The sequence below is a fragment of the Macrosteles quadrilineatus genome, unplaced genomic scaffold (assembly GCF_028750875.1).
Source record: "Macrosteles quadrilineatus isolate MER2022 unplaced genomic scaffold, UCM_ALF_1.0 Scaffold_3__2_contigs__length_128488019, whole genome shotgun sequence".
Classification (NCBI taxonomy): domain Eukaryota; kingdom Metazoa; phylum Arthropoda; class Insecta; order Hemiptera; family Cicadellidae; genus Macrosteles; species Macrosteles quadrilineatus.
In genome coordinates, this window is record NW_026542596.1 from 14,128,820 (window position 1) to 14,189,767 (window position 60,948).

Sequence of the window (60,948 nt, forward strand, 5' to 3'; positions counted from 1 at the left end):
CAGAACTGATTGTAAAGTAGAAAGGCAATATAATTAATTAGTCATGATCCGTGACTACTCCCACTCTTTAGGGCACAAGATGTCAAGGCCTACAGCTGCCATCCAGGTCCAAGACTTAAATTGACGTCTATGATCAATAAATAGAATAAATAGATACAATGCTGGTATTTATACTACAACATTAGTAAACTATTATTATCTAAGTTTTGTATGCCAGCTGAAATACTCGTTTAGGCCCCAGTAGCAGCAGAAAGATTTTACCGGGGCCTGAACAAGCTTCTGAGCAGCAAACTATTATAAGTAAGAAAACTAAAATATGAATTTATAAAACTATACTACAATTAATAATACTTTGTGGCTGTGAAGTTTAGGCATTAACTAAGAACCCTATTCAGTAGAAATCTCATAACATTTGAAGGTAGGCCTGCTAAGAAAAATATTTGGACCTATTTATGAAGCAGGAAAGTGAATGATGAGAAAAATACATAACTGAGATAAATGTATCATGAGCCAGACATAATGTTAGTAATAATAAGTAAATTCCTGAGGTGGCTCGGTCATGTATTGAGAAGAGATAGCTCCGGTTTGAGCAAATTATACTTATGAAGGTAGATCGAGTGGTTAAAGACTTTTGGGAAGACCAAGATTGTGGTAGACAGACGAAGTGATGTAGGATGTAAGATGATTGGGAGTAACGAGCAAAGGAGGAAGGAAATTAATGACGGAAGATAGAGAAGAATGGAAGCGGATTGTTGGTGAGAACAAAAACCATCTAAGATTTACACAGGAGAAAGTAAGTAAGTATTCAGAAATACTTAGAAGATTACAGATGTCACTCCAGCCTTTAAAGTCTTCGTTTATTGACCCGTTGGCGGTGCGAAGACTTCAGGGACTTCCTCGCTGCAAATGCCGAAACATATTTGGCACTTTCATTGTGGATTTTCAAATTTATTGTTCTAATGAACGTTACGAATACAAATCAGGCCACCTAACCATACTAAGAATAAGTTTGTATTTCTATTTTAGTTCCATAAACACAAAAATGCCAGAATTGTCGTCCTTTAAAAATACTTGTCCACAATTGTCTTAATGCATTTCGATGATCTTTACAGCTTAACTCTACACTCTATACAAGTTGGCTATATTTTTAGTTAAAGTTATTGAATCTGCAAAACTGTTTTTACATACTTCTATTTCCTTTTATTTCTATATCCTATGTTTCCACTATCATTCCTAAATGTTTAAAATTATTTACGAAAGCATGATTGTGTCTTGATTCAGAAAGTCAACAAAGTAAACGAGGCAAGACCAAACACGTAAGGTATATTTTTAAGTAACTTGCACAAACACTGATTTACTTGTTTGTAGGACAATCACACGTTAACTTCTGCTTTATGGCTTCGTTATTTCTTTTGAAGTAGAAAGGCGTGATCTTGATCAGGAGTCGTGAGTTGGTCTCTCTTGCTAAGTCAGGAAGTCAAGGCTAGACACTGGGATAGCTCTAACCTTTAGCTACCTTCTACAGGATGATATAGCTCTAGTAAAAGTTTTATTTTGCTACGCTACTGTGAAACGACATGTTTTTATTGCATGTTTATCACCTGCGGAAATTCTTCATTAGATTGTTAACTACGGAAAAGTAATGTTTAATACGGAAAAAGAATGTTTACAATGCAAAATTAATGTTTACTATCTTTTTTTTGTCAACGTAAACAAACAATGATTCGTTATTGTTTTGTCAACTGTTTAAATTTTTTACAAGCACAACTGTACAATCGAAGTAAATATTAACTTTAAATTGAAGGCATAACCTAAAAACTTTTATGAGTTTTGTAATGTTCCCAACCGTAATATAGAAATATCCAATGTCCGTTTTAATTAAGAAAATGATTAGTCTTTGTAGTGTAGCGAAAAATAGTGTTCGATAAATCTCGCACTTCAAACATGGTCTCAAATATGTGATGACTCACTTTTTACTTTTATTTTGAAATTCATTATTTTATCGTAAACATGTTTTACAGCATTGCAAGATCAGGCTCTCGACCGGCAAGTGATATCCCTTGTGTTTTTTATAGGGTATTTGTAAAGTTTTGAAAGACTATCCAGACTATTTAGATTTTGAGGTTTATCAAATCTTTTTGTAACCTCACGTGTGCCCTATGAAGCTTGCGAAATGACTTTACAACTATACATACAGGTCTCAGGCGATGTGTCAATTATCAATACTTTTGGTAAATAAACAAATTAATACAAATTATAATTACATTGTATATGCACCTTTTTCTTGTGTTTTCAATGGCTCGGTCGACCTAGTGTAAGCATTTCAATCCTCGATAACCAAAGCTTTTCATCTTAGTTTTATCGTGGTATTTAAATAATATTTTAAAAATTGTAAGGTTATAATATAATTTTTAAGGTTTAAATATGTTAAAAGTAGTTAAATTCCATAGTCTAAACGTTTACTTGGCAATATGAAAGGCCCCAGCCGTAACTAGTAAGTTAAATAATAGCATTGACGTATAGTCAATGATAATAGCTAGAGCAATTATTTTTTTAGTGCCCTTATTCTTCAAATTGTATCAATGATTTTTTCATTGAATTTGCGAAACACCCATTCAAAACCCTCATTAGAACTAGCGTTTATCCAGAGATATGTTAACCACCAAGCATTCAACTGAATGATCCTGCCAGTTGTGTCTAGAATAAATTGTTCTTTTTATGACAATTACTTGATTCCATAGGACCATTCAAACAAAAATATACTTTCTGATTTAGCCAGAATAAAAGAAAAAAGCACATTTGGAAGATATGCCTAATACCTTTCCCTACGACGTATTCAAGTCCCAAAACCGATTATAGGCTAAGCTTGGCGACCCCCTGTGGTTAAACTAGAGCTGAGACCAACTGTAGCAGATGATATCATTGACATTGAACTTATCTCAGCTTGTGTTTGTGGCGTGTTTGCTGGCAATCTGCCCGCCACTTACTTTTGTTTCGATAACTCAGAGGCGTTAAAAATCTCCCCTCACCATTAAGGACATGAGCTGTCATGTCATACCCTATGTAGGCAACTCATGAAATTATTTTTGCATAAGAATGGCACTAATAAATTGGGTTTGCTAGTTGCATGCGAGTGATTAACTTGTAACCAATCTATTTATTTAAAAATACATTATTTTTAAACAGTTGGGAGTTTGAATTTACGGTATCGAGTTAGTACAGTAGTTTATAACTTTTTGAAGTTACCTACCTTTTTTTTAAATCACCAATACTCAATTAACCTAAAACACATAAAAGCAATAAAAAGTTTCTATTTTTATAATGCTACAAAAACATTATGTAATGCAGCATTATGCAATATGTAAATATCACACAGATAAATTCAAACTAGGAAATAATTAAAGAATTAGTATAAATAATCATTCATCATTAGTCACGAGTTATAATTTCCATTCCCTAAATTCTTCTGAATAGCTCAAAAAGCCTTTCTCGAAGTTGTATGCAACTCATGCTCCCGAGTGCAAGGTAAAGTCCTGAAAAACTACATTCTCAAGGTCGTCGGAAGTGACTTCAAGGTCAGCCAGTGTGCTTTACCCATTTTGTTATCTAATTGCGGAGAAGAAGAAGTGTTGTTTTGCCATAGCCTACTTCTTTCAGTGAGCGCCTTCTCAGTGATGTCACAAGGAACGTAGCTTACGTAAGGACCAGTGCATTTGTTACTTATATAGAGGCAAGGAAATGTTGTAACAGCGCATTTAGGTGACATGGTGTGGAAAACGACACACAAAACCATTCTTTTAAACGTTCATTGTTCTAGGTTCTTTACATGGTTAAGAGTGCCCTATTTAAATTATGGTTTATGGTACTGTATTTAGTATCACTTTACATTGAAATAAATACGATGATAAACATCTAAACAACATAATAAGACTTTGAGTTTTGATTATGTATTAATTTAGTTCACTTGTGTAACTTATATAACTTACGGAGTGTAAAATAGATTATGAGGTGCAAGTCTTTTAAAGTTTAAAATAAAGTAGAGTGTATAATCAAATAAAATAAATACTTTTATTTAAAATAAATTTAGCATTGGGGCTTAAAGCTATCATAATTGCTGACATTACATAAAGAAGGTCTAGTACAATAAGGGAGACTCTGGGGTGTAATGATTTTCTTCTCTTCATTCAATGACAAATCAGACCAAAAATTTCGACCTGCGAATAAAATTTAAAAAATGCAAAAAACATCGTACTATTCAAACTCAGATTTTTACCAAAGCTAACAAAGTGAAAGACGAATTCTACTTTTATAACAAACATATTTTTAAACAACAGCTATCAAGGTTATAAGCAAACACATTACAAACAAACACAATCTTAAATTAAACAACTTTTTCTAATTTTACACCAACTATTCACTTTTTTAGAAATCAACATATTCCCTACCAGACGGATCATCTAGTTTGCAGTACAGTAATTACATAAACTTTCCTAGAACGTACCACGCATGCGTACTGATGAGTGATGTTCAGTTATGCTGCACCGGTCATGCATCCTAGTAGTTGCAACAGTCGTACAGCCCAGCCAAGAATGTAGCAGGACCGTTGTCTAGCAGCTAGCAGTCCATAATCAGTTCTAATTCAATTAGTGCTCAGTCCCCAGCGACACCTGTGGCGTAGTTGTATATTAGCTGATATGTGATAGTCCCGTTCGCCATGCTGTTCACATCATCTCGGTAAGTTTCGGTGGAAATTTAACATAGAGTCTGTTAATATTTTTTACGTGCTAATAGTTTTTATACGATCCTAACTATGATAGATTTTTTATTTTGGTAATATAGGATGCTGCTGGTCAATTTAGAAGATGATACTCTTAGCACAGACATACAAATTTTTCTCTAATAAATTTGAATGAGTTATTTACTTTTATTATACATTAGGGTAGTTATGAAATGGAACAATCCCCCTAGACTTAGAAAAATAAAATCGTTTAGATTTTATTTTTCTCGCTTAATCTTCTAAACTGTATTAAATGTTTTTTTGTTAGATGGGCCTATTTAGAATGGACTCTTAAATTTACACCTAAATAAAAATCGTAATATTTTTTCCATTGTTCAAAATTGTATTTGTACGCTATTACTTTTGTTTCAGGATCCTGTATCATAATAGTCAAAATTTTAGTAGGTATACAAATAATCAACTAAATCGTACTTTATTAATACGATTAATGTTTCTTATAAATAGCAACGTTTATTTCAGCTGCCTTAAGTAGATAGACTCCTATAAAAACACAAAATAAATAAATAAAATGAATAGATATTTATAAATATGATCATGCACGAACATATTTGCACATCTTAGCTGATACGCCATAAATAACCAGTGACTGTTAAAAATATTGCAGTTTGATCAATCAGGTCAGGCTAGAATTATTTATGTGTAGGCCTACCATCGATGAGGCCTTCTTACGTAGATTTAAGTTATCTAAATCATCATAGATAGACATTACCTATGAACCTATGACTGTTAGTTTCGCGTGACGTCCTTACATCAATTTCTACCTCTTAGTATTACCAATATTTTTTTATATTTTAATTGCTATTTTTTTATTGGTTGACTAATGTTTATGTAAGTACTAGCAGAGTACCCGCCCTTCGTACGGGGTTGGAATATAAGTATAAAATGCTTATTGCAGTTATACTCAAGCTTTGCGTTTGCAATAAGGGAGGACACAGTTTGTTAAAATTTGCTTTTTTAAATTTACAGTATTCTATAGTATTACACATCTACCATAGCCATAATGTTCTACCACTTCACCTAAACAATAGAGAAAAATAAATTATCAACAATTAGCAAAATATCACAAATTATTCATGAAATGAAACACATAAACATAACTGTAAACAATCCTACTTTGACAGTTCTCATTGCGAATCACAATTTTTTTTGCTGCTTAGTTCAAATTAGCTGTTTTCATAAATGCAAAAAAATATAGTGCTGCACCCTGTTGGTGAATCTTATAACTTTTTAATGCTTTTCCATATCATAGAACCAACGTTTTTAGTTAAAACAGCTGACTAAATTCTTTAATTCTCTTTAAATGTGAATACTCATAAGGTTAACATGAGGAATTACAGAGCCACTGGGGCAGAGCCCGAAAGGATTTTTGAGATAAGAATATGCCTATATGTTAATCGGGAATGTAAGCTATCATCATGCCAAATTTCAGCCCAATCTGTCCAGTGGTTTATGCGTTATTGAACTTCAAACACACAAAAAAAAACAAACAAACACACAAACTTTCACATTTATATTATTAGTATGATTATAACATAAGCATAGCTGAGAGATCAATTAGATAAAGCTATTACAATAGTAAGTTGTTTAGACCAATATTATTGATATAAATCTGAACAGATAATTATTAGCATAATATGTTACAAGCCGGCTTATACTATACATATATTTATCCTTCAACACAACCATTTATTTATATTTTAATCATATACAGAGCCACAAAAATTTAATCATAGCAATATAAGGTGTGGGGTCCATTGTACCAATGTGCCGACAAACCCGAATAAAAACCTCTCCCAAGTGACTCGCTGCTGGTCATCCTATTCTCTGGTCATTTGTTTTTTATCACCCCACATTAACCAATAAGTGGTCACTTCCTCGCTTTAATTATCCTCGCACGATTGGGCCAAACGTAGAGTTACCCCCCATTAAAGTCTCTCAGCTGACGATCATCACTTCATTATGTCTTGTTCTCCCGCGCTTTTTCTGTATAATTTCCCGCGTTAACACGACCCTAGATGGACCCATCTAGTTGTGTAACACAGTACTTAAAAGTAGTAAATTTGGAGATGTGTTAATAAATCGTTGGATTGTCTTCTTTGTGATGTGAACCCCTTACGATGTCGAGATAATTCTTTGGTAATTTCATGTTGTGTTGTTTATTCCGAATCACGTTGACAATAATATTGTAAAAAGGTTAAAATACCTGTAACTGCCTCGTGATTCCTCTGTTCCTGTACTGGACTACGCGCGTTTCAATGTATTCACATCATCATCAGGTCACAAACTTGAAGAACTTAAACCATTCTTGAATTGGTCGCGTCAACGTTTACAGGCAGTTACAGGTATTTTAACCTTTTTACAATATCTTTGGTAATGTTAATTTATTATGAACTCCGGCTTCCATTACGCATTGTTGACTATTTGTAATCACTCTACCACTTGGTAACGAAAAGAAAATGTGTTTTGTCATTGGAATATATATAGTAACTATACTATTATAAGACATTCATAATGGTAAATGTCTGTATGTGTGTGTGTGTGATGTACCACTTACTGCTATCTAACCAAATGTTGGCAAGAACAGGGTAGACCCGTCGCTTACTAAAAGGTTAAGAATCCTAAATCGGTTAAAAGTAACAACATCAAAACCCGTAACATTGAGCTAATGTAGAAGTATCCTTACAGGTAATTTTAATTTTTAACGTTATGTTTTACATCATATCAAAGTGACACCATATAACATTGCAGTTAATATTTATTTGATTTTTTGATCTTGTACGTAATATTTAATTAATATATAGCGTAATGCGTAGGTATTGGACGGTGGAGAGGCCTCGTCAAGGTCAACAACGTAGCTACGCTGCCTTACGTCGAGTGTGTAGAGAGCGAGGTACGCTCTACGAAGACGTAGACTTCCCACCAGGTCCTCGGTCCTTGTATAAGACCAAGAAACCATCCATGCAGCCTATCGTCTGGATGAGGCCACATGTAAGTACTCAGTGCAAAGGATATTAAAGGCACCTAAGCCACATATTCTGTTACCAAGAGACAATTTGAACCACCTCAACCGTACTTAGAAACGCCTCAAAAATCCATTCAACACCCTTTACCAAACACTTAAGCCTCTCAATCTTTTATCTCACCAATCTATCACACCAACCTAACCCACAACATTGAAAAGAACCCAACCCACCACATTACATAAACAACCTCTAAATGACCAGAGTAGGCTTCAATTCCCTCACACCGTCTAGGAGTAGTGTATGAATTAACAATTGAGTAAATAAAATAATCAACATACATTTTAAACAAATCTTATGATTTTTAAATATTGGAAATAGCGTGATAGGTAACCTATGGGGATTTGTAGTTATTCTAATGATACAACGTGTGCTTTCCTATTTTCTGCTGTTGCTACTTAAATGTCGTGGTGCAGAGTGTAACGTTACTAATAGTAGACCGTGAGTTAAGACTTACTTCTCACAATACAACAGGTCCTTCAATTAACCGTTTGCAGTCGCTTTAGTAGATCTTGTGTCTAGCGGACACCACACTGCCGTTACGGTCAAGATAAGGACGTCTGGTGAATTTAATGACATTGCACATTCTGTCAAAAAACTCTTGACTAATTGGTGTAATATGTCATTCATTCATGAACTACTAACGTATCAGTCTTTCACTCTTTTTAATCCATTAATTTATTCTGATCCAGTCTTCAATTTAATATATTTAATCGGTTTAACTTAGCTTTTCTTTCTTTTTAGAGTAACAGTCTAAGAACAGTATTCAATATTTAAGCATATAATTGAAACTGAGATAATATTCCCTTTCAACTTGAACTTTAAATTAGTATTCCTAGAAAATTTTACCAAAATTATTGAACAACCTCTTTAAGCTCCATGACCCATTGAATTATCACGATTGCGTTAAAATATTTCATTATACTAAGGAAAAAGGTGTAAAATTTATCGTGTACTTTTCAGCTTAAATCTTCTGATTCGGTTTATTTAATAACCACATTAGGTGTGTTAAATTAATCGACTAATGATTGTACAACGTAAAGAGAGTATTCAACTGGTGACAAAATGTATTTAATCCCTTTTAGGTCTAGGTGGCATGGCATGTATCTTAATTAATGAACAATGTTAGTTCATCATGTTGATTTATTTGTATGGACCAACTACAGAGTATCATTTGCGAAGAAAACTAATATGACTTCGAGCATGTTATGCCAAATCTAATTTTGATTCTTCATCAAGCTGGACCTGCGGGCCGGTGACCATGACCCTGCAAATTATTGCCTCTTTGACACACATAAATTGCCACCCAGAACCGGTTTTGGCCACTGAACTGAACAGTTTTTACACCCTAACGCACCATAACACTGTAAACATTCCAGCCCCGGTCACGGTGTAGACTTCTTTCCCACTGTTTCTTGCCGCTCCCGCTTTATGAAACGTGATGTCCATAACTTCGCAAATTGATATTTTTACCTGTATTTCTAGTTTTTTCTTCAATAAAGTATAGGATAAGGCTTTAAATATGTCTAAGTGGTTTAATGACTAAAATTTAGATTTTTACTAATACCAAGGCTATTCTGTTTGATGTTCTAGTTTTTGTTTGAATAAATATAAACGAACCAAAATACCCATTATCGATTTAAAGTCATTTATAAAACCAATGATTTGCATCATAATGCCAATTATTTATAATCCCCAGTGCTTTAATAAATATTTTCTTTGTGAATTAGGTTGTAGCCACTAATAAACGTAAATGAACAAACATGTACCAAACATGTCGGCCTTAGTCAGTAACAAGATTACAAGATCACGTCCCTAACTATTATTCAGATTTCCACTCATACTTGGCGTAGAATAACTACCTTCATATGGTCGCCATTTCAGAAAAAAATATTAAAGTATTTTAAAGTATTGAATATAGTTTATTTGACTTCCATAATCAAAGTGTTGCAAAATGAAAAAAGTTTAAGAAACCTTCTAGAAATGCCTTGCATTGAAGCAAATATTAAGTAAAATGTCGTGATCTAAGACGATAAAGAATGATAGAACGGTTGGTTTAACCGATAACGGTAAGAACACCTGGTTTACTGTTGATGTTTAAGAAATTACTAGTTGCTCTGCCCATGCTTCGCTACGGGGTGAAAATGCAGAAAAGAATAATTCGGTTTTACTTTAAGATACTATAATATACTATGAGAAACAGTTACAACACACTTACCAGGAAACATATAGGCAAAAGCTCAATCCTGCTTATTGATTATTTAAATTAAGATCTCTTAATTACAGTACTATCATTTTATATAGTGTATAGCATTTAAAATATATATAAAAGTATAATTCATTGACCACATGGTACCAAGACACAATTCTCCTTGTAAACAAATTAAATTAAATAGCAGAACAGCATTTCTGACAAAAGCTGTAGTTTCATAACAATATTTGTTTCCCATGTTAATCTTATGGAGAAATACGAAACTTCAAAGGGCCCCCAGGCCTCACTCTCTAATTATTTCCCTAAAAAGAAAGTTTCCTGCACAACTTCACGTTACGCTCTTTCCAATGACACCAAAAACATGTCAATCGGTTCAGTAGTTTCGAAGGAGTAATTGTCACAAAAATCCTGCTTGCGTATTAAATAAGTAATAGATAGATAGATAGATTAGATAGGTAAAGGAGATGCGCAATCGACGTCAGCTAGAGTGAGACCTGAGACATTTTCGATCCTGAGAAAGCCAGTAGCCTTTAGATAGTTTGAAGCTGGCCCAGCTGTCCTTGATCGTTGGTCTTAGAAAATGCTGACTCCCGATTGCACCGATGGTCAGAAATATTTACAAGAGTCCTAATTTCTCGACCGTCATTTATATTGTCAAAATTCCCCTTCTTAGCACTCCTCCACCCTTCAAAGATCATAATACCCTTATCCCACGTTTCATTCGAATTTACTCTTCTGTTCTCGTTTACCTTAAAGGTAAACACATAGATATTGGTGTTCAGTTGTATTACAGAAGATGTGCCAGCGACCTCGGTTCATGAGTGAGGCTGGTCGCACGGATGTGGAGCCAGGGGAGCTTGGAGACTCTTGGTGCTTGGCAGCTTTGTCATCTCTTACCCTCACTCCTCGGTTACTGTTACAGGAGATGTGCCAGCGACCTCGGCTCATGAGTGAGGCTGGTCGCATGGATGTGGAGCCAGGGGAGCTTGGAGACTCTTGGTTCTTGGCAGCATTGTCGTCTCTTACCCTCACTCCTCGGTTGCTGTTACAGGAGATGTGCCAGCGACCACGGTTCATGAGTGAGGCTGGTCGCACGGATGTGGAGCCAGGGGAGCTTGGAGACTCTTGGTTCTTGGCAGCATTGTCGTCTCTTACCCTCACTCCTCGGTTGCTGTTACAGGAGATGTGCCAGCGACCTCGGTTCATGAGTGAGGCTGGTCGCACGGATGTGGAGCCAGGGGAGCTTGGAGACTCTTGGTTCTTGGCAGCATTGTCGTCTCTTACCCTCACTCCTCGGTTGCTGTTACAGGAGATGTGCCAGCGACCTCGGTTCATGAGTGAGGCTGGTCGCACGGATGTGGAGCCAGGGGAGCTTGGAGACTCTTGGTGCTTGGCAGCTTTGTCGTCTCTTACCCTCACTCCTCGGTTACTGTTACAGGAGATGTGCCAGCGACCTCGGTTCATGAGTGAGGCTGGTCGCACGGATGTGGAGCCAGGGGAGCTTGGAGACTCTTGGTGCTTGGCAGCTTTGTCATCTCTTACCCTCACTCCTCGGTTACTGTTACAGGAGATGTGCCAGCGACCTCGGTTCATGAGTGAGGCTGGTCGCACGGATGTGGAGCCAGGAGAGCTTGGAGACTCATGGTTCTTGGCAGCATTGTCGTCTCTTACCCTCACTCCTCGGTTGCTGTGTTACAGGAGATGTGTCAGCGACCTCGGTTCATGAGTGAGGCTGGTCGCACGGATGTGGAGCCAGGGGAGCTTGGAGACTCTTGGTTCTTGGCAGCATTGTCGTCTCTTACCCTCACTCCTCGGTTGCTGTTACAGGAGATGTGCCAGCGACCTCGGTTCATGAGTGAGGCTGGTCGCACGGATGTGGAGCCAGGGGAGCTTGGAGACTCTTGGTTCTTGGCAGCATTGTCGTCTCTTACCCTCACTCCTCGGTTGCTGTTACAGGAGATGTGCCAGCGACCTCGGTTCATGAGTGAGGCTGGTCGCACGGATGTGGAGCCAGGGGAGCTTGGAGACTCTTGGTGCTTGGCAGCTTTGTCGTCTCTTACCCTCACTCCTCGGTTACTGTTACAGGAGATGTGCCAGCGACCTCGGTTCATGAGTGAGGCTGGTCGCACGGATGTGGAGCCAGGGGAGCTTGGAGACTCTTGGTGCTTGGCAGCTTTGTCATCTCTTACCCTCACTCCTCGGTTACTGTTACAGGAGATGTGCCAGCGACCTCGGTTCATGAGTGAGGCTGGTCGCACGGATGTGGAGCCAGGAGAGCTTGGAGACTCATGGTTCTTGGCAGCATTGTCGTCTCTTATCCTCACTCCTCGGTTGCTGTGTTACAGGAGATGTGTCAGCGACCTCGGTTCATGAGTGAGGCTGGTCGCACGGATGTGGAGCCAGGGGAGCTTGGAGACTCATGGTTCTTAGCAGCATTGTCGTCTCTTACCCTCACTTCTCGGTTGCTGTGTTACAGGAGATGTGTCAGCGACCTCGGTTCATGAGTGAGGCTGGTCGCACGGATGTGGAGCCAGGGGAGCTTGGAGACTCATGGTTCTTGGCAGCATTGTCGTCTCTTACCCTCACTCCTCGGTTGCTGTGTTACAGGAGATGTGTCAGCGACCTCGGTTCATGAGTGAGGCTGGTCGCACGGATGTGGAGCCAGGGGAGCTTGGAGACTCATGGTTCTTGGCAGCATTGTCGTCTCTTACCCTCACTTGTCGGTTGCTGTGTTACAGGAGATGTGTCAGCGACCTCGGTTCATGAGTGAGGCTGGTCGCACGGATGTGGAGCCAGGGGAGCTTGGAGACTCATGGTTCTTGGCAGCATTGTCGTCTCTTACCCTCACTCCACGATTTCTCGAGAGGGTTGTTCCTAAGGACCAAAGCTTCGATACTACAACTTCGTATTGTGGACTGTTCAGGTATGCGTCCATTAATTTGATTGTATATTCACATTTAATACATACTTATCCAACGTTACAGGCTCCAAAAGAACGTACTTACTATCCAGTATATTCTATTTAGTTATGATACTGTTTTGTTTACCTATGATTAAACACGATAATATACCTGTAGATCAGATTTGTATACCTTGCAAACTCAGTTCATGAATCAGTTTATCTTAACATACCTTATTACTCTTGTGCCTAATAATCTGTGGCTTTTTAAAATATTTTGTTTTAACTGAACTACAGTAATTTATATGATCTCGGATATCCGTTAATGTTTACAGTAAATCCTCCTTTGGATCTGTTTTCATTACTTCCAATCAGTCAAAGGTTAACGTTCCTTGATGTATTTACTTCACAAAGTCAATAATTCTCTCAAGTCTCACACACACATTTCAACACTTGCATGTGTTTTCTTACTTGAATGATTTGTCCTTCTCTGTATGAGGCAAAAATATGTTGCAAATTTGCAATCCTTTGGCATTCTAGCATACAAGGTAACTCGGTACTTAAAAAGCGAGAGTTATCGGGCCTCCAGTAAACAGATCGTAAAGTGTCATTTGAATATTATGAGGTTTTCCGTGGGTTGTACGACTTGTGGGCGCGAGGCGGCGATTTGGTCCAAGTAATATTCCTTGTTGGAACTGTCATTCTTTCTGACATGTTACTGCAGCAGTTTTCTCAAAGGTTTACGATTGTCAAAGTAGAGCACAATTTTGAGCATTTTACTTGTTTGACAAACTGTGTTATTTGGTCAATCGAAAACATAATAATACTATACAGACATACGAATAGATAGATTAAAAAACAAATCTACATAATCTTTAGCTCTCAAAGAAAGCTTTGAAATATAAATGAAAGGATGGTTCAAAGATATTTTATGATGTTTTATGATGCATACTGTAGAAGATATTAAGTTAATGTAGTGTTCATCTGCTTACAGTTAATAACACGCATTTCAAACCCTGCTAATTAAATAAGTGCAGTAGAGTTTGTATTGTAAGTTCATTCATTAGTAAGCTGGCTTTAGCACGGGTTGGCTGGTTTCTGAGTTGGTCAGTTCAGCGTAACCATAAACTGAAGGCACAAACCAGGTGGTCTCTTCTTTATCTTAAAGATTCTTAAATATCCTTTACCTTGTATTTTACCTTAAAGATGCACCTAAAGCTTATGATGTTATATTGTATATTCGAAATATTTTTAGATTTCTTTTTACTATACCCGATGTTCTCAGACCCTTAAAGAAGAAACCACCTGGTTTCTGCCTTCAGTTTATGGTTACGCTGAACTGACCATCTCCGAAACCAGCCAACCCGTGCTTAAGCCAGCTTACTAATGAATGAACTTACAATACAAACTCTGCTGCACTTAGCAGGGGTTGAAATGCGTGTTATTACCTGTAAGCGGATGAACACTTCATTAACTTAATATCTTCTTAATATAGGCCACATCAGAAAGAGAAAGCCAAATCGTAATAATACTTCTTTTAGACATCTGATTTTTCCTCTATTCTCCAGTTAATATTTCTATGTTTTTCTTTATTTTTTTTATTTTAAAGTGCATTGTATGACATCACATGACGCAATCACATCATGTAATCATATAATAGAATTTTATGTTTATTTTCTTAATTCAAATTACTTAGGATACATTGTACACTGTATCCAAAATGTTGACTGTGTACAATGTTTGTAGATTTAAACTCACAATAATTAAAGGAAAACAAAAACTACTTGATTTTGATGAAAATAAAGTTGAAATGAAATTTAGTTCCGTTGTTCTCATCAGGCTGGTAAATAGCAAGTTACATTAAATAAACTGAAAAACAAAACAACCTTCATGGATGTGCAATTAGGGGGTCGCCGGAATTTTATTCCCTTGGAATTTTACCCCCTGGGCAAAGCTGACGTCACTATGACGTAGTAACCTGAGCGCTCAAACGTTTGTTTGCGGGCGGAATGTTACCCCCGCGGATTTGGAAGTCTTGTGAAAATAGAAAGAGCTTGATTAATTAGATTAGCAATAAAAACCGGAATTTTACCCCCTGTCCATATGTTTAGACAACTGAAGATGTACCTTTTATCTTTGTGTTTAGACAACATGATTTTACCTCCGGATTTTTACCCCCTGGAATTTTACCCTCTGGCCGGATATAGAAATTATCATGAATGATTTATTTTTCTATTTCTGTTTTTATTTAATTGTAAACATTTTATTATTAAGTAGCCTATCCTTATTCATTTATTTTGTAATCCCCAACCCAAGGACTGTAATAGTTCTCTACATAGAATGAGTCCCTGAGCACATTCACACTCCTGGTCAGCCCTCCAAAGTACACCCTAACTAAAACAAGAAAGAAAAATAAATAATTTATATTATCAGTGAAAGGCACTGTTATTTACCCTGAGTACGATGATAAAGAAAGTTTATATCATTTATTGTGATATTGATTCTAATTGGCAGTATTGTATGCACAATTGCGATTTAGCCTATAAATATATTTTCCCAGTTAGACCAGTCATGCTAAATCGTTTTGTGGGGATAATGGGCAACACCAAATTTGAGAGTGGGTCGGGCCCACGTTGTCCCCTGTGGGTGTCGCCATTTTGGAGATATACGACTACAACTTTCCTTCTATTATTGGGTCCCATTTGCATTCCTTGACTTTTGTTGTGTTGCAATAACGTGCATAAATGTCAGAAATATATGGTGCCAAAAAATCCTTGATTGCAAATTGAAAAGTAAATTAAATGGAACGCTTTAAAACTGTATAACTTGTTGCTTATAAAAGAGAAAAATTTAAGAAAAGGTGGCATTGTGAACCCGTGCTGTGAAAGATCGTTTGTGTAAATTAAAATGCTTTACGATAAGTATTTTGTAAAATCATTCAAATTTTGAAACACAAGTTATTACACAAATTTATAACTTCTAAGGAAAGTGACTGTGTGTCATAAATGATGAAATATTTAGATATTATATGAACTTGGATGAATGTACGCAAACAAACTGTGTGCAAAGTGGCACTTTGCTGCACATGAGAGAAATGTTTACGCACGAGCCGCAGGCGAGAGTTCAAAGCTTCTCGAGTGCAGCAAAGTCACTTTGCACTCGCGTTACACATGTTATGTTTCCTTCAGACACTATAAATATTTAGTCGCTGAAAAATCTATCAAGGTTTTACTTTTTCAAAAAAATTTTAAACGATTTTCAATCACAAAGAAAGAAACAATCAGATATGTCATGTGCCGGCTGATTTTTAAATAAATACAATTACTATAGTTAAAATATTATCTAACCACTTTATTAGAACATGTGGATGTAATCACCAAATAACTTAAACTACTCTTGAAAGATCCCAATATAAATCATCAAGAAAATCTCTCAATTTCAGTTGGATATTAATTGCTATTTCTACTTTCGTGGTAGTATTTCTTCCATGCATGCTACAATAAACCCATAGAGAACAAAGGATAATAAATCGCTGGTTTAAATTCCCTGACAGGTCATGCATGGCTCCTACGATAGAATCGTAATTTATTGCCCAAATAATCAGGAACACTTGTCTTGCTGAGTAGTGGCAACAGAATATCAGGACGGCTGTCTGCCAATGATTAACAGTTATAAATTACGAACTGGTCATTCTTAATGATACATTCCAATCAAAACAACAAGTGAAATTGGCTAGGTTGATTTAAATTTGTTCTGCTGATTTTATCTCTCTATAGACAATTAAATCGTACATGACCTTTCAAATTTACAAATGAGTTATTGGGGTATTTAAATTTGATTTGATTCGGTTATTGTTTTTACGGGTTGGCAATGTTATTTAGTCAGGCTTCAGTTAATATGAGGTTCACTAAATCCTCGTATATTATATAAATGATTAATATGCCTAAATGGTTAATAAAAATGATGTAATACGCCTTTGACATTCTATACTGCTGGTGATTTTATTATAAAACTATTATGATATTTAAATTTCAGCTAAAAATATTTTCTATAAATTTCCTGATGATTCGTTTGGATGGCAAAAAATATTAATGTTATAAACTATGATTAAATAGCATACCAAAACTTATTTATAACAGTATTTTTGCATGACTATTTTTAAAGGAGTTAACATATTTATGAAAAACTTTGGGAAAACTCATAGTCTATATATTACTACTGATGAAATGGAATCTGCCAGCACCTTAGTTTAGTAAAAGAAATATTCTTCAAAATGTACGTGTGTAACAGGGTTATTTAATAATTTAATATATTCTAAGCTAGTGATATTACAAAAAAAAATAGTAAACTGTTGAATTGTATTTATTATGTTCCAAAATATAACAGTTTATCCTTTCAAGTGAGCAGCTATCATAGCGTTTGTTAGTAGGCGTATTGCTTAATAACAAATTAACGTGTAAAATAAGCGTATTTAAACAACGAAACCCCAATATGGGTGAAGGATAAGTGTACAATGGAGTGAGATACCTATTGTAGCTATTTTGATAGATTCAATTATCAATTATCAATTATTTAAGATGGGGACGCCAATATGTGCGTATTTTAACCCAAATATGAGTGAAGGATGAGTTCATCTATTTACAAAAAGACTGTAAATCACTGTATGTTAAAATGAAGAAATTTTCCTGAATAATTATCTGGCTATAACCTTCCTATAACGCTAATCAAGCATTGATTATTTGGTGAAAATAACTCTCGAATAATCGACTACAATGATCGTCCAGTAATGGATGATACCGTTCAGTGTTAATTGACCATGGGTGTGATTGTTGCTTGATACGGTGCAAGACAGCATTAATGACGCCATGGGTGATGCCCACATCTTGCTTCTGCACTTTCTCTAAATACTAGTAGTTTCTGTCTATGTGTTTGAAGCTTTCGACTGATCATTCGGAGTTTCATAATGTGCTTGTACGATTTGTTACTACTTGTCCTACTACTTAATTATTTTTTGCATACGAATATTATAAATTAGTTTCTTTATTTCTCTTTTATATTAAAAAAATCACATATATCCTTGTTTTGAATTGGTGAAAAAAGAAATAAAGTTGGAACATATATTTATTTTTAAATAATTATATTTGTAGGATTCTAATAGGTTAACAGCTGAGAAAATTATATTTTTATTAACATAATGATCAATATACCGTACTATACTAGTTATTATATGGCCTTTACTTTAAAGCTTTTGTTTTAATAATAGCTACTTCCCTATAAGAAAATTCACCAAAAGGCTTCATTTGTTTGAGTTGTTCAATTAAAAATTGTTTATAATGATAGAAAGCAGGTGGTGTGGATTCTAAACTAATTAAAAGAACACCGCGTACAAACCTAGCTCAAGAGTAAAGCGTAAGTTTATTTTAGAAGCGTTTTATTCCCTTTTTGGCAGTGAAAACACCAGTATTCGGGTACAGGACATACTCGTACATGTCTAATCTCTACAGAAAAAGGAACTTTTTTGATAATATATTTTTTTTACAGTAAAACATTATGTTTTGTTATTATTTCTACATAATTGTGCAAATTAAGATTTATCTAATAAAAAAGTGTATGATTAACTTGGAAACTTGGTGCTTGTAACACTTCCTGCGTGGATCTCATTCAAATCCTTTATTCGACTGCATAAAGCAGTTTTGGGTTGTCTTGGATAAGCAGAGTTCCTGAGTGCTACTCCGCGGATGTCTCGCACTGTATTGGGTCATGGTCGGCTGCAGGAAGGACCACTTCCTAGCGGTCAAGGTATCGATGTCGTTGTCCTGTGAGAACCTTCGCTTCCTGTTCCGTTCCATCGCACGTTCTTGCATTACACCGACTCTCGCACCTGCTGCTCAGAATCTCCAAACTCACTCTTGCTCTCTTGTTTCTGATCTGTCAAACCCTGACCTCTCAATCCTATTGTTTTATCCTTCATTCTTTCTTTTAATTTCTTAGTTATGCTCTAACTTCTTATTACTTGCACCTAAATTATTGATCCTGCTCTTTTGACTATGTGTCATGACTCATGATTCTCCAATTTTCTCATCTCTGTTGGTTTAGCCCTCCTTTCCTTCCATTTTAATCTCTTTCTCCACCTATATTGCTCTTGCCCTTTTTTACCCTGTTATCTCGATCCCCTTCATTGATTCTGTTCTCTTGATCTGATTTCTGATATTTGATTCTGTCGTCGTGTAGTCTTTTATGTAATCAAATCAATACTTGCAGAGGGTACGTAGAAAATAATGTTATTAATTTGAATGTTCCGTGTTTTACCTGTCCAGCCAGAGTGCTCCTAGGTTTCTTGTAGCTTAAAATGTAGTGCAAAACACTATTACGTATAAATCCACGATAATATAATGGCAATGTCAATATCAATGTTTACAAGTAAAATGTTCTTCTCCAGTTAAGATGGCTCTAAATTTTAAAAGCACGTAAGAATAAGCTTTTGTAAATGCTATTCAAAAGGCTTAATTTTCTCTTGAGCCATTCACTTTATAAGCCTTCCAAAATCGGCATTCATTTATCCAACATTCCTCTAATTAAATCATATTATTCCGAAAATGACGGGATATCTTGATACTTTTGTATATCCCAAAATATCTTCTGCTGCTATCTTTTGTAGTACTGTTTAGGAGGGTGTCCAGTCGTCAGCATGACTTTCCGTCAGTAACCCCTTCGTACCCTGTCTGATGAACATTTCCACTAATGGAGACCGTGGGCACGTGTCTGTATGTCTGCCTGTCATTGCTTGACCCCGCTTGACCCTCCAGACAGGTTGTTTGCCGTTTGACTTCCCGTTAGTCGTCATACTGACTCGTCGTGGCCTTGCCTCCGTCCCGCAGAGTGTAACAGTATGTATGGGGTACGGTAGGTCTGGTGGTTAGTGCAGAACTTCTCCCCTGAAGACCTAAATTCAAATCCCACCAACCGCCATTGGCTTTTAGCTATGTCCTTAGGACGTAGCATGGGGTTTGCCGCCACCCGTAAGCTCTAGGTCCTGAATACATATAATAGATAAAAGTAAGTTATTAAGTTTGTAGCTGTTGCTAGATGCCAATACAAAAGTCTTGGCAAGAGTTATTTACATTGCGTTAGTCACTGTCTTAGATATTTACAAGGCTAGGTTCAGGGATTAGAGAGGGCGATACACTTTAGTCCTGACAATTCTGGTCCAAACATAACCTATCAAAACCGGCTTGTGTAAAAAGGGACTGTAATTAAATTGTTCATCTTTATAAATATATATTTAAACTAACCATAATAGTAGAGGAAGAACATTCTAGCCCGATAGCTATCTTCAAGAAATTATCTTACCAAAAATGTATCCAATATCTGGAACTCTAAACCTATGTAACGAAGAAAACTGAAATAAAAAGCTGTTGACAATTATTTCCCATTGATCTTAAAAGGACTCTTATGTAGTATTGTTACAATCGATTTAATGCCTATAATAGATTATACGTTAGATGTTAATGTGTTTTGTTGCTATTGAATTGGTAAAGAAATAATAATCTTTTCGGCATCAAACTATAGGCATTATAAAATGAGAATAAACGTACTTAAGTGTTAGTTTACCCGAGAAACAGTTTATTAAAATCATTCCACTGTCAAAAAACAAAGCCTCTTGTGAATCAAATATTCATTAAAACTTGGTTGGTTAAATATCAATTAATTAGTCACCGAGTAAAGTGAAATTCGTTATGATGCGTGAAATATATTCATTATTCATAGAGTAATGTGCATTACCGTTGTGAGGTCTATTATATTAATTTGTCACGGGACACGAACCGGCGATAATTCTCGTAAAATGGACCAGAGGAGAACTCCTTATTAAAAGATGAAGAATAACAATAACTTCTAATAATAGGTATTATATTTTACACATTCGTGGCTATTGCGTACTAAGGATATTAACTAAAACAGGTTTTGTTTGGCGGTGTTAGGCATTTTAAAGGGTCATGATCAACACAGAAAATTATGTTAAAAGGTTAAAAAAAAAATAGTTTCGAGTTTTCTTTGTCAGGATCACAAGACAAAGATCACCACGTACTATCCCAATCCGGGGAAAAGTCAGTAGATGTGTGTATATTCTTTACTAGTCCTACGAAAAAAAGCTTTTGGCAAAGCTATACAAAGTACTTCGCTCTGTTTGACACTAAATTAACATTATCTCATTTCTCTGAGTTTTGCTATGAGGTGGTGTATAAATGTAGCTGCACTTACATTTATAATTTTTCCTGTGTCTATGAAACGTTGATTTATGACATGAGAACGAAAAACTGTAACTTAAGCTACTCTTTGCTGTGTCAACAATCCATTTTTTCATGAGTAAAAAATCTTCTGAAACATCCGACCCAGCGTGTAGATTCTTTACTAGTCCTACCAAAAAAAGGTGGCCTAAGTCATTGGCAAAGCTATAGAAAATACTTCGCTTTGTTTGACACTGAACTTTTACTTTACATTTAAAATTTGTTCTGTGTCTATGAAATGTTGATTTATGACAAAAGAATGAAAAACTATAACTTAAGCTACTCTTTGCTGTGCCTTCAATCAATTAATTTCATGTATAATAAATCTTCTGAACTATGCGACCAAGTGTTAGCTGGTCGCCCTATTTTAGAAGCAAAAAGAGTTGCACGTGAGTGGTCTGATATAAATTGCAACAATTGATTTGATTTATTTCTAACTATAGTGACTTGATGGCTTCCCATCAATTTACAGGACCATGTGGTCTACTGTTAATGTATCGTTATAAAGACAAAAGTAACCTGTATTGGTCAATTTGTATTATGGATAAATTTGAAAAATACTCCTCACTTTCGTCCTCCAAACTTCTCTGCAGGGTTTGACAATTTCGCATAGCTCAACTGCATCCCCACTGCGGCCTCTGGTAAGCTGAATGCTGATTGCTGACTCCTCGTGCTGATGCCCGGAGCTGAGGCTAGGGTCATGAGCCGACACACTTTAACTGACGCAACCTGTCGTGATAATGTAGTGGATTTGCATGTCTTTGATAACACTGTGATGAGACCCATTGTGAGAACTTTCTCTCAGCACGGCCAAGTGATGATCCCGTGGTACGACAGGATGTAAATACACACACAAACAAACACACGCACTTATAAACACACACGCACAATAGCACGCACGAGTGCGCAGATACCATCTGTGTTGAGTAGGACTTGCTTTTACATCTGAGGAAAAGAGTGGCGCTTTTTCCTGTTAGACTGAGAAGACCTCCTGCACTTTTCAAGCTTTTTCTTTAGCAATTCAGTATCTAGCATTGACGTTGTGAACAGATAGTTAATGTAACTTCATGTTATGGTATTCCGTGCATAAATTCAACTGTCGTTCAATAAAATAATTTCAACAAAGTTCAATATTTGCAAATATATATCTCAAATGGACGTTTGTCAGATGGTTACGTCGCAACGGCCTCAATATTGAGTTCTGGGCTTGATCTCAACTGTTCATTGTACAGATGCCACAGTACAGATGCGTGAAGTGGCCGATATTTTGTCCACACTTGTTAAACAATCTGTGTATTCAATTCTGCGCGTCGGTCTTCTTCTTGGCATTGGCAGATTTAAAATAGGATATGTATGGACCGACATGCATAATGCAGGTGGCAATAGCTGTACGTGCATCCCATGAAACTGACTATAGTCTTCGCGTCGCCACCTGACGTACCGGTAGAGACCAACAGCCAACTTGCTCCATCTTGGCTCGATCATATAGCGAAATTACGGATATAGGGGTTTCTCTGGTTTGCTTGCATCAAATAAACTTATATGCATTTCTATCCATTGATGATTATGGATTAGTTGGTTCTTACCTGCATTTAAAAAACACAGATAGCAGAGCAGATAACGTTCTTGGATAATATCTTAATGTTAGGGTATTAGTAAACTCGTTGGGAATTTCCGTGTATACTTTTTCATTTTGCCATGACTCATGACCTTTGGGTATTTATAAAAGATTCGTTTTTTTTTAATCCCATCTTGCACATTAGTAGTAATACACGAAGGTTTTAACATGCAGATCCGTTATTTGTCGATCTATGAACGGAGGCCGCCAGAAGGGAGACATTTTTCCTTATTGTACACTTTTTTTCTCAATATCAATTTCCCTGTTCATTTCAAATTTGCATTTTCCTACAGTGTCTTACATTATTACCTTATTTTTTGTGACTGAGCTGAAATATTATTTTTTTGAGTTATAATATTTATCACCTTAACCAAACACTTTAATTCTAATCTGGTGCAAGTAGTAAATATCACAAGGAAATAAAATCCCTTACGCTCGACTGGCACTATGAAAATGAATAATTTCAATCTCGTTGTAAAGTTATACATGAAGCCTTTTTAAGTACAAAGATGAGTGCTGACCTTTGACACTTGAATACAGAAATGAATATCCAATCTCCATTTTCTCGCCAAAACAGTTAACACACATAGTCAAAATCCTATCATCTTTTTCGCAATGCTCATTCGGCCCAACCACACATCATTCTATCTTACATCCGCTTTCGTAAGAAGAAACGAGAAAATGGAGAAATCACTTCCATTTACGAGAGAAGTGAGGAAGAAAGCAACGGATCACAAATAACAGCTGGTACCGGTAGTGAGGCGAACGGTTCCGAACAATATTCATAGATGGTTCCCGTTACCAGTTGAGTTTCACACGGTGGTGTCGCTAATCATTTTGAGATTACGCGACTGAGCCGCCAACAAAGGAAATGTCGCTGCGGGAATGCTGGGTAATAAAGTAAACAAACCCGCCTAGTAGGCGATGAGTGGGTCACGAGGACATTTCGTGGTTTATTTTACTACGCGTGCGCAGCTTAATTGTTTACTGCACCGTCGCAACGCTATCTCACCCTAGTGCTGCCGCCTGGTTGTAATCAACGGAAACCTTTTCAACTTTGCTGTACCCTAGTGTATTGTGGTGTACATGCGTGGAAAATTGTAAATGTTTTTTCCTACAGTCACCCGACAAAGTTGGTTTCCTTGTACTGTTTATAGTACAGAAAGCTGATAATTGCTGCATATTTATACTTTGTCGTACGGTTTATACTTTGGCGCACATCAGGATTCCAACGAAACAACACAAAACAGCGTGGTTCTATTATGCACGTAATCCGTGTACGCTTGGAAATAGGTTGGCAACACTTAAAGATAATAATACTATGAGCAGCTGATTGACTATTATAACTACGATTTAACCTGTCATTTCGTGTTTATAGTTTCGGTATTTCTGAACTTTCTGGACAGACGTCCAGACAAACGTTTTTAAAACATTCCTACGATCTTAATAAACGAGAAAATACCTTTAAAGCATTTTTTTAGGCGCGGAAACCACTTCAAATTACAAAAACATACGGAACTATATTCTCAAAACGCGGAGCACATTTCTTGTTGAGGAAAAATAGCGGATTGATAAGGACCGGGTACTACTTTCTCTAGGGCACCTATTTATGTTGCCAGCTGAACCTAAAAACGTGTTGTATAGTGTTTGAAAGACTAATTATGTATATGCTTTATAGTGACTGTAGGAAAAATATAATGTGTAACACGAGTGCAAAAGGCCTTTGCTGCACACGAAAGCAATGTTTACGCACGAGCCGCAGGCGAGTTCATAAATAGATTTTCACTGCACGAAGATTTTCACTGCAGTATTATTCAGATCGACCCTTTCTTTATACCCAGCAACTCATGGACATCCTTTGGATCAATGACTGATATGCCCAAACTCAGATAATGCATGTGATGTTTAAGCTTATTCCAGCAGGACTTCCTCTAAAATAAATATTTGGTTTAATATATTAGGTAACGATTTGTCACATGGTCGTGAGGTTAAAGTTTATAAGTAAGCATTGTTTATAACTTCATACTCTTACGATTATATTTTTCCTCATCGAAAGAACCTGGTTGTGAGGTTATGAATTGTCATGAATTGACATAATGAAACTACCAATTATGTTTTGCTACGTTTGAGAATTTTTGGTTTATTTTGAATTATTTTAAATTCCTCAAAGTTCCTTACACGCTAACCTATAAAAGTCTAATATGATCTATCATTGATACAAATTGAAATATTGATGTCCATTATCTGCATTTGTGTAGACTGGACAGATGTGTCATGGGCGTAATTCTAAGCTTGTTCCATTGTCCGGACTCTTTGTTTGCAAAGCTATTTGAGTGGGCATCAAATTAGGCTCGATTGTGTCCGTCGTTGCCGTTTGACTTGCCTTTATTATAGGGTAAAATATTCTTATTAAAATATCACCTAACCCACTAGACCCCATTTTTTCTGGATTGATTATTTTCTTCCAAACGGTGTGTCTTATAAATTAATTTTTATGTAGACCTAAAACTTATTTAACTATTTAAAAAATGGTGTAACCGTGTAAAATAAAATAAATAGATAAATAAATAATAGCAGCGTGTTTTGCGTACATTCAATAGATGTTATCGAACCTTGTAATGATCAAATCAGATATCTTTTATCAAAGTTCCTTATAAGTGGAATGATTAGCAATAACAATATATTTTAATTTACCATAACAATATAGGAGCACAAGGTCAAGTATTTTCAATTAATCAAATTCCCCTATGAAATTTACTTTGTATGACTTATTGAAAATTTATCAAAATTTCTAGTCTTTAAAGCCGTGTAGAGTACCTTTATTTCTGTGCACTGAATCACAGCTAAACATGTTTGAAACAAGAACATCTCTGTATAACCTGGTGGATTTTCCTGGCATATGTATAAGTACAAAATAACTCTAACATAATCCTTACCTGATGTTTATTAGCCGAACCTCAACAAAGCGATATGAGTAAGGTGCGAGGGCCAACCAGGCATACTTAATACCTGTGTTTTATAAGCTAAGGTTGTTAATTATTTTTTTTACATTTGTTCTAATCTTTTAATACAACCTACCCCCTTCTCATTCATTAGACATATTTTTGCAATACAAATACTATAGTCTCTACACTTTTGTCCAACAAAGAGTTAACTCCCCACATATTTACATACTCTATGGAATCTGTGTAGGAAGTGTTCGAGTCACTGGCCTGCATATAATCTGCTGTTATTACAAATGCAAATCACCGCGGGCACACTCGCCGATACCTGCCACAATTACTCCAGCTGATCTATCGTCTTCGGCCGATCAGCTGTTCTGGGAAACAAACAGGTGATTGCTATCCGATCCCGACGACTTATCTCGCTATTTATCTGACTGCTGCTCTAAAGTATCACTGAAATACTCTTAACGTCTAATGGCTGCAGAACGCCTTTGCACTCGTCCACCATTCGAGTGTTTATCCCTCTAATAACTAGAGTTTATTGCCACTAGAAAGTGTATTGACTTTTCTTCTTATTCAATAAAGGCGTATATCTATTAATCTGAGAGGAAAGCCTTGTCTATGCTAATCTACAGGGGTTCCAGTGTATTAAACCAGTTTTTCTCGCGTGTGGATCTTAAATCGTCATTATTACGATCCTGAGACTGGTTTGGCTTGGATAAGCTTGATTTGAATTTATTTTAAGGTAATCCAACTCCAATCTAGCTGTATTTTATATTTTAATTAAACGTGATTAAAAACTATATGCCAAGTGAAATGTTATTTAAAAAAATAAAATTTCAGTTCCTTATTGACTTTTGACTGTAAATTTAAACTAATCCAGCAATGACAAAAGCGATCATATCAATGTTAATAAAGTAATCTATCCAATACAAAGCCATTCAGTTCCCCTCAAAAGAATGAGGGACCTGTCTGCCTAGATGGGAGATATTTTTTAGGTGGCCACGACCGAACCACCGTTTTACAGAAATATTGCTTTTTAGCTCCGGCTATTTATAATTAGCTGAATTTGAACACGGATCAACCGTGGTCTAGTTAAATATATAAAAGTAACGGAACGTTTTAATCGGTTTGATAACCATAGGCATTTGCAAAAACTGTAGGTTTATGGTAAGTATTGTTTAAACAATATCGAGAAGAATTTTTATGTCACTTAATTTCCAACGGACAAAAACTCATTCAATGCATGCTTGTCAACCTTTCAGTACACATAGTGTTTGGATCTTCCAACATTTATATATCTCCTTACATTTTCCATATAGATTCTAAATAGGTTCAACGACAATTTGGTAGAAATAAAGCATTTTGGTAAACACTAAACCAAGCGTCCAGTCACTTCACTCGTGTTAATATTCAGTAAGTAGAAATCTTCAAGTTTCTTCTAACCTTTAACATATACTTGAGAAGGATATGTTTAGCTCTTGTAGGCTCGATGGCTGTTCATACCTTCTCGTCCCTGGGCGTTCTGTGATCCCATCAGCCACCGCGGCGAAGACCCAGCATACGTGATTCTATCAGCAGCCTCCGCTACTATCAGGGTCTCATCATGGATACTCAGCACACTGCCTCCTTAGTGTATTAACTTTATCACCTTACCTTTTACTTTAGCTTAGACCAATGCGAAATATGTTGAAGGAATCCACATCTCTAGTTATGTAGATGGTTATGGGTTGATTAATAAGGTAGTAAATGTACCGCGAGAAAATGAGGTCACTTGAAAAGTGGGACGAGTTTCTTTACCTCCGGAACCGTAGTGTAATTTAAAACATTAGCAATTGAAAAATTTAAAATATTTTACCTTAAAAATTCAATAGCTTGACTTCACCTTCCCATGCATTTAGTAAAGTCCAACCCTCATTTTGTAGGGTGGTAAAGGCATCTTAGACTCAAATTTACGGGTTCAATCACGAATATGTCCAAAACAGGTTCAACTGCTCTAATTTGAAAGCATTTTAGTGTTTTTCTTACAAAAATGACTTTTAGCTAATATTCAAACGACATAGGATCGGCTTACAAAATAAAAATTACCGTTTCTATTCTTTTTGTTACAGTTTTAGATATAGTTACGGATCACACGTAAATAGCCAATTGCTTTATAGAAGTATTAAAACACCTTTAGATTTTGAATTAGTGGTTTTCTCTTTTTATGTAGTTGAACGGTAAGTGTTCTTGCATGGATAACCATTTTACTGACCGTCCAATACTTTAAAGTAAACCCCCATTTTTTTTTATTTCTGTTGACAGTAATTTGGAAAAAATCATCTTACTAGATAACCATCTATCCTTTTACATGATTAGACTACTCTTTTTTCTTGTATACCAAATAAATATTAGAGATCCATTGTTTCCCGTATCACGTTTGATCAATTCTAAGATCAAATTTTATTACAAAAGAATCCGGATATGCCAACAACATTTTTAAGTACACGCACACAAAGAACCACCCACTATATGCAACCCAAGTGTATGGACCACGGCCAGCTTGCTAAGTAACAACTAGACTATTGCACATAAATCACAAATTATGTCTTGCTATATAGAACATTTCAATAAAATCCCACTGGTTGCAGAAAATATTGCTCTTTTCAGTTCTTACAGTTTTATTGTACTTTTATTCTATGCAAAACATTTTTTTGTTTTGTTCTGCAATACAACTTGTTTATAACTATAACAACCTTCTTGTGTCATTTACAGCTCTTAGTTTGTTTGTGTTGTAGTTTGGCAAGTACTGTTTGTTTTATGTATAAAAATCAATAAGATCATATCCCTAAGTTTATATTATACTAGCTGTTGTACCCGTGCTTTGCAACGGGAAGAGGACACGAAATATAGATATGTTGACCTTTACATATATATCGTATAAAATGGTTCGGTACTCATCGGCCAACGTTTAAAAGCAACTTTAAATGTAAAAATGTCAATGCGGAGTCCAATTAATGCAACACATGTTAAACAGTTCGAATTTATAAATAAACTACCAAATGCATTCAGAACATGCAAAACCAAAAGCTCGCCTTAAAACTTTGGACATCCAAGGGGCGAAGCCCGAGGGTTACTCAGGGAAGTGATTAGGCTTAGGATATTCCTAGATGTATGGAAAATTTTTTTGCATATTTTTGGCTGTATCGGTTTTGTATTTTAGTCGGGACAGCCGCATAGACAGAAATCACCTTAATTTTATAATAGTAGGTATATTGAAATTCACGTTCGAGTGTCACCATTGTGTACGTCTAGGGACTTAAATTTGATGATACTAAATAGCATTTGCCTAATATTCTTTACCAATAATTTATGTGAAGCCACAAACAATAATATTTGAAAATATAGAAATTGCCAGTAGCTAAATGTGCACACCATAAGTTATGTTTCGTGTTTTATCCTTCCTTTAATTTTTGTGTTCTGATTATATTACTTCGATAAGGCACCTACAACTACACACCTATTTCTGAATCATGGTGGTACTTGGCAACAGAGTACTTCTTAATGATAATAAAGGAACGATGTATTTTTGTTGTAATTTGTTGCATTTTATCTAGACTGTGACACCAATAATCTCCTTCCTAATAAAATCCATATAGTGTATAATTCAATTACAATTAAAGGTAAGTTACTTATTTTTATGTCAAATCCCATTCCAAACAAAGTACGTTGTTCAGAAAGTTTAAATGCAATGCAGACATCATCGTTATAGTCCTCGTTGAATGCTTCAATCGTTGATTGCCCATTCGCTCGTTACATCGCTAAATCGTTATTTATGATAGAATACTAATGCGGAACTTAAATCCACCAAAGCTGTGCAACGTTACTAACGATTTCAAAAATTACACCAAAATTGATTGAAACTTAATCCCTAGAATACTGATAGTTTCATCCGAATTACCCTCTGAATTTTAGCTACTACAATTTCCTTTGTTTCTTACTATCGCAATCACCATTATAAGGCACTAGGGCAATCCCTGACTATCATCGGGTTAAATTTCGAAAATGCATGCTTCTCACACGGAAAGCTGTATGTTGCGTGCTCACGTGGTGGTAGGTACGCCTAAAAACTTATATATTTATATACCTAATAAAAAAACAAAAAAAATGTTCATCCATTAGCAATAAAATAAAATGTTCTATTTGAATTTGTTGTATACAGTTTTATTATTCATCGTAAAGAACAAATTACCATTTACAATAATATTTGTTAAGCGCAGCAACTCGCGCCGGGTAACTGCTTGTAGTAAATATAGTTAATAGTAAAATGTATTTTATTTCAGTAACTACTGTATAGATGGCGCGTTTTACGAAGAATTTTTATTTTATGTGTGACTCTTTTCAATATTTTAACTTAATAAGTTAAACTTGTATTACAACAGTAGTTGCTACTATATTTTTTTGTTTTTATTACAATTTTTTTTAACTTCTTTACATTTATATTCCACGTTTTATGAAACTTTTGTTTGTTTAGGACTTTATCGTTACGGGTACCTTTAGTTTGCAAAATAAAAAGTTCGAAAAGTAAACAATTACAAATGAGTTAATCTTTAGTCACATAGGAAGTACAAAATAATGCAAAATGCAACACAAGAACATAAGAGGCTGTAGCATGATAGCTATGTATGGCAAAACATTTACAGCCAAGTCATTCATGTAAACCTGGAATAGTTTTAATTTTATGAAACTTGTCAACAAGAAAGCCCATAGAGTATGGAAAGGCAAACCATGTAAGACCGTGTACTCGGTGTCAGCGTCGTACAACCTCGAGTTTACGGCTCCACTGATCGAGATAGGGGTCTGAGATTTGCATGGACTAGGTCCCCATCTTCGGTATTTCACTTTTTCCAAACCTAGGAAGGAACAGGTTTCCTGCTGAAACCGTTACCCAAGAAACTGGATCCTCACCACGATTAAACGTTTCATTCCGTTATTCTATTGCATAACTTGTCATGACAACTCCCTAGGAATCGCTGCGATTCCGCTAGACTCATAATATTCCTATTAAACATGGTTCCTAAGCTCCCCATTGGGTTATTTTTAAATCTTTTTCTAATGTATGTATAGGTGGAGTAGGTTTATATGATTGACATAATATAGTATGGCTTGTGCATTGCATGATGCTGCATTACGGACATATGCAGTACAGACTGTAGGGCATATACGACTTGTTTACCGTACAAACTTTCCTAAATATTCCGTTAAAAATCAGCCAAAGTTTACTAATAATTTAAAATAATGTTACGGCTGTGTTTTTGAAACAAATAGGTACACTTAAGTTCAGCAGAACACTAGTAGTCAAATATAGGCTACTGTTATGAATTAGCAAATCTGGTTTATCCTTCGCTATGTAAGATTTTGACTCAAATGAGAACAACGAGATCTACTTCACCTCAATAAAAACGGATTTTCATCAATTCGTTCAAAACAATCAAAGACGATTATTCATATAATAATAAAAATAATATAACTAGGTACTATAATCATTACAAATTTTATTTCACTAGCAGTCATGTACAATAGCTGCGTATTTTGGCTGGAACGTGAGTAGAGGCACAGATAATATAACCCCTGGTAGAGGTAACGTAGAATATAGTTCGTTTCATTTTTTGCAAGAATAATTTGTTTATGACGACAGCCACCGATTTTTTAGCTAGGATCATTAATTAAAATCCCAGTAGTAATTGATCAATGTTGTATCTCTCCAAGTCCTTGATCAATTATAGCTGCTGCCGGTCCGTGTTTGAACCTCCAAAATACTGCAACTTCTCCCGACACCCAACAACCTACGGTCTACGAAGACAAGGATTACGTTTGCTAGAACACAGATATCTGACGCCGCGATACAATACCGTGTTGTAGCGTGTGGGGCGTGACCCAGTGGATGAGGACCTCGCGGTTTTTATAACATTTACCTCCCAACCTCATTACCCGCATGCGATACCTCTATTAAAGGTCACTTTCGCTCTGGCCTCTTTTTTCAAATTACTTCCCCGGTTCTTAGACCGTTCGCGACCACGTTACGTGTGTTGCTCGTGTGGCAAGTAGAGAAGTTCAGAGGTCGTTGCCGGGTGAGACGGTTGAGCAAAGATTGTCTAAATATAAGCAGAAAATAAGTCTGTAACTGATCTTGGAGTGATTAAGTTATTTTCGGTAGATTTATTCGAAACTGCCATTAATTATTTAAATACAAAAAATATAAAACTTGGAAGGTGTCAGATTTGGTTTGTCAGCACAAACCCAGAGAGCGTACTTTTAGGTGGAGATTGTTGTTGAATGAATGACTATGTTGTAGCTTAATATGATCAGTTGATGCTTTCGTCAAAAAAATCATTAAAACAATCCTACACAATTTAAAGTGGAGAACAAAATATTCCCCAACATTGTCTGGTAAATTAGTTTAATCTTAATAATATTATAACTATGCTGCGTTATGCCTATATATAATAATTTAAGTATATTATAAATATACAGGCATTTTCAAGATTTTTTCGTTGTACCAACCACTCCAATAGCTTAAAATCAATATGGATTCAATGCAAGTAACAAGCTGGTAGATTATAGCATACACTTTACCTTCCTAATCTAACCTAACTCCAAAACACTGAATGCAGCCACGAAGCCCCATAAACCCCGACCTGTCCTCCCCACGAGCCTAAATAAGATTGTGTTTATACAATTCCCTTTCCTCCCGGAAAATTACCCATTATTACTTGCAAATTTACCCTTTTGTATCTAGGCGTTTCATTGGTCGTATATTAAACCAGTTCGTTACCTCCCCTACATGCGCTAAAAATTTCGCGCAGGTCGCTTTCTAACCGGCCGACCTATAGTTTTATTTTTTTATTCATCGTTCAGATCTGTAACCGTGAGATTCCGTTCAAGAGGTTTTACTAAAGAGAATTGCGCAGACGCTTAAGTCAATCTCGGCGGCTATAAGTAATAAATAACTGAAGTCATAAAAGACAAAATGAGAGTGAAAGGTGCTCCAGAAGCATAGAGGAAGATATACGACGCTGTAAACTTGAATGGCAAATGTTACCTCTATGCATTTTACTATTCTCATCGTAACAGCTACAGTTTAGTGTTGGTGATTACATCGGAAGGTTGACCGTTATGAAAGTGTTTAACGCTCCTGCTAGCTGTTGATGGACACAAATAAATGTTTAGCCTACAAAACACACTTAGGTTGAATACAGTAGTTATGTGATTGTGCCTTGTCATATTAAATTAATAGCAAAGTAAGATGCATAAATGCTTTGAAATTAAATTCGTCAAGCCAAATTATAAAATATAATGGTCAAAGTGAAATTTCTAGTCGTTATCGTTCACAGACTATTAATACTAACGAGTTTTTCCCACACATCAAATAAACTCTAAATGCACTTTAATAATTAAAAAATTAATCCACAATTAAGTGTAGAAAATGTCATTTAAGTTATCTTACTAATATTATAAATGTGAAAGTTTGTGTGTTTGTTTGTTTGTTGTTTGTTTGTTTGTTTGTTTGTTTGTGTGTTTGAAGTTCAATCACGCATAAACCACTGGACGGATTGGGCTGAAATTTGGCATGATGATAGCTTACATTCCCGATTAACATATAGGCGTATTCTTATCTCAAAAATCCTTTCGGGCTCCGCCCCAGTGGCTCCGGAATTCCCCATGTTAATCTTATGAGTATTCATATTTAAAAGGAATTAAAGAATTTAGTAAGCTGTTTCAACTAAAAAATTTTGTTCTATGATATGGAAAAGCATTAAAAAGTTATAAGATTTACCAACAGGGTGCAGCACTATATTTTTTTGCATTTATGAAAACAGCCAATTTAAACTAAGCAGCAATAAACAACTGTGATTTGCAATGAGAACTGTCAAAGTAGGATTTTTTACAGTTATGTTTATGTTTTTCATTTCATGAATAATTTGTGATATTTTGCGAATTGTTAGTAATTTATTTTTCTCTATTGTTTAGGTGAAGTGGTAGAACATTTTGGCTATGGTAGATGTGTAATACTATAGAATACTGTAAATTAAAAAAAACAAATTTTATCAAACTGTGTCCTCCCTTATTGCAATCGCAAAGCTTGAGTATAACTGCAATAAGCATTTTATACTTATATTCCAACCTCGTACGAAGGACGGGTACTCTGCTAGTAACATAAGTTGAAAACAATATTATCTGTTCTTGGATTAATTAATTCAAAATTTATCTTTGTAACATTAAAACATATAAAATCATTACACTGTTACACGTAATAACCAATGCTCCACAACACAACAAATCCCTTCTTCACTCAACGATCAGCTGATCGGCAGCCAGCTGGTGTGACCTTGAGCTTGACCGCTCTGACACCTGCGGCTGCCTCTACATCACTGCGATATCGTAAATCCTTCAGCGGTTTAGCTCATTTCCCTGTGAAACCCACCGCTTCCCCTTTCCTGGCCGACATTAACATAACTATTAGTGTAACGATTTACCCACACAAATCACAGGGTTAAGTTGTTGATTTTAAATGAGCAAAGTGGTTTTAGTTGTCCATTTGGCTTTAAACCTTATATTTTTACAATACTCTTTATGAGAACCCTACATAGGCCTATGCGTAATATAGTTCCATCTCCCTTAGTAAAAGGTGTATAACCTCTATTGAATGTTTTACGGGGTTCCACATTACTGGAATGCATATTTATGGATTAAGTTAGTTAGGGCACAAGCACATAAAAGCTACACTTTTAAATCATAGTCTATAGGCTATGATCAAAAGTCCATCCAATTTTTTAAAGAATATTATTAAAAATCTTTACATACTATCGAAATTCATTCCGATGTTGATAACAATTTATAGTAGCGTAATTTAAGTAGGTAATGTTTTATTATGAAAAATACAGCAAATATAATGTGTGTAACAATTATTGTACGAAGCATATACCCTTAAATTTGTATACCAGAAAATATGTAAACATTTGCAAAAAACATGCACATTTTTTAAGACGTCCCAAATTAATGTAGGAAATTAGTGTAAAGCTTAAAATGAAAAAAGTTCCAGATAATGTACGTAGAACTTTTCCTCGAGGTATAATGGTTATTGACTCAATTGCTATTTTGTGTGCGACTCTTTTTTTACATATAAAAGATAATGGTTTATAACTACTGTATCAGAGAGTATTAAGGTTTAATGTGACAATTAGTTCATGGGATTACGACAGATTTACGACTTCTGTTTACCATCACTTTGCCATGAATGGGTTCTCAACATATTGAAAGTACAGTCAACGCAACTAACTCTTGATTGGCAGTTCAATGTTACATTCATACATATTTCGTATCTGAATACTTATCTACAGTACCTACTTCTGCACTGCTTGCTGCCACTTACCTACTTACTTATTTGATTTGAGCTTTGAATAACTTCAATAATAATTGCGTAAACTATTAAGGTAATTGCAATTCTATTTTATATTAACTCTCATAAATAATCCTACTTTTATTTTACTTTGTGAATGTTTAATCGTAAACTCCTTTATGTTCGTGAAATATTCAATTGCTAATTAAAAATATATTATCCGCAGTTTGGAGAAAATATATGCGATCTAATAAGTCACTGTCACGTAGGCCCTACAGTTGTGTTGTCTATATAAATAAAATTATAGTTTTGGCTGTACATTGCTCAGAATTATATATTTTAATTTTTTATTTTACGTTTTATACGTTAAAGAAGCCGAAGCAAGTCTTATATAAATTTCTGTCTGTCTGATTGTTTGTCTGTATGTCTGTCACGGCCCAGAAGGCATTTTACGCGGCCTACGGCCTACTCCAAGAATACTAGAGTACCGATCATGGTTCTAATAGTTTAATTATATTCACAGGATTGGCGAGAGTGTCTTTACCCATTAAAATTTGTATTATATTTTGTATTATATTTATATTATATGTTAATTGTATTATATTTCTATTTTGGAAATAAAATAACGTAGATCAAAAACCCAATTAGCGATTTTTGTCAAGTTTTCTCCCTATATTTACTACATACGTCATTTGTGAAATACTAATCATCTAAAGGGAAAATCCATAATAGCGTATGCCTTAGGTTTAGTACATAGTTTAGTTTATGCGTATAGTAGTTATGGTTTAGTTTTGAAAAAGGTGTCTGTACATATTTTACAGGTATACTTATCAACATGTGTTCAAGAAAATGTTTGCCTATACATATTATCTGATTTGAAACCTACATACCTTGAAACTACATACCTCGAAGTAAAACTTTTAAATGGTTTACCGGAAACTCGGTATTTATGTTTGCTACAATGTAAATTTATTACAAATATTATTATTTAGGATCTCATGATAACAATTTGTTTTAGGTTTCGTTTTTGGCATTTTGGAGAGTGGAAGGAGGTATTGGTGGATGACCGGTTACCAACCTACAGGGGACGACTAATTTATCTTCATTCGACAAACCCGACAGAATTCTGGGCAGCACTTTTAGAGAAGGCATACGCTAAGTAAGTTACTTATAACATTAGTTATAAGTTTTATTTATTTGGTTCAAAGGAAGTAGGGTCGAATTTCTTAATGGACTCTAGATATAGGCCTATGCATATAGCTTCACATAAGGGTGTACATTATAATTATTATTAACTTCGTACACCGCATCGATACATAGTAATAAGAGGGGATCAGTTTATTTTTAGTGGGAAGAGTAGTCCCAGCAATACCGGGTATTCCTAAAGTAAGTAGGTACAAAAAAATAGGAATATACTAGCAGAGTACCCGTCCTTCGTACGGGGTTGGCATATAAGTTTAAAATGCTTATTGCAGCTATGCGTTTGTAATGGGGGAGGAGAAAGTTTGATAAAATTTGCTTCTTTAAATTTACGGTATACTATTGGTAATACACATCTACTATAGCCATAATGTTCTACCACTTCACCTAAAAAGTAAGAAAAATAAATTATTAAAAATTCTCAAAAAATCACAAATTATTCATGACATTAAAAACATAAGCATAACTGTAAACAATCCTACTCTGACAGTTCTCATTACATAAATGAAAAAAAAATATATAGTGCTGCACCCTGTTTGTAAATCTTATAACTTTAATGCTTTTGAATATCACAGAACCAACATATTAGTTGAAACAGCTGACTAAATTCTTTAATTCCCTTTAAATATGAATACTCAACATGGGGAACTACAGAGCCACTGGGGCGGAGCCCGAAAGGATTTTTGAGATAAGAATATGCCTATATGTTAATCGGGAATGTGAGCTATCATGATGCCAAATTTCAGCCCAATCCGTCCAGTGGTTTATGCGTGATTGAACTTCAAACAAACAAACAAACAAACAAACAAACAAACAAACAAACACACAAACTTTCACATTTATAATATTAGTAAGATTTATAATGGGTAAAATAAAACGAATATTTTTTTACATTCAAGTAGGCTGATATACATGTTTATTGATTAATTTTACAGTTCATTGGTATACTTTTTACTATTTTTGTGCTTTAATGTTTGGTTGCAACGCCAGAGAGCAGGGTTTCTTTTTATAATACCGTTTTATGTGGCTGAAATATTTTAAAAGTAAGTTTTATTTTTCTAATAATTGAGGCGTTCCATTCCAAAACTTGACAATTTGTATTTTTTAATCGGCATTTTTTTATTTTGAGATATTGGCATCACTGGATTCTTTGGAAAAATCTGTATCGTCTTTAACATTAAAATTTTAAAAACTCACTTTTTCCATTAATAATGTAATGTAGAAAGTAAGGTGTCTTTCCAAAACTAACTTATTATGCCCTAGTTGTTCCATAATTCACTCATTATAATCAGCCAATCAAAACGCTTTATTGTCATGATGTTCACCTGATTTTTTTTTTATACTTTATACTTTTTTATGAAATGGCGACCATACATATTAGGTATTTTAAGCCAAGTATGAATGGAGATGAGTGTAGGATGAGTGGCTGTAGTAAAAATTCTACATTTGAATTTGTAGCCTTTCCGAAACTGTTGACGAAAACAATACTTTCTCCATATACTATGGTAGGCCTATAGGGGGAGAAAGTAAAAATCAATGTATATAATGAATTGGAAGTAAAATACTATTTCATTTCATTTATAAGTAAGTATGATTGGTGGCTAATGAAAACCTAAAAAAATGTTTCTAACCAAAAATAATTTTTATTTCATACATAGTAAATAACAAATTCTCCAAACTCATTAAAACAAGGCTGGATAAATATTTTGAAATATAATCAATGCTATAATTACTATTTTCACCAGTATTTCGACATACGGTACTTTGTAAGAGAAAAGAAAACTTCCAACTGCAGAAGATACTGTTTTTGTTATTTTGTTTCTCATTTACATATTGTCGTCTGCTCCGGACCCGGTGATGATCGTATTACTGTATTTTGATTTTGTAGGCAGTTTCTTGTGTTAACATTCACTAGAATATTACATTTATCTATTTACGGTACTCTATAATTTCAAGTGAACGGATTATTTTTCTTTCTAAATCTTTTAGTCTACAACACCTAATCTTACTTCGTTCAACAATATCGACGTGAAACTCAAGAATTGCTACCATGGTTTGTATAAAACAAGACTAGATTTTAGTTTATAGAATAGGCCTTGAACAATCTTTAATACAGATGAATATCCTATGAAGTATTTTAGTTAGAACTACGTACGCATTACCGTAACAATGTTTAATTGGGATAAGTTGCAGTTCTTGTAATGTAAGTTTACATTGCTGTAACCTAGTTTGCAGGTTAGGGAAATATACAAGATTACATTTTTTTCTTTCTCCATAAGGCAACTAGCGAACGTAACTACGCTGTTTACAAGCCAATATCGTCCCAATGTAATAATTGGCTAGATGTGCTGTACATAGACTAGGGTAAGTAGGTCCACCAGCTTAACTTACATGAAAACTTTTTATGGCAGATAGGCCCATAAAATGAAATGAAATGAAATGAAATGAAATGAAATGAAATGAAATGAAATGAAATGAAATAATATTTTATTTCCCATTAATTATTTACAGACAAGTACATTGTATTTTTTTCTTTTCTTAAATATGAAACAGCAAAATATTACTAACTAGATAACAAAACAAAAATTATATACTGTAGAAATAAGTAAATAAAAGTGTTAAAAAAAAATACATTCTATAAGAAAGGAAAAAGTCTACATAGGCAGGGCCTGTGCGTAGACTGAGTTGCGAAAAGATTAATTTAAATGGGAAGTAAAAAATATATAAGAGAAAAAAAATCGTATAATTTAAACCTTTTTTTTTATTTGTCTTGCTTGAAGCTGAATTTTTAGTGTTCTGGAATAAATTGACGGTAAAAAAAAAAAATCTTTGTGCAAACAGAGGTAATTTATAATATCTGGTGAAGATTGAAGAGGAGAGGTGGGGTGTAGTGTATTAGTCAGTCAGTGAAAGTGGTGTATCAGTGATTGTGTAGGGTCAACGGTCAGGTCCGCCCAACGCGATAACGGCCTCGGTGTCCTCTGTACTCAGACCAACAAGCCACCCCACAACATGCTTCTTAAATAGAGAGAGAGAGGGTGAATTTAGAATGTTGACATTTTGATATCTGTTACACTGTTATTAAAAGATAGGCTACATAAACATATGAAGAATCTAGATTAATAGGCCTACAATAACTTAATTTAATGGTTACAGTTTTCGGTTGGTTTTGTTTGTAAGTACGAGCTAGGGTAACCCTTTAAAGGTATTTTCATACAGTATGACGCCAATGGTATCAACATGTAAATTTGTCCTACAAAGGAATTGCAGTAAGGTATCATCATTCAGTCATATTCAGTGTATGACTTTAAGGGTATCAATACCATATGTAAATTTGACGTAGCCTACTGCTGGCCGTTTTACTATACACAAGCCTGCCATTTTGCTTAAGGCCTACACAAAGGGAATTGACACGTAAGTTTGATGTATGCGTTCCAAGAAACCGACTAGCAAGGACATAAAGAAACTCACTACGACCCAACAAGTTAAAGACGAATGACAGCTGAGAGCACTGCTGGAAGGAGGGTAGCATCGGTTGAGGGGGGGTGGGTGGGTTGCTAAAAGTAACTCTCCCCACGTCAAATTTACTTGCGATACCCATCTAGGGTTAAGGTAACTTTAATTTCATAAGTTACTTACCGTACAATATCTTTGAATTTACTTTCCCTTCAGGTTGTACGGATGTTACGAGAATCTAAGTCACGGTGGTTCAACGACAAGAGCTTTACAAGATTTAACTGGTGGTATTGTACAAAGCTTTGGCCTCAGCAACCAGGATCGCTACCTCACATTTCAAGTCCTCAACAGTGCAGTGCCCCGTTCCAGTTTATTGATAGCTAGCATTAATCCAGTAAGTTGTTTATGTAAACCTCTACTTATAACTTATAAAATAGGCTACTATTATATTACAGGGAAGCGCTTAAACACCACTTGATCTTGTTATAACACTACCACAGTAAAACCTGACTAACTTGACAATTTGTGGACCCAGAGGTTGTCGATTTTGTGGGTTGTGGAATCATCCAGAACTTTGACATTTTAATGGGTTTTATTTAATAAATAAACATAACAGACTAACTTTTACATATAAGTTTATTAGCCTACTTCACATACCGGTACGGTACCTAACAATTTCCAAACTAGCCTAGAAAAAAAAATCATCATGTCAAACATATTTTAAGCCTTAGAATTGACATTTATTAAATTCATTCACTTTTCTCAATTTTGTCTCTCATTATTAGGTCTACTTTTAACGGCTTTCATAAAAAACTGATAGAGTTAAAACACACTGTAAATTTAAGAAAAAGAGACACCGTTCCTATCAGCATATGTGTTGATTAGCTCCATAACTAAGGAGGTAAGGGGTAGCTATTAAATATATGCAGGTTATGGATTGTTTGTATTGCCACAGACAAGGTAAACAAAAGTGGGCTTTTATTTCCTTAGTAAATGGTATTGCACTTAAATAACAGGCAAGTAGAGGTTCAAAAGCCTGACACCTATTTTCCAAATACAGTCAAGGGCGGAAAAAGAGTTTGCCTGGATGCACCCTTTATGGTGTACAGTCATACCACATGGGAATAGCCTGGAAATTTCACTTTACTTAATAATTCACAGGGAGAGCTAGGTTACTGGCAAGTAACAAAAAGTTAGGTACCGGTACCTAATTAAGAATCGACCATTTTTTTTCTATACATGTATAAATAAAATATCATAATGGTGCCTTTACTTTATTGAACATCTTAGACATTATATTCAATTATACTAGAGGTTACCCCATGGTTGAAAACTCTACCAAAAATATGTATTGTGCAAACTTTTCTATTTTCACCCAACGCTGTAAGTTAAATATGTGAGAAATTTCTTCCATTTATTTTGATTTTCTGTTTATATTTTGTTATTTCGTCACCAGCATAACAACTCACGAGGCCCATGTTATTTTTTTATAGCCTATTTTATATATATTTTTTGTGCTTATTTTAGAGCCTTTTTATTTTTCATAGGATTAAACAGACGCACATACCTATACGCTTCAGGCAACTATCTTACTAACAGTACCTATACGTGTAGATTTTCCCTGTGATGCACACAAGCTGAGAAAAAAGGAATCCAATAAACATGCTTGCCTATTAATAGGATTTTTTGTAGGATTAAAGTAGGCAGGTCATTACTAGGCCTGAATTCATCGTAATTAATTTGTCCTCTTTAAACCTTGTAGGAGAAGGAGAGCAAGAGACAATTGAGGTTAAGGAATGGACTGATGACCCAGACTGCGTACAGTGTGACCGGCCTGGCCAGGGTACGAGGGCCACTCGGAGAGACTCCACTAGTGCGCCTTCGCAACCCATGGGGCCGGGGCGAATGGACAGGCCCGTGGAGTGAGCGTAGCTGGGAATGGGATGGACTGAGCGAACGAGATAAGGAGCTGCTGAGTGTCAGAGTACGCAACGACGGAGAGTTCTGGTGAGTCTGGTGAGCATCTGTGGAAGTAGTAGCTTACGCCCTAACAGTGTCCAGATGTTAAATTACCTATTATGGATGGTGTCTGTTGGGTTAGTTGAAATCTGGATACCACGTCCAGGGGTATTTGCGATAAACTTAGCACAAGCTTATGATTTGCCTAATCCCAAAACCCTTTCTACAACCTTTTATGAAAACAAACATAAAATAGAATTATTGAAGTAAAGAAAATAGTTTTGATCTAGATGTATGAATCAATAAGTATAGGCCTAGTGTAAGTCAGTTGAATGTAGCTTACAGCTTTATTAGTCCTAAGAATATTTTGAAAGGACTAAAGAAGAGGCGTAGGAGTCCTCTTCGTGAATTCTTTGTCTTTTTTACATCTCCCATTTCATATTTTGGCAACTAGGTATCAGACTACTTCAAACCTTAAAACCAGCATCTTTGTGTTCTTTATTTTGCGTAATGCTTGGTAAGGGTTCAGCGGCCATGTAGTGTAAAAGCCCTACCGGTACAGTATTTTAATCTGAAACAACAAGGTCTTAAGATTATAAACTACCGGTACATTAGGTTTAGTTATATAAGTTAAGCCTAGACCAGATTTCATTGCTTTAGACTTAAATATTAAATTACAATTTATTTATTTATTTTATTTTATTTATTTTTAATTTTTACAGTACAGTAGGCCTACTGCAGAAGCTACAAAAATAGTTGGCTTGAATAAAAAAGTCTCGTTGGCATTAATTTTCCTATCTTTTTCAAACCTATCTATCTTACTATTATAAAAAAGAGGTGGTTGCTGTATGTGTGTATGTGTGTATGGGAAAAGTAAACTCGAAAAATACTGGTCGGATTGGGCTGAAATTTGGCCTGATGATAGCTCACATTCCCGATTAACATATAGGCATATTCTTATTTCAAAAATCCTTTCGGGCTCCGCCCCAGTGGCTCTGGAGTTTCCCATGTTAACCTTATGAGAAATGGAATTATTGAATCTTAACAGCTGTTTCAATTAAACAAGTTGGTTCTGTTTTTATTTATCTGTATCTTTCTGTATATATTGGGATAAATAAAATAAAATAAACGTATTTCATTGTTCTATGATGTTCAATAGCATTAAAGTTACAAGGATTACCAACAGGGTGCAGCACTATTATTTCTTTTACATTTATGACAACAGCTAATTTGCAACCAAAAGGTGAGTGAGCGTAGCGAACGAACTTCAACCTGGAGGCGAGTTAGCGTAGCGAACGAGCTCCAACCTAAAGGTGAGTGAGCGTAGCGAACGAGCTCCAACCTAAAGGTGAGTGAGCGTAGCGAACAAACTTCAACCAGGACGTGATTGAGCCATGCGAACGAGATAATCTTGAAAATTAAGAAGTTAAACGGGGCAAAGCCCGCGGGTTACAGCTAGTATACTATACAAATTATTGTATAATTTTTAAAAACACCCCCGCTGCAGCAAACCTGCAGACTAAGAGAATTTCCATTTGCCTGATTGGATTTCCATTAGGCTATAATAATTTATAAATAAAAATATTTTTTAAAAATGCCACGTTGCTTAACACACTAAAAAGTAGAAAATTATTTATAAATATGTTGAGAGAATAAATACTTGTAAGATTTAAAACGAAAAACGTGGGGTGCATGCTAATTTACAATTAACTTCACCTATTGAACTATTATGATCTATTGCATGGGCCCCACGTTTTTAGTTTTAAACTAGTGAACCTGCGCGGCTCAATGCCCCGCAAAAAAACATATGAATTTAGAAAACAAATTCATCGTGTTATATATTGACTCGACGTCGAAAATTAAATACAGTAATAATAAAGGCCTTAGAAGGGAAGCTCAGTCCAGCCAATTTCTAGCTGTATGCGTATCATATTTAGTAAATTAATAAGTGTTCAAGTTCAAGTATGTTATAGGGTAGTTATTTTGTTTAAAGATTTTTAAAAACACATTTAACAAAACATTTTATCATATCAAACCAATAGGCCTATGTACCATATTTTGAGGGTCATAAAATGCTGCTTGAAGAAAACACTTTTAAAAATAAACACTAAAAAACAATATTTTTATCACAAAATCACTTCCATGAATACTACAATTTTTAGTCTTAAAGTTACCTTCAGGAATATTACCCTGGCCAGAATTTTCCATACCATGCGTATCCTATTAAAAGATGTAGCCTTACTTAAAACAACATATATTTAGTTGCTCCATGACTGAAATTGGTCTGGCTAAGAACAGTGCTGCTCTTTAATTAAAGTGCTTGTGCTGCAAATGCCAAAGATAACAGAAATTAACATTTTTCCATTTTAAAAGGTAAGTTTGTTCCAGACGGGCAAATTTGTATCCTCAAAATCAAAATAACTCTATTTTTATTTAAAAACTCAGTTGGATTTTCTAGATGGGTGTCTCCGCCTTCGTCTGTTTTCGAGGACCCACTCTTCTTCCCTTTGGCATACTGACAATTAATTACCTAACTTGTCAAGTTCATGTAGTAATTCATTAATACTGTTAGTTTATACAGAAAATTAGATAAAAGTTACTTTGCTTGGTGCTTTCATAACTGCAAACTCAAAATACACCCACAAGTAAAAAAGAATCAAGTTATTGGCAAAAAAAAAAAAAAAAAAAACCATGTGTGTGTAAAAACATTATTCACATGAAGTAGATGATTTGTTTGATTTCTTTTCTTGATCAGCAGTTTCGTTTCTAATAAATTAATAATTCCAATGATTTGTGATTTTAATTACATACATTATTATAGTAAAGTTTTCTAAATCATGGTAACCTAGTCTCAACTAAATTGTTCTATTCCCAGCATTAAAATAAAGTAGTGAGATCCATTATGAGTAACCTTTAAGGTACACAATCCTTGATTGAAATGTAGTATACATTAACAGCCATAATACACAGCAATTATTATTTAGTAGACTTTGACTATTTCCAAGTAACAAACATATGTTTCTGTAAATAAAAATGATCTTCCATGTTATCCTTATGGAGGAATACAAAACTTTAAAGGGCCCCAGGGCCTCACTCTCTAATTATTTCCCTAAAAAGAAGGTTTCCTGCACAACTTCACGTTACGCTCTTTCCAATGACACCAAAAACATATCAATCGGTTCAGTAGTTTCGGAGGAGTAATTGTCACAAAAAACCTGCTTGCGTATTAAATAAGTATAGATGTTACAAGTATTTATTCTCTCAACATATTTATAAATTATTTTCTCCTTTTTAGTGCGTTTAAAAACGTGACATTTTTAAAAAGTATTTTTATTTCCCTATACCGTATGGGAAATTTGCTAAAACATCTATATATATAATTCCGTAAGTCAAATTTTTGTAAAGAAATTGTGAGTGACTGGATGGCCGTAGAAGGATGGGAGGGGTCTTATTTTAAAGGTCTTGACGTGGATTTTGAGGGAAAACTATTCATTTTTCTTATTTTTTTACCACAAATTCGCAACAGAATAAAACTTTTCCCATTAAAACAACATGGGGTTTAATTTGTTTACATCTTTTGAAATTAAAACAGCTGTGCCACAGATTTGAAAACAGTGATCAATACACGCATTTGGTTTACTTTTAGCCAGTCAACTATGAAATGTATACTATAATAAAACTGAAATATTGAAGATTAGTCGGAAAAACGTCTGCATTCTTTGTTTATATTTGAATCATATACTCAAGTTTCATTTTTTCATGCTTTTACGTTATTGTCGTGTTAAAGGAATAAACGACATAGAATAAATATTCTGTATAAATAATCAAAGAGTCGAAATTAAATCTAACTTCTGTTTTGTTTTTATGTTTAAATCATATGTTCAAGTTTTTTTTAAATGATGTTGTTTTCTTTATATTTCTACACATTTTAAGGTTAAGGTTGTGTGAATATATACAACTAAAATAACCTATAAATGTTATTGGTTCTAAAATGGTGTATTTGCATTCCTTCGTAAGTAAATTTTTTTAGTGCAGTGAATATACAACGTAGAGTAATCATATTCGATCATACTTTTATAAAATCACCAGGGATTCAAGATGTTTTGGTATGTAGGCTGCTGGATATATATTCTTTTCATTATAAGTACTGTAATTAATATGAACGCCAGGGGAATACCACAAAGGCGGGGAACTGTTCATAGGAATGACAGTGCGCGTAGGAGAGCAAGAGTAGATAATGACGAACTTAATCAAGATATGTTACAACCCCTTTTTAGGAGACCCATGGTAGACGAGAGAAATCTAAAGATCCATGATGCAGGATTATTGGACCAAGAGTGCATTCAATGTAGTGCTCTTCATTTTTGAGAAGAACTAACGAATAATAATTTTATGACATGTTGCCATAACGGACTTATTAACCTTCCTCAGTCAAAAACTAATGTAGAACTTAAAAGTTTGTTTGAAGAGAGCCCACAACTGTATAAATTCATTCGACAATGCAACAGTGCGATGGCTTTTGCTTATTTTTCAGCCAGTAAGAAATATATTCCAGGAAAAGGACCATACTGTTTCAAAATTCAAGGACAGATTTATCGTTCAATCTCAGATTTGCTGCCTCAACATGATGAAGACCCCGTGTATGGCCAATTGTACATTATTGACACATCAACAGCAACAGAAATTCGTCAAAGGCGTCGAGAAAATAGTGACTTAAAACCTGAAATATTGTCAAAACTAGCTGAAATTCTATTAGAAAATCCATTTGCACAAATTTACAAAAGAGCTTCGGAAGAAATGGTTGTACAAGGTGACAGTGAATTGGAACTTAGGTTTGTGGACAGGATAAATATGGATCGTCGTAGGTATAATAAGCCTACTGCAGATGAAATTGCAGGCGTCTTCAATTCATCTGAAGGCGAACCTCCAATGCATTTTTAAAATTCCAAACAGGGAAGCTTTTATTTATCCTCATTAACCACAAGACCAAAGCTACCTTAGTAAACCAGTATTTATTCACAAACAATGATATGTTTGCTGCCTTTTCATGTTAAACCACTGGAGTGATTCAAATTATTTATTGAAAATGACATCAACAAAAGCAAACAAAGAAGAACAACAAACTGGTTTTTACACAAAAGATATGGTGTAGGGATGCCTATTCTGACACATAGATAATGTTATTCTGAGTTTGTTTAAATACCGGTATTGCAAAAAGTTGTTTTACATTTGAGCTTTTTAGGGACTTATGTCCCTACAAGCCACTAGTACACTATATGTAAAAACATATAATTTTACTCTCTCAATGCAGGTCTTTTTTTTACAGGATGTCATTTGAAGACTTTGCCCGTCACTTCACTCATCTAGACCTGGTGCACATTGGTCCTGATGACTGGATGACAGAGCCGGCGCTACACTCAAAGCAGCCCTGGCGTGCAGTATTGGCCCGACGGCGCTGGCGTAGTGGCTACAATGCTGGTGGTGGACCTAATTACTCTGGCAAGTTGAGGAAAATTCAGTTTTGTTTAGTTAAGACTTTACCTTTACCGTACCTTTGATTTTCAGACCAAAATTGGGTTTCTTTGGAAAACATAATAAAAAAATGAATATCAGTTGATTTACACTTGGTTTATGGAATAGGGTATTGTACATCATGCCCCATGAAAGCAGTGGAATCGTGATCATCTTCCGTGGCCTTGGCAAAATCATAGGTTTCTGATCACACAATATTTGCTGACACTTGCTACAATCACAACAATAATACAAGAATAAAAAGCTTGGCTTAGCTAAAAAATGAAGTTGCTTGAACACCTCCAATATCAATTTAGGGTTAATTTTATTTAAGGCCCAAACCCCAAACTGATCTCTTAGGAAGAGACAAAACTCAGACCGCTAGTTAACTGATAGCCCAATGACAAACAGCTTCTTGGTCCAGAATTGAACCAGTAACCTTTAGAGAAAGCAATCACTTTACTGTAACTCTTCAACTAAACTCGGACAGTTTAATAAAAGTGCATTTTCAAATCCTATACTTAAAAACCTAATGAAACCTATTACAATATGAATACCTATAATATTTATTAGACTAGACTATAAATAACCTTTTATTATACTTTTCCACAGACACCACAGCAATGAACCCACAATTTCATATCCAAATCCCCCGTACTTCAAGCAACAAGTGCCATGTGGTAGTCTCTGTTACGCAGTACTACGAGACACAACCAGAGAGTAAGAAGAAGAAGCCACTGTATGCCATTGGCTTTGCTGTCTATGAAATTCCTTACTCCATGCCTAGGCTGACACCTCAGTTTGTAGCTGACCAGGTGATGTGAAAATCTCCAAATTAATCTTAATCTTTATCAATGTATTATTAAAATTATAGTTTGTTGGTTCATTATGTGATTATTTCAGTTGTTCATTTTACATACTTAAATGTAACAGGTGTTTGGCTCCCCATCAATGGCCTCCTCATGTCTTGCACACTCTTCTCTCTTGATGTTCCTCTTCTACATCCATCTTTATAATGTCTATCTGGTAACTTTAACACAGTCTTGGTCATCCCAAGGTAATTTTTCTGCAGAGCTTCCTGCCATATTATTCATTACAATACTAATATCAAGTTAAATTAAGGGAGGGCAATGTAAAATGCTTTATCTCTTTATTAGTAATCATTATTCGCTCTATAAACTAAATTATTGATTGTAAATTTTCAGAAGCCGCTTGATGTCACCAACCACTCTGTAGCTAGAGAGGTAGTGACTTTCTTTACTCTACCACCTGGAGATTATATTGTTGTTCCTCAAACCAATGTGCCAAACTGTGATGGGAAGTTTCTTCTTAGAATACTTACAGACGAACAAAGTAATATTTGGTAAGTTACTGTTCTACTCCAATAATAAGATTTGCGTAGGCTACCTGAAGAAAATATGTTCTTTACTTTTTGCATGGTAATGAAAATAATAATAAACATAAAGGTAAAGACAATTATTCAAATGACAATTTCTGAACTGCTCTTCATTGATGATAGTTTTGGTTTGGGTGCAGGACTTGTCCTGGAGGATGCTTGATTCTAATCTCCCCAATTCACCCGATGGAGTAATCTATTTTGAATTCAAGACTAGCACTGGGTTCTTTACCTCCCCTACATACAATTCTAACCCGTTCTTACCACATTGTGACATTTGGTATTGTAGTTGTTGTAAATAATGGCAGGGAAAATCAATCCTTCCACCAAGCCAGAATTGTATTATGTGATCAAACCTTTGTGGTTTAAGGGATCTACCACAATTACGTCCATAACAGGCGTGGTCGCCACGCCAATGGACAGCCGTACACAAATGCCGTGGCGCCACGGTACTGTCCCACGGCCACAAGCAGCCGTATAGGGTAAACAGTTTTCTGGTAGAAGCGTATTCATTAAAGGCGTGTTCATTTTTATTTACGGGTACATTATGGATTGTGCCAACAGATTAATTATTGAAGGTTGTGCTGCAGTGATTGTTATTTTAGCTGGAGAAATAGCACGACATTTAAGTGTTATTAAAAGATAGAAACCAAGCTGTAGCTTTCACTTTCAATATTTATATTAAATAAACAAGTTTCACTTTGATACAGTTTAAGCATTCGAATTGTTTGACCTTCCATTCATTTTAAAGATGGCTTTGTTTTCACCGTTTCAATTGATTCAACTTGTGTCAATGTTATAGATTTTTTTGTTTTCAACATGGTACCGTAAAATAAGACGACAACCACTGACTTTAAAGAACAATAAACTTGTAGTACACACAACGACGAGAAGGAATACCACGTCTAGCCACGCCTGTAACTGGCGTAGCAACCAAACAAGGTTTGGTTAGTCCTAAAGGGCGTGGGGAACAGGCGTATTGGGTTGCCACGTCTGTTGCTCTCACGTTTACACGAGACGTGGCCACGCTTCTCAAGAAACTGAGAAAATTTCTCACCTACATGCCTGATTTTAGCCATGGCCCCACGACACCGCTTTAGTTTTGACGTGTCAGTGCCAAACGTTAAGGAAGTTAGATGCTAACTAACTGACAATTCGAGAGATTGCTAATCAGATAAGGGGAGGTTTCTAGAGAGAGAGAGTGCTGTAGAGGAATGAAATTGTAGTGTCCATAATTAAACTCACTGATCAGAAAGCTAAATTACAGTGATGTTTCTAACTGTCTCAAAAAACTTATTAACGCCTGCAGCTAGCCTCGTTGCTGCAGCTAGCCTTGTTGCTGCAGCTAGCCTTGTTGCTGCAGCTAGCCTTGTTGCTGCAGCTAGCCTTGTTGCTGCAGCTAGCCTTGTTGCTGCAGCTAGCCTTGTTGCTGCAGCTAGCCTTGTTGTGAAAGCTCACTAAACCACTTAAGCAAATTTTTCACATCCATTCATTTTATTCCCTTGACATCCGTCAGCTGGGAATGGATTTAAATATGCCAATGAAGGGGTCGACTCATCGACTACAAAAATCATAAATTTAATCATATGCTGCAATTCATAATTGTCGGGAACATAAATTTTCTCTTCCATTGTTATGGCTGCTTCGATGACACTGAATGGGGCTAGAGTTAGAGACCAGCCAGAATAGCAGGAGAGGAAGTGAAGAACATGTAATTAGTGTTGAATTTGAAGTTGATTCAGTCCGTCATGACATTGGAATCCATACTTTAATCCACATACAACCCTTGTTTATATTTTTACCAAAACTAGCTGAATGTTGGTTACACAAAGTCATGAATTTTCTTAGAAAATATTCTTTTCTGTAAATTCCCAGACACTATTTCATATAAGTCTTGTAAGCATAGCAAGTTATTTGCAAATTGTGCACTACCTACTTAATAGTTTAACACAAAATTTAAATCAATTTTTCTCTCATATGTATTGTTTGGTTTCAGGGAAGTCAATGAAGATAACATGGTATTTAGAAATATATCTGCAGAATTTTTAGAAGATGCTGTAGTGTTGGTGAGTTATTAATTATAATTATAATTTTAATCAGTGATATAAGAAATAGTAATAGACTGACCTAAAATGCTTAAAATTTAAGCTTCTTAGGTCAGTCTACTTTAAGTTTTTATTCTAGGTCAGTCTTTATTTAATAAAAACTTCCACATGCATATGACTCTCATACTAGCACAGCTCTGTCTATAGCCCTATTAACAAACAAGTTACAACAAGTTTTTTTTTCTAGGGGTGTTGACAGGTAAACATTTTGTTTGCTGTTGCATTTTATTATTAAGTATAGCCTTACATGTGTGATATGTAGGCCTACAGATATTAATTAACACTCAAAAACCTTACAACACAACACTTGTAGTCATATGAAATTATGTGCATTACTAGTTTTACGTGGTCATCTCAACACAGTTTGTTCATCAAGAATTTTACATTTAAATACTGAATTGCTCTAAGTTGTGTCTTTGATAATTCAATACTTTTTTTGAACCAAATGGTGACAAGTTTCAAACTAGCCTTTAAACAGTATAAATCAAGGATTTTTGTGGATTTGGATTTATAAATCAAGATGCTTGGTGTCAGGGGGTCAGAGTAAGATAAGATTATTTTCAGCCAAGATCATTATTTGAAACCCAATGTCTATGACAGCTGGTTCCATTTTTGAGCTATTTAAGGGCCTCTGATTTTCACAGTAGGACACAAATAGCCCTGTTGCATTTAATGCAACCAAACACTCTTTACAAAACTAATGTTACTCCTACTCAACAAATTATGTATTTAAGATGAACATTTTATTTCACAAGAAAATTTCTGTTTACAGCCTGATGGGAAAAATCTAGTAGCAAAACTCCTCATAAAATATCCACCCGAAGTTGATGTTGCTCAGTTACAAAAGATCCTCAAAGCACACTGGAAAGGTAAGTAACTAGTTAACAACTAGTTGTATAACTCCTCAAGGAGCTGTTTAGTTGTTTATAATTTGTCTAAGCTTAATATTTCATCTAGTTTGAGTACTCGTGCAGTGATCAACTTGATACCGATATTAATTCAGCAGGTAATACAACATTGTTACATTTACATGGCACCTTAGATACTCGCTGATCATCAATGGCACTTTGGCAGCGGAATACTAAGTGCTGCAATAGTTCTATCTTTGTTTGGCTGGCAAATGTTTTTAATACCTGTAGGTGAATTCCTCTGAAATAAGAAGTCAAAAGGGTTGTTACTTGGTACCAGGACATCTTGTTCTATTGTGATTTAATTACGCACGCTACACGTCAGTAGATTGTCTGCAAACTCTGTAAAACATCCTGAGAAGGATTGTTCATTAAAATAATAATCCTTCAACTAATGTTGGACCTGCTCACCTCTAGTTTTTCTCAATAAAGTCAGAAATCAGACTCAGGTAACCCAGAATCCGATATTCAGAACTCCATTAATCAGTTAAACAGTTGGAGGAAAACAATTTCTATATTTAAATCTCAAACACAGCTATGTGTTCTGAACTATTAAGCTGGGTGCCTAACAGATCGGGAACTGTACATGAATTTTGTATAAAACAGGAAAAATTGGAATAGTCCTGATTGAAAACAGTGTATTTCCAAGCACCTATTTAGTTTCTATTAACGGAGATTCATTGTTTCTTTTAAGCTCGTTGTGTAGTTAGGAGAATTTAATCATGTTAGATACCTAATTAAAGAAAGTTTTTGGTTGTGGAAGACAATCACAAGTCACTGTTATTGTGGAATATGTTTAGTGTTGCAATCAATTTATTACCATTTTTAGTCATGAAATGCATTGTGTTATTAATACAATCTTAGGCCTACTAAATTTCAGGCTAATCCGTACAATTTGGTTACCCAAACATGGTTTGGTCCCAATTAGATGCTATGCAGTTAGACAATAAAGGGCTATGAATTACTTAGTACACAAAAAATATAATCAACTACATTTAGTCATGGAATTTGAATTTAGAACTCAAAGGAAATCAAATTCCTAATGTTTATCAAATGGCAAGGCAGTGTAAATATCTGCAACTAATATGGACAAATTAAACTAATGACAAATAACAATGGAATGACAACACAACTTCTTTAGGTAAAGTTTAAGCAAAAATTTAGTTGGGTTTGATACATTATGTAGCTTCTTTACCTTACCTCTATTGCTTGCAGCTTACCTCCTAGAGAAACCTAGTCTAGAGCTTTGCAAGTCACTGATCATGCTGAGAGATTACAACATCAGTGGGAGAATCAACGTGTTGGACATCCCAGTGTTGATGCATATGCTGCAGTTTTGGAGGGTAAGTCTACTAGTCTGCTTGATCTATTTTGTATCTCAGAACCCGTCACTCAAAATGCCTCACCTAATTGGCAATCTTGGTGGGGGTATAAAAGTATGGGTATGATTATTTATCGTTATTATTTCTGTGTTTACCTTGATAAATGGCTGGATAAAATGCTTTACCTTGGTTGCTGAATTAGATATTATTTGTTTATAACTTAAAATTTAAGGATGACTTTCTGTACTTTTGGAACAACTGTAAGGTATCGACACCTGCCTCAGGAAGAACTTAAAGGCAATACAGTTGATCAAATTTTAAGTTACATCAAGTCTGTGACCGCACGTGTTATGCCCGGCCACACATTTGTTTATGTTTGTGACATTCTTATCCACACTGTAACACAACAGATCACTGGGTCCATTGTCTCCACCTGCCATTGTAGCCGGGGTTCGGTCCACCCACATATCGTAGCAGCTACAGGCTGAGGCTCCAACTTCACCTGGTCTTCACTGCAGGATGGGTGTCCATCGTGTCCCCAATTGAGATTACAGCCGGGAGTCATCGACCCCAATGGTCTCTGCCGTCATCCTGGGTGTCTGGTTTATCACACAGACCCATGTCACTGTCCCTTCCACCGCAGTGATCACGTGATGGCCGTCCATTGACTCTAGTTTCTATCCCCAACGTGAGCTACTTGCGTCCTTGCAAGTAGTCCCCACGAATCTGGTTCATCACACAGCTACGTGACATCGTGGTACTTCGAGCTACATTTACTCAACACGCCCCTGTAGCATAGAGCTCGTGCTTGCCCATCGACCTCGGCTACAGGCTGAGGTGCATTCCGAGCCAAGGTTCTCCGTTGCAATGGTTGGTTCGATGCTGCTGGATAAACAATAAAATTACACAGAAGATGGCCAACAGCGCGACGTGAGTTCCTGTGGGTGGTTTATCACAGCAAGCACAACCCCAGCCGTTCAAGTATCATGGTAGGCTAGCTGCTCTCCGTCGATCTTCTGTCACGAAAGGTTGGTTTGACTCAACCACCGCCGCTAAAAAGTCGCTAAATCCAGTGTCGTGCGTCAGTTGTTACCCCAGGTAGGTTTGACAGGCTAGCACAGCTGCTGAAGACATGCTGATTCCACACTGACTCGTCAGTCTCTTGTGTTCATCACACGTCATATGGTTCAACACCATAGGCCAAATCTACTCGCTATCCAATTTGCACCGAAACAATCGCATCACCCTTCGTTAACTCATCACACACAAAGTATTAGAACAAACACAAAATCATTAAAAATTAAATAAAATTCAAGGGGTTGGTTACGAATCATCTCACATGGCTAACCAAAAATCGGTAATTAAACAGAAACAGAGATTAAATTACTGCAATCAAGCCGGCCGCTGTTGTCTGCAGCCGCCAAATCATCAGACGCTCGAGCTTGTTGTTGTGTCGACTGGAGGTTATGTTGTTTGTTTCTGTCGACAATGAGTTTTAAGTTCAAGTTGTCGGTTTATAGTACTCATACCACATACCGCATTTCCTCTCGTCTTTGAGACAGATTTTTGGCCTAAGGCCACGATCTGCGGGTTTACCAAGTGTAGAAAGTGTCGTGGAAGAACTAAGCCGGGTTAAATGCTAACTCCCTATAAGGTTTACATCACGCTAAATTAATAACTCTCATTACACTTGTTTATAACCAAACACAACAGTGTATCATGCCTATCATAACTATTGAAGTGATGACTAAGGTTAGCTTTTTAACCTATAACATAAGAAATCTATGTGGTTTTTAGGCTATGCCAATGGTTACGCTGGACTAATAAAAAGGCTAGTTTTACCCTTCCTCATAATAGCCATGTTACATGTTAATAAAATGAGTCTGTGCTCGTGTTTTAAAATAACGTGATGCCGATGACAATGTTTTCGAATGATTATGAAGCAAGAGGCTTGAAAGGGGAACTGTTGTTTCAAAACTAGTTGCCGAAGACTAAATTAGGATTGTTGACGTAGGTATGTTTAGGATGAGCAGCATGTTTAGGATTTTACCTTGATTACCGAAGACAATGATGAAGTTTTTTCATGACCATGGGATTTGCCTAGGATTTTCTGCGATCTTGAAAGATGATGGTGATGTTTCCGTTACCGAAGGAGATATTCAGGAGATTGCTGCAATCGCAGTTAATAACGTTTAAGTTTCCTTGATTAAGGATGATGATGGTAATGAACCCACGAATTCGGGAGGTGTTAAATATTTACCTGCGATCGCCAAAGACAATGATGATTTTTTGCCACGATCACGGGATTTGTCTAAAATCAAAATCCTTACGCGATTGTAGAAGACGATGATGATGTTTCTATGACTAAAGGCGATAAAGAATATTTTTCCTGCGGTTGCGGAAACGGTGATGATGTCCACACTACCCCTGGAAATAGTCACAATATTACTGTGATAACATTTGAACCGAAATTCATAGGCGATGGCGTGGTTTGATTAAGCGAGGAGTCGGGGAGGTTGGACTATTAGGGTTTTAGAGTGTATTGTTGTTTGTTATGCTAACAGGTGATGAGGTAGTGTTAGAGCATGTTTAAGTACAGTAACTAATCCACCGAAGCGTCCAACAACAACTTTAGATCAATATTACGGCTGGCAGCACTTTGAGCAACAAGGTACTTGACTGTCTATTTGTCTATTGTTCAGTTGTCTGTTTTGCATTACAGATAGCGTTTGAGAAGTTTGAGCGCAACGGTCACTCCAGCAAAACTTCCAGCTACAATCTGAGATCACTATTATGGGAGGCTGGCAGCACTGTAAGCAATAAAGTGCTTGAGTGTCTAGTGTTGAGGTTTGCCAAGAACTGTACAGTCACAGCCGAGTGTTTTGTTATGGCGATGGTTCGACTACACCTTGCACATGGTAAGTGAGATTTGCTTTTCTTCCCATATATTTTTAGATGTAGTAGTTTTTTATTTCACCATGTATATTTTTGGTTGGTTATTAAAATACAATAATAAACTAGGCCTGATTGCTATGGTATTTGGTTTAATTGTTATCTGAATTTTTGCTTGAGGTAGAAAAGGATTAATGTTGTTAAATTGTGTTTAGACACTGTAAAATCCAATCTGTAGATTTTAAATTTTGGGAAGACAATAGGCCTAGTGATGTTAAAAACCAGAAATGTTGAATCTTGAAAAAGAATACAAAACTTATATAAATGTAATCATTAAACTCAACATTTAAGTTGAGAAACTGTGTATGCTTGGTTCTACCAGAATTTAAAAAAAAATTTCAATTCAGTAAATTTAGCTCAGGGTGCTGTAATTTAAGTGGCAAGTTTATTTGTATTGTTTGCGGTTAAAACTTAAAATACTAAGCAATTTTGATTTGTTTCCTTGTACAATTTTGATTGAAATGATTTGCGAAATGGTGAAATATATATACTTACTTAACTCCAAACTAAACTCCTGTGACCATTAAAAACCAAGGCGGTCTATCGCCTCACCAACCATGTGCCTCCAGGATCATCTGTCCTCTGCCAGCTCCAGGTCTGCTCCCATACTCCTTAGGACCTTTATAACTTCGTCAATCCATCTCATCCTTGGTCTTCCTAATGGCCTCCTGCCCTCCGGAGTACCTCTTATCCGTTTTTACCATATCTTTCTCACCTCTTAGTTGAATGTGGCCCAGCCACCTCAACCTTCTACTCTTTACCACTCCCACAATATCTGGTTCCTTATATAATTCCCTCAACTCCCTATTTTTCTTATTCTCCATTAGTCTCTTCTCGATACTATATTTTCAAAAGTAATAAGTCTTTTTTTGGGATTTTTTGTGTAAAAACAAGTCTTTGAACCGTATAGCACTACAAGATGCGCTGTGGTTTGATACATTCTTAATTTGGTGGCTTTTGATAGAAGTTTATTATGAATAATTTTACTAAGCTCCAATTTGATTTTTCCGTTGCTGTGAGTCTGTTTTCCATTTCAACATCTTCTCTGTTATTGTTTGTGATTGGTACTCCCAGATATTTAAATGTGTTTGCTTTGTGGAACCTGCCGTTTAATACCAAATTGGCCTTCTTCATCATCATGTCTACTTATTTTCATGTAGTTGGTTTTACTCTCATTTATTTGTAAGCCCACTTTTCTTGCTTCTTTTATTAGTATTTCTGTTATCCCTCGAAGATAATTCTTATTTCCAGCTACAACGGCCACATCGTTTGCAAACACTAGAAGACTAATTTTATCAGGAATCCTTGCTCCCCCTTAACTATTTTTTGTTTTCTTAAGAGCTTCCTTCAGCGCTATGTTGAATAGTAGCGGTGATGGAGCATCACCTTGCCTCACTCCAGTATTTATGTTGAATGTATTTTCTTCTGTATATTCTTTTCCTATTTTTTACTTTTCCTTTCAATTTATTCAAACACATTTTTGACATTTTAATTATTTTGTTTGGTAAACCATCGGTTTTAATAATCTTCCACACTTCTTGTCTGTTTATTGAATCATAAGCCATACTAAAGTCTATAAACATTATGAATACGGTATATATCTTTGTTATATTCCCAATACTTTGAGGCTAGTTGTTTTAGAATAAAGAATAAATATTCAGTCCGTTGTTGATCTCCCTTTCATAAAACCTGTTTGGTGGTCTCATACTGTTTCTTCTGCATGACATTCAAGTCTGTTTAAAACAAGTTTGGATACTATTTTATATGTTGTGTTTAAAAGAAAAAGATATTTATAAGATGTCACTAAGAAAGAATATAGACCACGAGTGACAGAAGACTTGTTATCTTAACATTTTGTAAAGCTACACAGGATTTATTTCTTTTAAAAGAAAGACGACAATGCGAGAAAATACATTGGACCTTTTGAGATTAGATTTTTGGAACTCGCCCATAACATATCTGAATCAAAACATTGCTAAGTTTACTAGGGGAAGTCAATTTTTTTAAGAGCTTACCATAAAACTTGTTCTCTATTTTTGTGTGGATATTTATTCTTATTGACTGATTAAAGAACTTTAATAGTGATTTCCAATAAATTAAATTAATGTCATTGTTTTTCTTATCTACAGAGAGGTACCACAATCTGGACACGAAAATGAAAGGAAATCCACTGTCATTAGAAGAGGTAAGCATAAAGACCTGTACAGTTGACGTTCTACAATTCAGTTTAACACTTATGAAGCCAATGGTTTCGAATAAGAAATTGTGTCACATTATTGAAAATACAAATTAGGGTATCACTGAAACCTACTTACAAGCTAAGAAAAGTCAGCTTATGAAGCCTTTTTAATTCTACAATTTGTCTACCAAGTGTTAAAATAAACAGTTTAAAGGTCATATTTAATTTAGTTACTCAACCCTCAAGTGCAGCTGTATAACACTAACCTGAATAACTCTTGAATGTAAATGGTGTGACATACATTATAATTCAACTCCATCAACTTTTACTACATAAGTACAATCAAACTGAAAATTGTGAATTCAGTTTTTTTTGGTCTGTAAAGCTGTGTTTCCAATCCTACAAATTTATGACGGCACAAATCTCCGAATTTGTAGGAATTTAAACAGCCTGTGCCCCGCTGACTGCGCGACAAAACATGTGCCGCGAGTCGTTGGCTCATGTGCCCAGTTGGAATGGAAACAGCCGGACACATCTGCCTGCAAAACAAAAATTTGCCAATAGTGCTGCACACTCTTGGTAAATTGTTAATATTTAATGCTATTAAATATCATCGAACCAACTTGTTTGGTTGAAACAGTTGGCAAAATTATTTTCCTTTTGAATATGAAGACTCATAATAACATGGAAACTTTGAACCCCCGTCGGGCATAGACTGTACATAGACTGTATAGAGCTCATGGGCCTAAAGCTGTATTGGGAGTTAGTTCTTTTTTCTTCATAGATATAAAAATGTTTTTTTGACAAAGATTAAAGTGTTGAATATATACAAAGAGGGCACAGGTAAATTCTTCATTCTTTTAAACAAATTTCTACAAGATGTTCTTGGACTAACTTGTGCAATAAGTCTTATAATTCTCTTTTGTATTTTAAATATTTTATTACTATCTGTGACATTTCCCCAGAACTCAATACCATAGCCAATGTTAGAGTACACGTATTCAAAGTATATCATTATCTGAGTTTTTTTTCATCTATTATTTTAGAAAGCACTAAAGTAACGTGAAATGCTGCATTAAGCTTTGATTCTAATTGATTTATATGATCAGACCATGTTAGAGTTGAGTCTAATTTTATACCTAAAAGATTGCAAGATTGAATTTCATTAAATATGTCTTCTAACGGGTTATAGTCAATCTGTCTACTTTTTGTGCTGTTAGAATGGAAGTTCACATAATATGTTTTATTTCTGTTAAGTTTAAGATTATTAGCCAGAAACCATTCAGTCATAAGTTTATGGGGGTTTATTGGGTAAGAATAGATTTTTCCCATTTTTTACTCCAAAAACACAAAATTTCTTAATTTCTCTCCAAACCATTTTGTAGAGCTTAAAAAAAGAAATAATTTTAATTTTATATATTGAAGCGTTGTTGGGTGCACCCAACGGTTACGGAGATAATAAAAAAAATTGTAAATTTAACTTATGGAAAATAAATAAACTGTTGTAGTTTGCTTTTTTATGGATATATTTTAATCAAATTTTGCAATTTTGTTAATTTCATACGAAGCTATCAACATTTCAATAAAAAAACACACCTTAAAATCTTCTCATTAGCAGTAAACCTATGTACTCACTAAAATTAATGTTATTTAAATAGGAAATTAGTCTGAAAATTTTTTTGGAATATTTGAGTAGAAATCAAGCCGGTTAAATGGAAATTCGCTTAGCCTGCAGGTTTGCTGCGGTGGGGGTATTTATTTTTCTTCATATTGGATATTATCTGACAAATTATATTGAAAACGTTACAGATATGACTTCTACATTCGAGTGAGTAACATTGAAATGATTAATTAGCCTATTCATATTGATATTTGTGGTTTTTTTCCAGATGATCCTAATGACCATTTACTCGTGACCTTACCTGTTGAAAGATTGTTCAGAACCAAAGAAGAAAATGTTCATCATAGTCAATAATGTGCATTATTAAAAGTTAAATTAATTATATTTTTAGAAAGTTGGTAAAAATAGGTTTGTTTGATGTCTTTTATTAAGAAAGTTATTTTCTAGCCAAATTATTTATTATTTAGGCTAGTAATTTATAAGACTGATATGTCATTTACTTAGTTATAGGCAGTTGTTAAAATGTACCACTTATTTATTTATGCAACTAAATATTGTTATTACAAGAATTACCTTATTACAAGGCAAACTGTTTTCTAGATTTAAAAAAATATATTATATTCATCCATTAAAAGGGAATAGAGTTTATATCTCTTGTTATTGGTCTATGTACTGTTAATTTTTATAATAATATTTGTTTTAAAGAAATTAAGGCTATTTGACATACGGTGTAATAATAATTAGAACAAAATAATATTTACTCTCTTCAATAAGTGTTATACCTCAAATTTGTATGCAAAGTGTAAATAAAATTTGTATGTATAGAAACCATAACCAAAGGATTTAATATATATATATACATTATTTATTAAATCATACAGCTTTATCCAAGAGCAAATGTATATAATGTTAATAGAAATTGTTGTTCTAACTGTGTAAATAAAATTAAATGTTGTTTTTAAGATTTGTTTATTTTCCCAAGGCCCAGCCTACCATCATCTTATATATTTTAAAAATGTGATTTTTTATTCAAACGCTCTGAATCAACCATTAAATTGATAGAAATGATTCTTCTGTTGTAAAAAAAAACAATTTTTAGAGGAAGGGGACGACGAAGCTGTAATTTGAATTTTGGGGTTTAGCTTTTTTTAGGAATTAATTCAACTTCTATAGTAAAAAAATT

The 60,948-nt window shown here is 35.3% G+C and overlaps 1 protein-coding gene across 1 annotated transcript; it reads left to right on the top strand.

The window, feature by feature from the left end:
* Positions 1 to 12,711: 12,711 nt before the first annotated feature.
* On the top strand, positions 12,712 to 60,323 carry LOC128989011 (calpain-1 catalytic subunit-like). The gene is made up of 13 exons (XM_054410864.1): positions 12,712 to 12,953; positions 36,175 to 36,315; positions 40,029 to 40,206; positions 41,575 to 41,819; positions 47,098 to 47,270; positions 47,895 to 48,097; positions 48,488 to 48,645; positions 50,675 to 50,744; positions 51,556 to 51,652; positions 52,907 to 53,034; positions 55,736 to 55,931; positions 58,095 to 58,150; positions 60,034 to 60,323. The coding sequence occupies exons 1-13, from the start codon at positions 12,712 to 12,714 to the stop codon at positions 60,058 to 60,060; spliced, it is 1,914 nt and encodes a 637-aa protein (XP_054266839.1). The 3' UTR covers positions 60,061 to 60,323.
* The last annotated feature ends 625 nt before the right edge of the window (positions 60,324 to 60,948 follow it).

Excerpts from the sequence above, each read along its gene's own strand:
- LOC128989011 (XM_054410864.1), top strand. The coding sequence starts at position 12,712 with ATGGTTCTTGGCAGCATTGTCGTCTCTTACCCTCACTTGTCGGTTGCT. Across the intron at positions 41,820-47,097 it reads CGCAACGACGGAGAGTTCTG|GATGTCATTTGAAGACTTTG; the intron begins GTGAGTCTGGTG and ends TTTTTTTTACAG. Across the intron at positions 58,151-60,033 it reads ATCCACTGTCATTAGAAGAG|ATGATCCTAATGACCATTTA; the intron begins GTAAGCATAAAG and ends GTTTTTTTCCAG.